General features: G+C 38.3%; 5 protein-coding genes across 6 annotated transcripts; 2 read left to right on the top strand and 3 right to left on the bottom strand.

Annotated features, from left to right (window-relative positions):
* Positions 1-8068: 8068 nt before the first annotated feature.
* On the top strand, positions 8069-10310 carry RB195_004509 (uncharacterized protein; the record flags this gene model as incomplete). Its single annotated transcript, XM_064182382.1, has 7 exons — positions 8069-8098; positions 8158-8194; positions 8270-8454; positions 8862-8965; positions 9493-9643; positions 9711-9808; positions 10187-10310. The coding sequence occupies 7 exons, from the start codon at positions 8069-8071 to the stop codon at positions 10308-10310; spliced, it is 729 nt and encodes a 242-aa protein (XP_064033649.1).
* A 4651-nt stretch (positions 10311-14961) lies between these two features.
* RB195_004508 (uncharacterized protein) lies at positions 14962-28666 on the bottom strand (the record flags this gene model as incomplete). The annotated part of the gene is made up of 11 exons (XM_064182381.1): positions 14962-15093; positions 16182-16309; positions 16424-16591; positions 16736-16826; positions 18488-18568; positions 18781-18906; positions 24171-24279; positions 24743-24859; positions 26647-26758; positions 26819-26877; positions 28569-28666. 11 exons carry the CDS (start codon positions 28664-28666, stop codon positions 14962-14964), a joined length of 1221 nt encoding a protein of 406 aa, XP_064033648.1.
* Positions 28667-32160: 3494 nt separating this feature from the next.
* On the top strand, positions 32161-32457 carry RB195_004507 (uncharacterized protein; the record flags this gene model as incomplete). The annotated part of the gene is made up of 1 exon (XM_064182380.1): positions 32161-32457. One exon carries the CDS (start codon positions 32161-32163, stop codon positions 32455-32457), a length of 297 nt encoding a protein of 98 aa, XP_064033647.1.
* Positions 32458-33695: 1238 nt separating this feature from the next.
* On the bottom strand, positions 33696-40099 carry RB195_004506 (uncharacterized protein; the record flags this gene model as incomplete). Of its 2 annotated transcripts, XM_064182378.1 has the most annotated exons (13): positions 33696-33821; positions 34232-34359; positions 34425-34583; positions 34680-34770; positions 35419-35499; positions 35706-35831; positions 36308-36409; positions 36484-36615; positions 36679-36787; positions 37212-37323; positions 37573-37634; positions 37721-37824; positions 40007-40099. In XM_064182378.1, the coding sequence occupies 13 exons, from the start codon at positions 40097-40099 to the stop codon at positions 33696-33698; spliced, it is 1425 nt and encodes a 474-aa protein (XP_064033645.1). The 2 variants fall into 2 exon arrangements, with proteins under 2 accessions (XP_064033645.1, XP_064033646.1); XM_064182379.1 differs by lacking the exon at positions 40007-40099 and having other exon boundaries at positions 37721-37818.
* Positions 40100-48383: 8284 nt separating this feature from the next.
* RB195_004505 (uncharacterized protein) lies at positions 48384-48830 on the bottom strand (the record flags this gene model as incomplete). Its single annotated transcript, XM_064182377.1, has 1 exon — positions 48384-48830. One exon carries the CDS (start codon positions 48828-48830, stop codon positions 48384-48386), a length of 447 nt encoding a protein of 148 aa, XP_064033644.1.
* Between the last annotated feature and the right edge of the window lie 23259 nt (positions 48831-72089).

The raw sequence follows: 72089 nt of genomic DNA, 5'->3' as shown, positions 1-72089 counted from the left end.
GCATTCGGGAATATCGAGCAAATCTTCGAGAGATCTTCAGTTGAGTTGGTTCGAAACAATCCCGAAATTTTCTTATTATCGCTGAATCAGAAATGAGAACGAGGGAAAGGAATCCCGTAGTGACCCGAAGATTTGCTAAAACCTAAATTCCTGAATAAATAAACCTAAAATCGCGCAGATCATTCAGGTCAGTACGAAAAACAGTGGAATGTGCAAAAAAGAAGATTCTCCAAATTTTTATTGAGAACTTTCGATTTTGCGTCATCTTCTCAAAAACTGTTATTCAGCTCGGCTCAGAAACGTTAAAACTTCCTACATTTTGAAGCCGGAGGTCGGGATCTCTGTTCTCCCTGTTTGGCATGCAATAGAAAACTGGTAATCTATCATATTGTGCATCGCGATACGCCTGGCAAGTGCTTTGACAACATGAATATTGTAAATAGGCACTCACATTCATATACTCTACCTGAAACCCGCACCACCTCAGGTTCGTGGTATGCTGCCATTAAATATCTCCTGTGGTGAGCATGTGCACATTTCAAAGAAGTACTCAAAATAGACACAACATTCTCTGGATTCAGATCAATACGTACGAATGTTGATATGCGAACAAGTTAACTGTCTGTCATCCAATAAACGTAAAACTTACGTTGTTGTGTTGTTAAGTTTAGTTCACACAAGAGGAAAAATACAATGCAAGTCAAGAACAGTACATGAAGATAAAAGCACACAGAAGGTGATTAGTGAATATTAATTCAAAATGGGTCAAATGTAAAAACAGTCAACGACATCATTGCTCCTCCTTAAAAGGTTTGTCATTGTCATCGGCGTCCATTTATTAGTGTCTTTTGCCTTTCTGTCCTATTTCGGTCTACAGTTCCCTATTTGTTCAAAGTATACGACTAAGATCTTAATTTTCAGACGTTGCTTAATCACTACTATTATAATTAATTTAATTTGATACAAGGTTGTCCATATGTACGTATGTATGTACGTGTATGTATAGTACGTGTTATTTTATATTTTACAATATTTTGTCTTCCATTAGAAAAGGAAAGACCAAATAAAGCAGCTAAATAAAGGAGCTGGTTTTATTACTCACTATTTTGGTAATATGTTTTTATAGGAATACCTTCAACGGCGAGGCATCAGATGCATTTCTGGATTTCCACGAGAAATCTATCACTGATTATAACAAAGGTGAGTGCTTATCTACTACTAATGGGTTTACGTCATTCATAACACTCATAAAAAGCTATAAATTTGTTGCAGTTCCTCAGCCCCTTCCAGACATCAATACTGCCAGTATGAGAATTTCATTCGCCTTGGGGTGGGAATTTCTAAGAACGTGGTGTTCCACCAGTTCCGCCCATCGGTGGGACTTGGCAGTCTATTTTTCTGTTTGCAGTTTCCGCGTAGTGTGTTGATCACCATTTAAGGACACTTAATTGCAAGCAAATTTCCGAACAATTTTTCCGAGCCTCCGAACTGTATTTCCGAATTCCGAACTGTTCCTTACATTAGTGCTTCTATTGATCTGAACACTTCTGAACAAGTGCAACCAATCATGATAAGTGTCAAATGCAAAGTCATTTACATTTACTTTATTACTGCAATTGAAAGATAGAAGATTTAAACATGCACACGTATTTCGAAACCTTAAATCTCCTAGCAAATATCCGAAAAAGTGTAACAATCGGTAATGCGAACTCTTATTCGTGCTAAGATAATACACTGAAAATATACACATACATACATGTACATAATGGAAAGTTGAAAGTAATTTTATTAGACCTCTGACTTGTTGGAAGGTAGCTGGGAATCGTATCACATAAATATCACAATGTATTGCACAAAAATAAAAGGGAACACATATAATACCTGTGATTTTCCCCTGTGCGCATAAGGAGGGCAAAAAGATAAGAGAAAGGTGAAAGAAGGAATAAAACATCACTTAACTAATACACGACTCAATTTTGCAACGTGAGGCCAGATCTTATCCACAAAACATCCATAGAAGATACATCTTCATATGGGACACCAGCACTCAGCTTCACTAGGGGTATTTTTGCGTACTGTGTCAAATTTAACGCAATTGGCTTTCTCTCCCTGTTTCGTCCCTGAAAAAATGGATTACAAAATTCATGCTTTACGGAACTTTCTCAACTCGCCCCAACGTCTTCAAGAAATGCAAGTACATTGAAAATTTTACGATACGTTGCCTTAATTTTCACTTGTACCACTTTAAAAAGGTATTCAGTCATAGTGGTTTCTTTAGATTGCGAATGGAATACCAGCAGAAAAAAAGTCCTGGTGGATTTTTCATGGGCGAGGCTCTTGCTCTCTTTGCTGGTTTGACTTATTATCACAGACTTGGGGGTATTGTTGGATTGAGTTGTTCCTCATTCAACGTGATAAACTACCTGGTGTACGTTTCTGTTTTGACCTACTGCAGCTTTTTGGTTTTATAATATTTTTGGGGGAATCGGCAAGTCTCTACTAGCCACTGAGTGCATGTGCTTGCTTTTTGTTCTATAAGGGATACTATTTATCCTTGCAGGAATTTTTGAAAGAATCGGTCAGATTTGGTCCTTGTGTCGAAACGGGCATTCCAAATCGATTGTTTTCATAATGAAGAAGTAAAATGCATCATGTAGCTGATAAGTGATTAGTGGAGGAGCTGCTCGGCTGGTCAAGAGCTTCGTTACCATTTTGTTTTTCCTTCAAGGTGAAGAAACTAAGGCGAAGCTTCGTTTATCCCATTAATTCTTTAGTGAGTCCAGGAACTGTGTGTAGCGAATGTTGGCCCGGCCTATTTCCTGGCTATTCTTCACCTAATCCTCTTCCAAATTATTTTAAGGACTCTTTTTGTGAAGAACTCTAACGTTAGGATTGGTGCATTGTTCTCCCCGGAGATGCCATGTCACTAGGTCATTCAAGAGCAGGAACTAAATATAGCCATAACCACACACAGTTATGCAGAGGTGGGACGAACACTACCTTTCGTTCACTGCCGTTTCGTTATAGATATCATTCATCTTTTTTTCAGGAGCTTCGTGACGTTAAAAACTTCATTAATGAGAGGATGAACTAGTCCGTTCAGCAGTCATCAGTGTGGCAGTTCTTGAACTTCCACTCATTAGGATTCTACCTTTACCGTATCGTTGTCATTGAATTTGAATGCCCTTCTCCAATACATGCTCCACCTTTCCGTACTAGTTATCATATTATATTTATACTTGTTTTAGCTCAGACTTGATAAATTTCAAAGAGTTCAGTGGTTTCTTCATCGTAGAATTCAGGAGAATCTCTTCGTTTTTTTTCTGTTTTCATTTAAATTTATAGCATCGATAGGTTTTAGGGGGCACACAGGTTAGGAAACTTTCGCGTTAGATTCATTGGACCGTAAACAGATGTATCTACACATCTGGTACACTTTTAACAAACGCTTCAGAAATCACATGAAAAAGAAAACCACACACTCGACTTCGAAATCCACCTATGGGATGTATGGTGCCAGAGAGGAGGGTTAAAAAGATCTTCTGTGGGGTAACACAAGGTTCTTGCATACATATACGTGTACAAAATCATTTTGCTCGAGAATATTAAACTCCTCGACAATCTTTTTTTTTGTTATAGAAACGCTAATTTTGCTGCTCAACAAGCCTTCCTGAAATTACGGCATTATGTACTGGATTTATGTTTTGTTTTGCCAACGAGGCGCGGTGAGACTTTATTTATCGCCTGACAACCGCATCATCATCAAAAGTCCGAAGATCGTTCGAGATTTTTGATGCTAATATTCAGCGGAACATCTCCTCTCTCCATGCCAATCGCCCCTCGTTCTAGGTGCACATCCTTAGACTCCAAACAGAAAAACAAACTGACCAGTCTCACCGATAGGACTGTCTAGTGAACCCTCGTCTTCTTAGATTGTTACCTGCGACGAGTGAAGTGTGATTAATGGCATCACCTCTCGAATCTGGCGTGGTATGAATTTTCTGCAATTCGTTGAAAATCCATTCGGGCGCCCCGACAGGCAATTAATTTCACTCGACGAATCGCAGGCGGGGGAGGGGGGAAGGGTGGCTCGCTGCAAGAGAGGAGGTCGTAAGAAACAACGTTCCGGAGCCGTCTATTTACAGTGATGCAGGGAGAGATGAGCGGAACCACCCCTGTATTCATAATCTACGACCCGATATAGGTATACTCCAACAAAAATCCATACCACGCCAGACTCGTGGGATGATGTCTTTAAATGTCGGTGTTTGGACTGTGTTAAGGAACTGCATTTGGGACAGTCTTATAGCTCAAAAATTCCCACGAACTGTTTAAAGTCATAAGTAATGGATAAGCGTTCATTTTTGTTAATCATTCCTAACGGAGGTCTAGAAGACATTTAATGCTATGTTATTAGCTATTTCTTTAGGAATGAAATAATGGAAGGATACTTATTTACTTAGATACTTAGATGGCTCGTCTTTACTGGACGTGCGGGCCCCGGCATCTCTAATCAATCTCGAATAAAAAGCAACATGTGCTATCTGCATTGAATGTGTTCGACAGTACGGGCGTGACGTGTATCCCATCTGGAAAGAAAAAAAGGTAAGCAGAGGGATATATGTCAGTGTTAGTATCAGGGATATGAATGGGATATCGTAATCACGCGGTTGAAAAAAACTCGATGTCGACTCTTCTACTGAAACCAAGAACCATGGAAATCTTTCCTCAAATGAAATCTTCTTGAGTTACGAATTACGTGGGGATCTATGGCACATGTGTCTCGTGATATTGAAAAAGAAGTACCTAAAAGTCTTCTTCGCACTCGTCATATGTAGGAAAAACTGGCATACTTGGTCTATTTTGAATCAGTATCTTCCGCACTACTGTGCACCTTCTTTTTCATTTAGTTCTCGACGCACATTTTGTTTTTCCCCCTATGTTGGCTAACATTACCAATACACTCTATTTCAAATCGAATGGTTTATGGATAATTGGATTTGTAGTTTTAAATTGATTAGGTGGTAGTTATCTTGCTTGTCTATCAACACTCGCGCATATTGATCGACGTTCAGTAAATTTCCATTACATGTCTAGTTTTGGTAATTCTTCGGAATGTGCACATACTCAGCAGGAAGGAAGAAAGGAGGATGGTCTGAAGAAGCCCCAAAGCAATTTGGCCACTATTGATTATGTGCGATCTGGAACTGATCGAGTTACGTTGAGGGACGTGTCAAATCAAAGACATCTTGCGCTGGAGGCGTTTCTGGGCCCCATACACAGCCTATTAGAATTCCTCGGGACCCCATACCTGTACCCATGCCTCAGGGCCCTATGCACAGCCTATTAGAATTTAATCTCAAATGCCAGCAAGCAATAAATGAAAAAAATGGCTTTATCCGAGTACATCATCCTGAATCCGAATATCCTTCATAAATTCACTGAAATGATGGCGTACTGGGATGACACCGCCTCAGCGAAGCGATAGCAACTGTATCGCAGAAGATGATGAAATCGGCAGCTTGAGAGCGACGGGGTAAGCGTGTTAGCGAAAGAACCCTCTCGAACATTCGTTTCAAGATGACGTTGTTAACTTTCCAAAAGGTTTCTAAAGAATGCTTTTTTCGAGATGGATGTATCCAATTTGAAAACATTCCAGATAGGTAAATGATAATTGTACGTCGACGTTGGATATGATATGGGGAATCTATGGTTTCCCGCAGAAGTACAGCTCGAGAATCAAGGCAAATTTGCTTTGAATGATTCGTAGCGTGACCTAAGACACAAGACAATGCCAGCAATACCCTTTCGTGTAGACATGCGAACTCGTCAGTTTTGTTGTAATGTACTTTTAAAACCTGTGTAATCTGTACAATGACTACAGTGACTTCTAACAACATGTAAGTTGTGTCCAACCGACATGAAGCACGGACAGTCGCGTAAGCGGCTGCGCTCGAAGCGGTATGGTAGGGACAGCGTTTGGAATCGAGATGGGACCATGGCAAACTGCAGAGATGGGTGACAGTAGCGAGGATCCTTACACGATCCCAACCGCTCTCTCCTCCGCACCGCTTTGAGCGCAGCCACTTACGAAACTTTCCGTCCTTCATGTCGTTTTGACCCGATTATGTTATCCTAACTTGACTAACTACGTGACATCGTAGGGGCGCTTAATCTTGGAAATAAAGAAGATTAAGGGCATCACCCTACGAATCTGGTACGGGTTTCAGCCGGGTAATGCCTATACAGAGTCACAGATTGTGTGGAAGAGGGTGATTCCGTTTATCTCTCCCTGTATCAGGGTAAATGGGTGACGTTTCTGTTGCAAAGCGCAACCACTGCCTCCCGTCCCACCTGCGATTCGTCGAAAACCCATTCGGACGAATCGCAGGCGGGGCGAGGGGCAATGGTTGCACATTGCAACAGAAACCGTCTTAAAGGCATCAGCCCACGAATCTGAGGTGGTGCAGATTTCAGGTGGAGTATTCGTATACAGGATGGGAGACTACGGAGAGGGGGGTGATTCCGTCCATTTCTTCCTAATTGCCGTAAAAAACGGCCCGAAAGATACGGCTTCATTCGTTTTGGCGCACCATTTTGTACAAGAGGTTCGATTCGAGCGCGCCAGTCTGGTGCGGCGCTGCACCTTCCGGGCCGTTTTTTTAAGGCAATTAGCAAGAAATGGACGGAATCACCTCCCTCTCCGTAGTCTCCCATCCTGTATACGAATACTCCACCTGAAATCTGCACCACCTCAGATTCGTGGGGTGATGCCTTTAAGAAATAGCGCTCCGGTGTCGTCCGTTTACACTGGTACATGGAGAGATGAACGGAATCACCATCTTCAACACAATCTACGACCCCGTTAGGCATTACCCGGCTGAAACCAGTGCCACCCCAGATTTGTGGGGTGATGCCTTTAGTTGGGTGCAAAAATCCACAGAACCCGTTAGGGAACCATCGAAGTCATAATTGTTCAGTGTTTGTAGCAAAGTCTCTAGTTTGTCTCCTGAAGTTGAAGTTTCCCCATGTAAGACCCAAGACGCTTTGACACCAAAAAAAAGTCAGAAAAGAACGAGAAATATTAAAATGTTACAGTAACTAGCGAGGTTACTCCGTTGTTTCACTTATATGTTGTATTAATATACACTCACAGATGTACTCAAACCATTTTGAGTAATCTCTTCTTCAACTTTAGTCACTCTGCAGGGTCTGAGATCCCACAGTATGCGGATAAAAATATCTCTTTTATTGGTTTTCCCACACTCCTTAAGCGTAGTAAAACCTCTTCTGGATTAGTTTTTTTCCTTTCGTCTTTCGTCGTACCAATGCTGCCGGTTGTTCTTAATGGGAGGACATCAATTTTAGCAAATTTTCGGTCTCATATATTCCTTCGCTGTGAAATGTGAAGAACTCTTACGGTGGTTACAGGCGTAAATTACAATAGAACGCTTGCTTTTCGCAACAGGAGTGTGGACTTTGTCAAGCAAGCATCATGTTCTGTGCATTTTGCTTAGTCTGAACCAATGTTTACGTTTCAGCTTCTGTATAAATTCCTTAGATCAAACACGGAATCTAACAAGTAGAAATCTCGGTGTTCATTGGTTCACTGAATCCGATATGACGCATTCTCAAATACAGACCATATGCGTGCCGGTGTTTCAAAAAAGTTAACGCCAAACGTTGTTAGAATCATCAAAACCAATTCCAGCTTTAAGAAGTGAAATAATACAACAAGTCATATTAAAACGCATCGCATTGTACATTTTGAACTTTACGTGAATTTCTATCCTCGAATTTCCAGTTACGAACGCATCGTTCGATCAAACAATCGACAGCCAACGCCACATAGAAGTCAGCGTTTTTTAGATTTTTCAGCCACGTAAAATGAAGAAACACAATGGAGCGCACACTGACTATTGAAGATATAGGCCAAAATCATTGATGCGAATGCCAAAAGCAAATATTAATTCATAAAAGACCATATGTGCGAGCAATCAATTTTCGCACTCGAATCTCATATCCGATCTCTATAAAAGAGGAGTGCCATCGTTATTTGCATTCAGTCATGCTCATCATCTTCTCCATCGCTGTTGGGGTAGAGTTGTCGGTTTCTCCATAGCTGCTCATTTTATCGGTACAACTCAGATATTTCAGGCACTAGTTCTTCCCACTACTCTGCCTCAAGACGTCGGTTAGTACTGCGTAGTCCTTCGCAATAGGGGAATCGCACTTAATCTACACAATTCATTTCCACCGTTGATTTCAGGTAATACTCCGGTGAAACCGCTATGTAAAGGCGGCACATATGATGTGGAATACATTGACGACTACGTCGTCCAATCCATCAACGATCACCGCTATAAACTGTTAAGAGGAACTGAACTAAATGGACCGTGGAATGGAAAAGGATATGGAAAAAAGTTCCCGCGAGCAAAAACTATGAATAAATTAGTAAGTTGGTACTGGATGAAATATTTGATGTGTGAGAAACTGGGGGATATGAGAAACGCTAAAACAAGGGAGTATGGTGGTGTCAGAATGATCTGGTGGTTGAGGCCAGCCGCTCACTCTACTCCGGCGCTTCAGCAGCTTAAGTGAATACAGCAATTTTCAGGTCGTTTTGACCCGACTATGCATCAAATGTGTGATTATGCTACTTATTTCACAATCAACAGAAAAAAATCATAGCAATGTTTATTCTTTCAGCTGTTAAAGTTGACAGTTGAACATGTTCTTTAAGCGCTTATGTTGAAGGCTCTGGGTGAGGTGAAGAATTTCCTTGTTGCCTCAGTATAGGGGAAAATACATTAAAAGAAAGATCAACTTGAAGATGTGAGACAAAATGGCGTTGAATTTAGGAGTACAGCTGCAACCTTGAAAAGAAGGCTTTCGCTCTGTTGGATAAGTCGTGTTCAACGAACACTCCTACCGGTCCAAATGGAACGGCAGCCTTATTCTACCAGTACGTTTATACCCACCTTAAAGACCGGCTGTATAAGCACCCTATGTTTTCTGTGTGTTCTGATTATAACTTTCTCCTTTTCATCTTTCTCTATATCTGCAGAACGCCTGGCATATGTTGTAGGTAGGATTCGAAACAAAAATTAAATATACACTAGAATAATAAACTGTAACCATAAACAGTGATAATATACAAAAGCGTGCATTTGAGCTGAATCCCACCGAAATATACTGCTAGAATATTATCACCTTGGGTACCTTAGATATTGGTTCTAGTTTCAGAATGCTAAAAACATCCTAGCTTCTAGCTTTTTAACATTTTATGGAATGACCGTGAATCAAAGACAGTAGAGAAAGTAGCTATAGATTTAACTTCAAAAGTTCGTCGACGAAGTTAAAGACCAGTTTTTACGGGGTAAAAGAATGGTTCTGGACAGACGAAGAGATGCGAGCTGATCATCTTTAGTAATACTCAAAGAAAAGTAAATTTAGGTGAAAATTCATTGGCTGAATAAAAGATTTTTTTAGCATTGATATCGACTTCGACGACCCTGAACTGTTCTCAGCTATTTGGGAATGGAGTGAGAAGATCCGTGATTTTGCTGTTAGTGATGATGCTATTACCGACAAACAAGTTGTGTACAAGAACAAGGACAGCAATTTGTATGAGTATTTGAATGTACGTTTAGCTCAGCTTATCTGTACTGCACACATCAGTGTGGGAGATAATAAGAGATTTTTTCCAGCTAATGAGAACAGCCATTTCTAAAATTGGATGTGCAGATATAATTTGCAGAAATGGAGATCTGAGAAAATATAGAGCAGTTTGCCTGATCAATAGGGAGTGAGTTATTACTCGTATTAACTCAAATCCTCCGAATTTGAGAGCATTGAGTAAGATTTTGGATTTATTTGGAAATAGGAAGGAAATTTTCAGACTCGCTGTTCAATTTGCCTTTTCGTTTAGTTGACTGTTTAAGAGAATGCTTGTCTGTCTTACCTTTCCACTTCATTATAAACAGATGAAACTCTTATGATTTATGATTTTTTTTTCGCTGTTATGCAAAATATTGTGAACGACGGTAATCAAAATCTCACACAAACTGTACTTTAATTACTTTGTACGATTTTAGAAAATAGTAATAATAAATCCAAACGATAAGTATGAAAAATCGTGAGTGCAGCTTTGTTAGAAGAAGTTACCAACTCTGTTTTCTTTCAGTCCCCTCAAGGATGGTGATGTCGTCTTCAAAGCTGGATTAGGCGGCTGCAAAAATGGGGAGAAGTGCCGAAGTGGGGTCTGCGATGAGTTCGGATTATGTGATTTGAGCAAAAAGGCTCCGTGAAGCCAGAAAAAACAATTTCTCCTAAACCGATATCCAACAAAACACTCTTGGATAATTCGTTCAAATAAAGGGTTTCTTCCCAATTTTCTTAATCGGACTAACTATAATTTTCTATATTCTTCCTATAAGTTCACAGCAGAACTTCAATGGAATGTTAAGCTAGCGACAAAATCCTCTTACATAAATAACTCATCTAGGAAGAGACGATGTAGTGAGCCTTCAACGAGCACATTGTGAAAAGATTACAGCCACAGACAGTGATGCTCGATGTTCTTTAAGGTTGAGAATCCATTGAAGAGACGAGGAGAGAATCTAGGAGAAGTCCTCGAACCTCCCATTTTTATGATCGTGCCTGAATTTGGTCAAATATGTCGCCTTCAGGCGTTTTGAGGAATAATTAAGTCAGAGATTCACTTGTTTCTCGTTTCCTCTGGTAGTTGTCCGATCATTTCGAACTGGCAACATTGCTTCACTTAGTTGCTTCTTCACTATCATAGAACACCGACATGACCCCGCTCTTCAGTGGGCTATATGACCAAGTAGAGTTTGATGCTACATATATGTACTACGGTATATACTACGACTTTCGCTCCGTTGATTCGGAGATGAGCAGCACAATCGAATGTGTAATGCATGGTCTTGCCAAAAGTCGTGAAGACTGACGCTGTTGCGGAAGCGACCGGAGCGAGTGTGCAGAATCACGGCCGCGTTTCTACAAAAACTGCTGCTTGTATCGCGCTGGGTCTCGACCATATCCTTTTCTTGTCGCGGTAAGTTCTGCACTGCAGATTGAACAAGTTTCGGTTGTGTCCCACGCCAATCTCTTCTCGCAGGTTCTGCGTGGTTCAGTCAGATAAAGAAAGAAAGCTTCACACGACCCATTTGTATTGAATTTGGAATGCCAGCGGGAAATTTCGACTGTATCCAATTGCATCACATATTGAGCAGTTGCTGGCGAATACCAGGTGCAGAAAAACTTCGTAGGACGATATTTAAAGCAAAAACGGAAGAAAATTCTCGAAGCAGTGCAAGTGAGAATAGGTCTTAAGAAATGTCGCTACTGTTTTCACGTGGGAGATATGTTATGGTTCCGATATGCTCAGTTCTTGACACATGACTATAAATGGAAGGAATACCAAGAAACTGAATACTTAATCCAGTTTCTTGATTTCGTCCCTTCTGAAATAAACGTTCCTAGTATAGATCCAGCAGATTATCTCCCAGGCAGAGAATAATGCCATTCTAGCTGTCATCTTGACAGGGGTGGGGGAATATCTGATTTGTACGGTTAAACACCATGATGCAACAGACAACCCTTCTCCAAATGCAATAGGGCAGATGACGAGCATGACTGAACACAGATAGAGATAGAACACCCATTTCATAGATAGCGAATGGACTAGTATCTGTTCTTTACTTGTGTATCATTGATGTGAATGCATTGAATCTAGACTAAATGGTAGGCTTGCGCTTCATTGTGTTTCCCTTTCAACGTAGGTGGAAAATTTGGAAAAGCCGACTTTTACGTGGCATTGGCTTTCAATGTTTAATGAAACGAATGCATTCTAAAAGCCTGAAAGGGGATTTTAACAATGCATACACACGTTTACGTTTAAGTATAGTTTGAAGCTCCGGACGATGAAGTAATCTATCTTGGTTTCAAGCTTTCGGAGCATAACGTATCCTTATTCTCTTATATCTACTTTTGCTAACAGAGGTTCAACAAGTGCATTGTCGGTATCCAAGAAAAGCTCTCAGGAGGCAGACGAGAAAAACGAATGAAAGAAACCATCAGTAAACCCAAGGTTTGCTAAATGACCTCAAATCGCACAGATCATTCAGATCAGTACGAAGATAGTGGAATGTGTAAAAAAAGAGGACTCTCCAAATTTTTATTGAGAACTTTTGTTGTGTGAAGTTTTCAAAAATTGGTACTCCACTAGGGTCAGAAACGTTAAAACTTTCCACATTTCGAAACCGGAGATTGGAATCCTTCTTCTCCAAGTTTGGCATGCAATAGAAATCGGGTAACCTATCATATTGTGCACCGCGATGTGCCTGACAAGCACTTCGATAAGGCGAAAGCTGAATATTGTAAAGAGGCACCCACAGTTGAGTACTTCCAGGGGCAGATATAACTTCTTAGGATTTATTTAGGCTTACTTAGTAAACTAAATTAGTGAACGCGTTGGCATAAGCAAAGCGTTTAACGCAGGGTCTGATCTGCCAAACACCTCAAAGTGACTCGGCTAGTTCCGAGCTGGTCGTGGATTATGGAGACCGGGGTGGTTCCGCTCATTTCTCCCTGAATCACTGCAAGCAGCCGGCTCCTGAATACTGCCTGCAGGATGCCTTCTTTTGCAGCGCCCCACCCTTGCACGCGTAGCGTCCCTTACTGCCTAACGGGGTAGTCCGAATTGATTTTCGACGAATCGCAGGGCGGAGGCGGCGCAGTTGTTATTGGCTGATGGGGCTCTTGCCTGCATCTTATCCGGAGCGTATTGCCCTTGAACATGGCTCTTTCTTAATATGCTACCGCGAAGCTCACACAGAATCCAACTAATCGTCATTGTCCCATGGCTCGGAAGACTCGTTATCTCGCACGAACTGCATATTGAAACCGAGTGACTCGAGCACCTCAGGTAGACAATGTCCCATAGTTTAGCGTAACGAAACAGAGAGTTGTTGATAATGATTCCAGGCTACCTCTAACTATTTTACCTATCTGGGTTGGGCTTTAGGAGTGTGCATAATCCTACCTTTCTGCAGTATCTGAGTAATCTGAGTTTGCCACATAGCTGTGCAAATTATATATCTCGCACGTACTCAGAGAGTATAATCAAGTGCCTGATTGCATCCTGTATATGCAGTGCCACCGCGAGCAAGTAGCAATTGGCCTTGTACCGGCCCCGCCTTATTGTTTATTATTGTTGATATGTTATTGTAGAAGTGAATGAAAGTAACGCTGCGAAAAAGCGATCACATTAATGATCTTTTCATGTCAAGTTTTAACTTCGCTTTGATGACTGGAAGATCTTTGTTCTTTCTTATGATAATAAAATATGTTTTGTGGATACAAATGAATACTTAAGTTCAATGGATGAACGATAAGGTAATCCATAGTAAGAACACATATTGATTGCGAATTTTGGGAGAAATCCTTTGAAGTGTTACTATCTGATCAAAAGTTTTGATTCATTCACCGAGACGCCGCTGCTAGACGTGGTTCGCAACCGCCTGCAACTGCAAACAAGTTAACTGAACGTCATCCAATAAATGTAAAACTTACGTTGTTGTGTTGTTAAGTTCAGTTCACACAAGAAAAAGAATACAATGCAAGCCGAGATGTGTACATGAAAATAAAAGCACACAGAAGGTAATTAGTGAATATTAATTCAAAATGGGTCAAATGTACAAACAGCCAACGACATCAGTGCTCCTCTTTGAGATTATCATTGTCGTCGGCGTCCATTTATTACTGTCTTTTGCCTTTTTTTTCCTACTTTGGTTTACAGTTCCCTAGCTGTTCTAAGTATACAATTCAGATCTTAATTTTCAGACGTTGCCTAATCACTACTGTTCCTTTGATATGAGGTCAACAATTTTTTTCTATATGCTAGGAGCACAAAGTCATTGTCTTTTAGATAAGTTTTCCTTATGTGGCGAAGCACGCGCGCACTTCTTCATGAAATTCGTAGGTAAAACAGATTTTATCTCAACAAAATTGAATAAATTGATCAAAGAAATTGAATTGGTTGTCATTGTCTTCAGAATGCAGAAGAAGAATCGGCATCGAATCTTCCCAACCATCTGTTTATAATAACTCATTTTTATTCTTGATAAGAACACTGATAATTTTTCTTCTCTGTAACTTATTCAGATCGCAGGCACATCATACTCGTCCAGCTGGACACACTCGGTGAAGATAGACTGATTATAACAAAGATGAGTGCTTATCTACTACTACTTTCAATTGCAGTAATAAAGTAAATGTAAATGACTTTGCATTTGACACTTATCATGATTGGTTGCACTTGTTCAGAAGTGTTCAGATCAATAGAAGCACTAATGTAAGGAACAGTTCGGAATTCGGAAATACAGCTCGGAGGTTCGGAAAAATTGTTCGGAAATTTGTTTGAAATTAGATGTCCTTGAATGATGATCAACACACTACGCGGAAACTGCAAACAGAAAAATAGACTGACCAATCCCACCGATTGGCGGAACACCACGTTCTTAAAAATTCCCACCAAAGGCGAATGAGATTCACATACTGGAAGATTTAAACATGCACACGTATTTCGAAACCTTAAATCTCCTAGCAAATATCCGAAAACATGTAATAATCGGTAGGGCGAACTCTTATTCGTGCTAAGATAGAACACTGAAAATATATACATACATATATGTACATAGTGGAAAGTAGAATAAAGTGATTTTATTAAAACTCTGACTCGTTTTAAGGTAGGTGGGAAATCACATAAAGATCACAATGTATTGCACAAAAAACAATAGAAGGGAACACACATATTACATACCTCTGATTTTCCTCTGCGCATAAGGAGGGCAAAAAGATAGGAGAATGGTGAAAGAAGGAATACAACATCATTTAACTAATACACGACTCAATTATGCAACGTGAGGCTAGATCTTATCCACCAAACATCCAGAGAGGGTGCGTTATATTTTCATGTGGAACTCCAGCACTGAGTTCCACTTGGGGTAATTTTGCGTATTGTGTCAAATTTAATGCAATTGGCTTTCTCTCCCTATTTCGAAGTTCCTGGAAAAATGGAACATATAACACAAAAATCATGCTTCACAGAACTTTAGAAGAGATTTAAAATTACCATACATTTAAATAATAGTCATTTTCATCCACGGATCAAGAAGCACGGATCGAAATTGGTTTTTGTAGAAATGGAATATTGAAGAGGTGCCAATTGTTTCGATTCAACAATTAAAGTCACAAAAGCCGCAGTTCTTTTGGTCGTTTGGCTTCAGACTGGAGCGTACTTTTTCGTTGCAGAGAAGATTATTATTCCCATTACTCGCATTTTATACAAGATTAGCTTCTTTGAAGGTTTGATCTTCCTGTTATGAGGTGGCAAACTCTAGTGGCGTAAAACTTTGTGTTTGTATCATGTACGTTGATTTCAACAGGCGATTTACAGCACAGTGTGAATCCAAGCACACAGATCAGCACTAGTTCCGTATGATGCTATAACGTATGTCGTCTGGAACTTGAACCGCTCACAAAAAGCGAACATTTCATGTCTGAATCCTTGACGCAGACTGAATGAAACATGGCATCGGAACGTGTTGCCAGTACTGAGACCGGAGTTATTTGAAGGTATCACTCCACGAATTCGGGGTGGTGCGGGTTTCAAGTGTGTTATCCCTATACGGGGTCGTAGATTATGGTAAGGAAGGTGATTCCGTCCATTTCTTCCTAATTGCCGTAAAAAACCGCCCGAAAGGTGCGGCGCGTGCACAAGGCTGGCGCGCTCCAATCGAACTCCCTGTGGAAAATAGCGCCCCGGAACGCTCGAAGCCGCATCTTCCGGACCGATTTTTACGGCAATTAGGAAGAAATTGACGGAGTCACTCTCCTTCCTATAATCTATGACCTCGTATAGGCATAACACACCTGAAACCCGCACCACACCAGATTAGTGGGGTGATGCCTTTGAACGATCAACAATAATCAGGAGAACATCCCGCTTCTCCACTTCCGAACAACATTTCAATCAGTTGGAATGGAGCGTTTATTAAGGACGGAATAAAAGGATTTCATAGTTCAATTTGTTGAATCAATGCCATAAAAAATTAGTCATGTGGTGTTTTTTCTCCTATTGTACGTAACTTTACCTTCAAGACACAGAAGAACGCGGCTGGTTGGAAATGAAGATACATCTTGTGTGCAATTAGATGAGGTTGCTTCAGAACGTTGCTTACATCACTCACACCATAAACACACGAACCTTGTACAAATTCGCCTGTAAATGAAAAAGAAAATTGGAGAAACGTAATACTTTGAATATTTTTCGAGGAACGTTTTCACTCCAATGCAGTAAACTTATATGTTTTTAGTCAGACTGAAAAATTCTCACCTCCACAAGGGCTGTCCCAGATTTGATGCCTGGCTAGGTAATAATTCATTAAGGCTTCTTTCACTGCTGATTTTTCGTATTCAACTACAACTTCCTCATGATTTTTTCGATATTCATCGCGAAATTTCATCCACTGTGCAGCATTTGCGCCTCCGGGAACGGTAAAATCTTGAAAAAAAACATTGCGGTTACTACTATGTCTAATAGAAACAAGCAATAGTGAGATGAAGGTGTCAGTGGCAGTATCAGACAATACGAGAGCCGTTTTTTCGGGCACGCATACATAGGTCTTATTTGTACAATTTCACCTACTTTGGGCGTTACCGGTAATTGTTGTCCAGAAGGACTCGTCGGGGATTTCAGTTCCATTGAGAAAATGCAGTAGTTCGTGTCCTTTTTTTGTCTAGAATTCAGCAGCTGAGCCAAGGCAATATATAGAATTAAGACGCGCTGAAGACCGCATTTGTCGCAATCTCCGTGCTGTGCACCGTTGTCGTATGTCTGTTCTAAATCTGTCGTAGATACGCATGGAGAGGGAACTCAGTTAATTCAGTCATACACCTAGAAAAAAGCTCACACGCGGCATCATGTTGTTAGCTGATGGTTTGGAGAGAGGGGTGATCTCATTCATTTCTCTCTGTATCAGTGGAAACGGACAACTCCGGAACGCTATTTCTTACGACGTCCTCAACTGCAACGAGCCACCCTTGCACCCCTCCAACTAATCGTGATTGTTCTATGGCTCGGAAGACTCGTTGTAACGCGTGAACTACCTATTGAAAAAGAGTGACTCGAGCACATCAAGTGGACAATGTCCGAAAGTTTACGTAACGAAACAGAGAGTTGTTAAGGATGATTCCACGCAACCTCTAGGTATTTCAACTACCTGGGTTGGGCTCTTGCGGTGTGCTAAGTAGCACCACCTTTCTGTAATATCCGGGTAATGTTTCCACATAGCTGTGCAAATTATGTATCTCGCACGTACTCAGAGGGTATAATCAAGTGCCTGATTGCATCCAGTACATGCAGTGCCACCGCGACCAAGTAGCAATTGGCCTCGTACCGGTCCCGCCTTATTGTTTATTATTGTTGATATGTTATTGCTGGAGTGAATGTAACGCTACGAAAGAGCTTCATAAAGTATAAAGGATAAAGTTCTGGCGTTAATCAATCCACTCGGGATGCGCCCCCAACATTCACTTCAGTTCAGAATCGTTTGAGGTTTACGAACGTGTAACTAGCTTATACAGTGAGTTGCGGTAGCTCGCCGATGTGTCAAGTTAGTGTTTTTATCCCCCAGACTACTCTGGTACCAATTTATCGACCTCGCAAGGATGAAAGGCTTGGTGAGCACTAGGGCGGATTCGAAAATCCGATCGATCGTACAGGAAACAGAACCTCTAACCGCTATACTACACCAACCCTGAATGAGCTGTATGCAATCACATTAATGATCTTTTCGTATTACGCTTTAGCTTCGCATTGGTGATTGGAAGATCTTTTTTTCTTTTTTTTTTATGATGGCAAAATATGTTTTGTGGATACAAATGAATACATAAGTTTAATGGATGAGCGATAAGGTAATTCGTGTTAAGGACATATTTCGATTGCGAAATTTGGGAAAAATTCTTGGAAATGTTACTCTCTGATCGAAAATTTTGAATCATATACGGCGATGCTGTGCTAGACGTAGTTCGCAGCCGCTCGCAAGCGCACCACAGGGGCTTCTCGAACGCTTACTCCCCTGATCCATCCCTGATTCGCTGACATTAAGAAAAATTGTAATGAGCACGTTGACGTACAGCACGTACGTTGACGTAGATGCGTACTGGAATTTTGCTGAAAACTGATACACAACAACGGTACGCTGCACCGAAGTCACGAATTTCTAATCAGACCACATGTACTGCAGCAGAACTCTAATGTCACATAATCCCAAAATTGTAATGAGTAAAAGGCTATTATCTAAGAGCAAGAGATATGCCTTGATGTAGAAAATGTTAATATGACTTTCACATTTTACATGGAATTAAGATATGGGTCAAAGAACCGAATAGAAGTTACCTTTATTATTCTATCGATAGCTTTTCGAGGAACTATAGCGCTCAATGAGGATTTGAACAGTGGTAATGGTGAGTCTTCGATCTGCAATATTTATTATTAAATAAAAACATTATAACAAATAAAATAAATATAAAATGAATAACTATAATATATTGTGATATATTATAGATTCAACAGCATTGACACATATGAAGTCTAGAATATATCACATATATTGAAGTATAGAATAGATCACATATGAAAGTATAGCTAACAATGTACAAGGAAAAAATGTCCACACTTGCAAAACTCACTTTCTTCTCTGTCAGGCGATCCTTTTGAAATTTAGAAATTTCTGCATTCACCGTATTATTCAAGGCCTTCAGTATCTTCACCATTTCAAGGTTTGTTTTCAGAGGGACATCGACACCGGATAGCTGCTGGAACAAAAACATAACAAATCAACTATAGAACTAAGTGACAGGGAATTCACTCTCAGGAGAAATAAGTGCTTACTGCCGTGTCACGCATAAGAGCAGTATTTTGTGCATAGGAGAATTAGTGTGCGCTCTTGCCTCGAGTTGTGTAAACGGCTTCCCTGGAAGCCATCCTGATCGAGGTGAGACCACCTCTCGCTCTACGTTCCTCTGCACTTCGATTGCAACCGCTAGCTCCACCACGCTGCATGAGTACAACGGCTTACACAACTGCACCAAGCTTCAGGTAGTTTTGAGGCTACTATAACAATGGTTGTCTTAATCTCAGTATTTCTTTGCTTTTTTTCTTCGGCGACCCAACAAATGAATGAGTTAGGTATATAGTTCACTAGTAGCTTGCAAAAAGAAAATACCGTGCAGAACGGTCTTGTTGTGCCGATATCCCCTAAAATTCTGTGCTAGGTGCCTAGCAACAGCATAGATATGGAGCATCAGACAATAGGCGCGGCGCATAATTTTGCGCACCAAAATGCGGCCCCATTTGCTAGGTCTATCGTAGGGAACTGTGGTGCAACAAGGGAGGTTTGCGTTCTCTTTCCTTCTTTGGGCAATTGCAGGGAATTGAGCGTGGTGACACTCCTACTCCGACTATTCCTGAAGAAATCCAAAAACCACTAGTTTTGTGGTATGTTGCATTTTAAACAATATAGCGGAAGTTTGTTTCAACAAGAGACAGTTATGTGCTTTCTTAAACAGATTTTATTGAGTAAGACTGTTTATTGATGATGCGCAGATATGGTACAGTATAGGGAAGGGAGGACTGCACCTGATAATACTTCCACTTCGTCTTAGTACGTGCAAGCTGCTCTACGCAAGCCCAAGTAGAGTTGATTATTTCGAAGGATCCCCAACTGATAGGTGGCCGGTGCTGTAACATATATATTATAAAATAATTCTTGGTGGTAAGTTCATTGGGGTGCGCATGATGTATGCGCATTGGAACTGAAGTTCATAAACTTGCTTTAACAGCGATCTTTTTATTGTCATACTTAAAGTTTGTCAATGTCATTTATAATATTCATAGATAAGTCTGTCATTGCGTTCTTAAACTCCGTTGAAATTTTATTAGTGTTTTTCGAGAAAATAGTGCTAAAAAACAAGAGAAATGTTATTTTGGGGTTTCTGCGGGTATCGACGCGGCTAGCAACTGCTGGAGACTGTTCTTTTTCCACTACACACTCTCGACTTTCTCCATCATTTCCTACATCAAATACAAGCATTTGTTCCCCCTGATTGATGTTTGATGTTATCAGAACGATGTCATCAGCAAAGCGCAGATGGTGTAGTGGCCGACCATCAACCTTCACTTCCATGACCTCCCGTTCCAACTTTTGCTTCGTATTTTCGAGAGTGGCACTGAATATCTTGGGTGAGTTGTGTCACTCTGTCGGAACGCTCTCTTCACGTGGATGATGAGATTTTTGTAGTATGGCAAAACTCTGGTCGTAAAGCTGCTGTAGAACTCTCGAAGTACCTTTAAGTCCTTAGTAGGAACGCATTGGTTGTTCTAAGCTTCCGTCTCAACCGAATTGAAGACCTTCTTTAAATAGAGACGCAGCGGCATCTGGTACATTCGCGTGTTTTGAAACGCTGTGTATGCTGTCAACAGTGCTGAACTGTTTTCGAACCCTCGCTTGCTAGCATGCCCGTCCTTCTATTGTCCTTTAAAAATATCGACAACGCTCCTGTGAAGAGCGTTGTCGAGAAAAACTCTTGTGAAAGACATTCTGTAAGCAGATTGAGCGCTAGTTGCCGATTTCATTTGGGTCTCCCTTCTCATGCAACAGCACGGTTTTGTTGGTTCTTCGTTGCTTAAGAATTTGCAAGAAAACAAAAACAGCAAATAACGAGTAAGTGTACCCCGCCAGTGTGTTGATAAAGGCTGGCTATAGTTCCCTTAGATGTTCAAACGTTATTTGGTCGGAACCGGGTGAAAATATTATTGAGGGGGCAAGTGGACGTCGCTGTAGAAGAAATATGAGTGAAATTCGAATGACCTTCACCTCCGTAGAGTGGTCATTTTCGTTTCACAATTGGCAAAGTTACGACATTCGTAGCGAATGCTCTTGCTCGCTTTTGCTTCTTCGGTCAATAGTGCTGCTTGTTTCTTTCTTTTCTTTTCTTTCTTTTACTCCTCATTTCTCTTTCTTTTTTTTTCTTTTTTTCAACGCTTATCTACAACGGCCGATAATTTAAACGAGATGGTTCGTGGTTTCCTGCGGGTCATGCAGCTGCACTCTAACGTATTTATTCTGGAGTTTAAGAAGAAAGACTCCAGTCGGTGACTGTTATGAGACTTTTTGTAAACTTTCCGACGTTCTCTCTGTGCGGAGAAGTATTTTCTTCAAAGAAGGTATGGTCTGATCCTGTCTAGAACTTTAGTAGAACTGCGAAATCCGTCAAGCAAAAGCATTTATTAACACTAATGTGGTAAACACTTTTCTCCACTATAAAATAAGGCATTTTGTGAGTAGCTTAGTCTCGTCGGGGTGAGTCCGATGATGGTGTACTTAATCTTCTGAGTTACATTATCGAATCTTTAATGGTAGTATCCGATGCAAACGTATGTGCATTTAAGTACAGATCGTCATTCCAGTCCTTTTCCGTTTCGGTAGCCTAGTTGACTCCTACAACCCTGTCCTCCTTTGCAGTACCGCACCAGGCTTTTCTCTAAATCGTTAGAATCTTTTCTATTAGTTTATGCTGCATAAGGGTTTAAAAATAAAAAAAAATTCAATGTTAACGGTGTCAGTAAAGTTACTATCACACTTCTAGTAACTTTTTGAAAAACGCTCATCTCGATCTTGCACATATGAGAACATAAAAAAACGATACCAGGTACCTTACCATGACGTGTATGTTGCCGAAACATTTATCGAGTTGAATCATAAAGAGTTTAAAGAAATTGTCTGCCGAACCACTTACTGCTACACAGTACTCGTTATGACGTCGATAAAAAGCGCTCAGCATAAACAATACCTAAATATTCTTATTCGTGTGTGTAGTCTAATAGAACTTTGTCTAAGCAATCAAGACGCTTCCGCAAAATTTTACACATCCTTTTAATTTGGCATATATTCTGCTCAGGATCAAGCGTGTGACGGGATTTTCCCATTGGGATCGTAAAGGGAGGAGGATGTAAGGGAAGGGGGTCGTAAGAGAGTGTGCAGTTGCCAGTTGTGAATTGAGGATAGCATGATAACCAGCACAAAAGTAATCAAACTAATAATTAAATAATTACATACATTACAAAATATCATAGTAAATAATATCAAATGACCACATAAATTACAGATATAATATTTAGTTTCAGGCGGAGGAGAGTAAAATAGAAGCATCAACAATCTCCAAGTCCTCTCTTCTTGAAACCTCGGCATTTGATAGTGTATTTATATTTTCTTGTTATGCCAACGAGGTTTAGGTGAAATTTTTTATTGGCCTGACGTTTCGACAAACTCGTCTTTTCAAAAGCCAGTTTCACCGACTAGCGGGGTTGGTAAACCACCACGTTCTTAAAGATTGTCACCAAGGCGAAAGGTGACTATCGCGGGATCGCGAATAGTTTCGTCATAAGAGGACCATAAGGGAAATGATGAAATGGAAAAAATGGCATTTGTCCTATCTTAGTCCCATAAAAAATTTGGAAAGACTGTGTGGGCCTGGAGATCGGTTGATGAAGCATCTGATAGAGAAAATCCTCGGCTACAACGTACTGAGAGATGATTTGCTTCGTACCAAGTTACTCCGAGTTATTAACTTTCATTCAAAAGCACACACTTTTCGGCGTCGGAAGCCGAAAGCTAAAATAGGGATTTCTGCGATTCTTCTACTCCAAAAGAATAAGGCGGCGTTTCAAAAAATCACTTATGTATTCCGATGGAGGGTCTGAGGAAGCTCCTATGTGCAAAATTTTTTCTTTTCGGACCGTCTGGTTCTCTCCAAATTAAGATGGGACAGATCCAAGAAAAGTCGGAAAATTTCAAACTTCGTCTTATGAAAATCCCAAAAAGAATAGCTGGGAAAAACGGCGATGTGACTGCTTTTTAGGGCAAACCTTCTTTTCTTAAAAACTATTTGAACTTTGAGTATTGGATGCTTTCGGTAGGGTGATGAGGCGCTTGAGGGGATGAATCACTAATGGCTTTGGACTTTCCAGGCTCTGACGAAGGCGATAACGCCGAAACGTTAGCCGTTGTTTAATAGAGGCGATCAATACCAATCTTGGCTACTGCTCAAGGAAATCAATATTTGAACTTTTCGTCCTCTTATAACGAAGTTATTCACGATCTCGCAGACGGAACAATGTGCACAGAATCTGAGCCTTTTTGGTCACTAAATTGCGCTAAATTCACTTTTAAACTGCTGTATACTACGTAAAATTGATTTCTGACGTTTTCTTTTAAGTTTCTACCTCTTCTACAAAACCTTGCTTCAGATGGAAGTCGAGCATAGGAGGCCATATTGTCACTTTGCAGGGAAAAATGTTGATTTTTTTTCGTTTTTTCTTGATCGTCCCTGTGTGATTTGGTCTGTGTATTTTTGGTCGTATTACATGCTTTAATCAGAATTTTAAGCTAATTCATAGATTTTAGAGTAGAAATAGAATGGAATAAAAATGAAAATATTTCAATACCAGTGTTTCAACAGCACTTCAGCAAATTTGCGTCGTCTAGTAAACGGTATTTCTTCGCGTGTGTCAGCTACCGATTTTCACATTTGCCATTTATTCCTCGGCTGATTTTCGACCTTTCGACACATGAAATTCTCAATATATTGAATTAGCGGCAATCGAGAACTGCCGCAGGAATGTTGGAGGAGAAAAGGAAGAAAGGAGGAGGGGTAGAGGGTCGCAATCGAGAGGGTCGTGTCCCATCACTACGATTGATCCTTCGCCATGCTACAATCGAATACGCGTTTGGTCATCAGTTCTCATCCTTTTTTTAGTTTCGGTTGCAGTAATGACGTCTAGGACGTATTAGAATTTCAACAGAGTTTGAATCCGCGATTTGCCTCAACGTTTTGCAATGTGGGAGTTGATGCTTTAACGTTGAGAAGGAGACGTTCGTGTGCTGTTCTACTACACATATGTGAGGCATGATGGCACTTTGCAAGTACCATCAACGAAATCATAGTCATGATTAAAATGACGATGGCCATGGGTATAAATGTCATATTATGCAACTTTTTAATAAGCTGTTTTGACTCACTTGGACAAGATTCGTGTACACTACTGCTCCATAAGCAAGAGGGAAATCCAGCTCCTCCTGACTAGTGGTTTTCGTATTGAATCCGAAAAGATCATCAATAGCGCGACATCTAAACCTTAGCGAAAAAATGAAATATTGTACTACACTTATCATAGCTCTAATTTGATAGCCTGTACATCTATTTGAAAAGCTTTGTTGCATATAGATATAAATAAAACGCGAAGTTGATTGCATTGACAGCATGGTAAAAGCCAAAAAAGAGAACGAAAAAAGGCCGGACATCCGAACTGGTAGGGTAATAATAGAAAAGAGAGATGCATGCATAAAACGGTAGATGAGGAAACTGCTGATAGAGGAACAGTTTACCAGAAACGAATATGGCCACCTGTGACATCGCACTAGGGCAATGGTAGAGTATGGTTAATTTGGCATCACATTCAGTTCTTTATCATTAGTGAATCTCTCTTACATATCTATTTTTAGTAGCGGTCCTTTTGTCGGGTATGGCCGCTAATGTTTGCCCCAGCAACAACGACACAACCGCAGCGCACGTTTACTAATCCCGCGCAAACTTCGTGATTGCTCGCATCTTCGCTGAGGTGTGTCCTCCTTGAGCATAGCTCTCCCCAACTTTCTCGACTTTTGCAAGAGCTTGCATGGTAGTAGTCCATTTGTTGTTATACCAAATCCTGCAAAACTTGAAAATCTTATTTAAATTGTATAACAATGTCGAGTATAGACGTGTCCTCTTGTCCACCTCGGCCTAAAACCTTCACTTGCAGGATGGCTATTTCTAGCTTTAAATCTACTAATTCCTCAGAACACGTTGAACCAGGTCTGCCGGTCTCCTCAAAATGTGGTCAAAGAACTGCAAAAACTTTCTGTACCCAGTGATGATAAGTGAGTGCGAGGCAAGATATTAATGCTTCTCACGTGTCACCCGCCAGTTCAACACATCGACTTCAGCCATCATCGTGGCATGCACTGAGCTTGACTGAACAGAACGGATGCTGCCTAGCCGAGCCCTTCTCTAAGTGGGATCCTTTTCTGGCAGTCAAGCTTCTCCGTCATCGCAGACGGCGCTGCTCACGTCTCCGATCTGCACATGATGAGAGGAATAATAGCAGATAAGTAGTCTCGTAGTTTGACTTCATAAGCGATAGGAGTTGAACATAAGCATCTAGGCAAGTAGGTGATTGTGGAACAGATTTTAGGGCATCTCGGTTGAATGTCACTCCCACAGCTGCTGTTGCCCTTTAGCACATAGTCCAGACATGATCCACAAGTTTATTCGGTAGTGCGTTCACTTGAACCTGGTTGGAAGTCTCGAGAAGACCAACATCTGCTCTCTTATAACGTCGCAGACGTTATATAGGCTGCTGCTAGCTTCAGCAGAAACCTGGTAGCCCTCTTGTCTCTCTGCGATTACCAATTCAAGCGATGTAGTGAATCCTGCTGGTGTCCGAAATGCAGAAGTTATTTATTGTTTCACCTCAACTATGCGATTTTCTCGGCCTACATCTAAAAAGGCTCCGGTGAGGAGAGTCGAGAAGTAAAACTGCGAAAACTAATCCCATGGACTTTGAGCGCCGCCGCCACACTTCTATCACGCTGCTGACGATTAACACTAGTATACCATACTGAGCGGAGGCGGTATTGCTCGAAGTGTGCTGTTTCTACCATGTTTGACAAGTGGATTCAGGATAAAAGACTCCAAAACGCCGTGTTTTATGATAGAAGGTTTAGTTTGTCATGTGTGTGAAACGGAATTCAAGAGCAGAAAGATGGTTCCGCCAGTCAACTACACTGATAGAGTGGAGTCTCTTTATTAGCAGTGTGGTGGACTAGCAAACACCTTTTCATCTTGACACTACTGCTTTAGTAAAGCGCAGGGTTTGTTCGGGGTTCTGTCCTTTCATGACTTTTCGAAATCCTTCACCATTGACTCCCGCTCGTTTTCGTGGACTCAGTGCAGTTGACTGAAAACTTCCTCTTTAGACACTTCTTCTAATTGAAATCACCTTCACTGCTTGCAGAATATACAGAATCATGCGTGGATTTTGTTTCCTCATATGCAAAAGCAAGGTCCTTTCTCAGTGTTAGAACTGGGAGCGTTTCCCTTGCAACGACTTGCTTTCGCTTTGTGAAGGGGTCTGCATTATAAGAATTATTCTTAGTCTGTACTCCAATGTGAATTGATAACAATACGTTGGCGGAATTTTGTTCTTTCTGCATCCTTCATCTTTCAGACCTCCTCTATTTTCGGGGTTCAAGATTTGTCATCTGTCTATTGTGTTGCTTCAGTCGGCCGCATTCTTTTGCTGAACTTACTGTGCAGCTTATACACCTCATGGGTTCTCAAGAAGTACTTCCAAATGATTGATTGTGTCTAATTAGTTCAAGCAGGGGAACCGAATGCACGTAACAATCAGGCTCGCATACGCGATCTCAAACGTAGAACTATAATGAACTATACCTGTCTTGTGCAAAAAACAGACGTTCTTCTATAGGATATGTATCGAAGGTCCAATTTTTGGCTTGCAAAGTTGCATTCTCGTCATCACGAAGTATTCCCTTACAATTCACTTCTGAATTTTTCCCTTCAAAAATTTGTATAGATACATTTATCAATATTTGAAAAAAGGTACCTATTCCGTCAAGTAGGTCCTTATAGGTTTGCAAACCAATTGGAAACGATGTTTGTGCTCTGAAATATTTATATCTTATAGAGTTAGCGTCAGAAAAGGAGATGATGAGTTCGTAACTCGCTTTAGGAGTCGTCTAGCTTCTGATGGCCTCTGGAATCTTTTTAACATCTTCCAAGCTGTTTGTAAACTGTTACAGGTACTAAAGAGAAAGATGAGAGACGAAACTCGAGATTAGCGGGCCAATATGCACAATAAATATCACATAGCTTAAATATATAGAGCTTATCTTCATTTTGGTTTATTCTTTCTTATATCTGTCATACGCAGTATTATTCTACATAAAATTAAAACTATCAAGTATCGCTTACAACGTATTTTATTAAAATTTCCTTTGAAAACAAACAACTAAATTTGAACTATATTTCTTAATTGTAGACGCATTATTTAGTGATCTTTCCGGAATAAAACTCCGCGTGTAACTTCTACATATCTTTGTTCATTACTCTGAATGCACTACAGTGGTTACTGACTTTCAAAAAGCTGTAAACGAGGTTGTTAAATGATTTTATTGGCTGATGTTTCGGCAGAATAACCTTCTTCAGAGCCTCAAATAGGCAATGAAAGTCACAATCTAAACGAACAACTCCCTCCACAAGTAAACAAACAAACGTTAACCCTACTTTCTCAACCATTGACATACCGCTGCTCACCTTGTAATGGGGACAACGATCACAAGTTAGAATGATTCAAATGTCTTATTCGGACTAGAGGAGCCATCCGAGATATAGTGCGAGTTCCCGTGTCATCAAGAGACATTCACCCTTGAAATGAGCACTACAATTAGGCAGTACCTGAGCGAGACCAAACTTAGGTACCTCTGTTTCGGTAGTTGAAATTCCATCGAATAATTTGAATATCAGCTAGTTTCGAATTGTTCGTACGATATTATCTGTGCAGCAACAAACTCTATTATTTGTCTCATAGGTAGGAGATTTGAAATCCGGTGTAATCTAACTGATTTTTTGCACGAGCTGTGGCGGCGAGTATGTTAGTGAAACGGCGATACCTCTATATTTTCGTATCAGAGAGCAGATGAACTAAGAAATGAATGAAAAAAAAAATAAAAAAAGGGAGGTTACAGTTACACAGTTACGGAGTTACAACTTTAGGCGCCCATAGAACAGAAAAACACGGTAGAAGAAACAGAAAAGACAAATTTGAATTCACTGTTTAGATCTGGGGGTACAAATCTAAAACTTTGGGTTGAAAATCGTTGGAGGCATTTTCGACCTTAGCCAAAAAGCCTGGAATGAACAGCAAGGGCAATGTCTCTTGATGACACGGGAACTCGCACTATATCTCGGATGGCTCTTCTGGTCCAACAAGACATTCGAACTATTAGCTCTCGTGGTCGACAAGTCAGCAATCTCTACTGGGCGTTTCCGATTCAAGGTGAGCAGTGGTATGTCAGTAGTCGAAAAAGTAAGCCTAGAGTTTGTTTATTTAGTTGTGGAGAGAGTTGTTCGTTTAGATTGTGGATTGAATTGTCCATTTCAGGCTCTGAAGAGTGCGACTCTGCCGAAAAGTTAGCCAATAAAATTATTTAGGAAGCTCGTTTACAGCTTATTAAAAATCAGTGAGACATCTTACTATGTCGAGGTTCATTGAACACCTAACTTTTTGAATAAAGATGAGCATTTTATTCAGTTCGGAAAAATGAAAGTTTTTTTTTTCTAGCTGTCGGACTTACATGTAGTTCCAGCTGGAGTATTTGTTGCCCAACATAAATATGAAGTAAAACGTCGACAGAGCCATAAGAGCGATCATAATAATATGATATGGTATCATCACTTAATGAAAAGAGGATATTAGGAAAGGAATCTGAAAAATCACAGACAGAGATTTGTTCAGCTTGCAATGAGGAATGTCTACTATTTGACTGGAAACGACTTTGATTTGGAATAATCCACCGTTGCAGATAATGAGTATAATGTCGTCTCCTAAGCAACCTGCACTACAACCGTGAACAGACCGATACGCATAGGAGAGTGAAAAACTAGTACGTGGATGAATTGTAAAAAATTGTATTGAATTGTAAAATATCAGAAAATTTCTGAAGGAATTAATTTGGAATACAATGGGCTTAAATGAAATTCTGCAGAACATGTGTTTATCTTCTCTTGATTTTACGTTCTTTTTTGGGTTGCTCAGCTCTAGCGCTGCATCGTTCGCTCTACAACCATTCCATAATAGGGATTAAATTGGACTAACGCCATTGTGGGAGAAGAGGAGCATTTTTATTTCATTCCTTTAGATTATTTTTACGACTGCGATGGACAGAAATGGACATTTAATCCGGATTCTAGCCATTTCCTAAATTAGGAGAGGGTATTTCCTGTATGAAAACAATGTGAATGCAACAATTTCCTTCTCTTTTTCTGTGAAATAAACTTTATTTTAATAAACGAATAAAGGATTATAACAACCTCGTGTCCGGCTCTATCAAAGAGAACAATTATTGAAACGTTATTTTGATATGTGTCATTAGGAATCATGCAAATCTCGTAATTTTACGTCTCTATCTTTTGGAGCCGTGCTACAATAATCACAATGATGAGCAACAACGAAATATCAAATTTTTGCAGCTTTCCATATTTCTGGATATCACAGTTAACTGCCGAGCTTAGTGTTTTCGAACAAATTTTTGGAGTCCTGTTTGGGTTTCGAGAAATTCTGAAGGTACGGTTAGACATTTTAATTTTAGTTGTATTCATTTTCTTATGTCATTAATCTATCTTCGCTCTGTCGAGCATTCGAACGTTCGACTTCTCAAAAATTTTAAGTTACAGATACCCAAAAATGATGTGCATCGTGCATCGTGTGTGGATCATGTCTGCGTAACGCTTCATATTTAATCCCACTGTTCTGAGGCATTTCGTCATTCTCTCCTTCTCCTCTCTCTTTTTTCCTCTCCCTCTCTCTGCTAGCGCCATCTTCATCTCTGTCCCTCTTTTATCATTATCTTTATCCTTCTTGGCCTCCTCCATAAATTCGCCCCTGTCTTTATTTAAAGGGATTTTTCAGAGGATATTTGAAGAGGTATTCATTGGCATAAGTATGTTTTACTCCTACGTCGAGATTATCGTATCTCTTTCTCCTTTAATCAGATTTCGTGTCATTCGATTATTGTTCTCGAGAATTACATCAAGAAATCTCCGTAATTGTTTGAGCGTTAGGGAAAAGAATATTCCGGAAAATACTGCCATATAAATTAAACTACTAATTAATTACTATACTAATTAAACTAACTAAGCTCTACACTAATTATTTCTATTTATTTCGCGAAAGCGTAGTAAAAAAAAGATTATCGGGGTGGTCACTTTTAGAATAATTGGAATAATAATGAGGGAAAATAAATAAGGAAAAAGAACAGGTGAAAACAAATGGGAAACGCAAGATGAAAGACACAAAACTGAAAAGAAATCAAGCGACGACGATAGTTATCTGAAGAAAACGTGGCACAATAACATTTGTGTCATCTGGTAACATTCTGTGTTAATAAGAAATGTACAGCGAATGTGAAACATCAATCAACAAATCTTTATTAGTACTACATAATAATTTTTTTTTAACAGAAAAATCTCTTCTTTTTTGCACTTGAAAAATTCTCAAAATAGTTTCTCAAACACGTTGTGAGACGCACTTACAAAAACATTTTTAAATGAGATCCCTCGTTTTTTTTTTAAATGAAAGTGAGTGCATTTATTATCTTTTAAATGTATAAAAACCTTTAAAGTTACAGCGAGTTACGCATCTATGATGTTAAATATATTTTTGGAGAAGTTTTTGAAATTTAGACGCGGTGAAGTGTTCTTTTTATGTTAGATGGAAAAAAAGATACTGTCTTTGCTGGCTTAGCAAGCGGCTACACTGTCCCATAAAAAGTCGATTATTTTTTTTTATTTCTCCTCAAATCCAGATTGAACCACAGATGGGGGTTGTAGTGTGTTGTCGAAAGCGATGTGTATTTGAGACGAAGGGAAGAAAAGGTCAAATTTGTGTACTACTTGAGTTTTTTTTGTATATACAGTATGCAATGAAAGACCTCTGAGGTTCCTTTGCCCGTCCTGTAGACTTGCAATCAGTATCGGTTGGAGAATCAGCGAAGAAATCTCAGCGCTTCACTGATTTGGACGAAATTTCCATTTCGAGTATGTAGCATCGACGTTAATGTATCGATCTGATTATTGATTGTGTTTATCTCTTATAATTTTTCTTCTGGACGCGATAAAATCTCCTGAACAAAAATTTTAGCTTCCCGACTACACATTCGTTTAGTTCTGTTCTGGACTAAGGCTAACCTGGAAGTGTAGGTGCTCGGAAAGAAACGCGCACAAAAATAGCTCTATTTTCTTTACATTCATCCTTTTCTTAGAAAAGATAATAAGCCAAGAATTAGATAACAAGGATGGATTTCAGGCTGTTTCTTAACTAAGCTAATTTCCAACATTTCCGATGTAACAGCAACACTTAAAACTTTGAATACATCCGCATACCCCTATCATATCACTTATTATGCATTCCATTCAATCCGGACGCAATCTTCTCAAAGTTTTCAAATACAGAGGGGTTGAGTCATTATTGAGGAAGGCGGTTGAGTTATTGCGACTAAAAACTCACTTCTCATTAAGCGAACAAACTGCTATGTATCTTTACATATATTCGTCTCTGCAAACTTTATCCGCACATCCAATTTCTGATGTGGTGGCTCTCATTAACTGCAAGAAATTCCTGATCATTTCACACACTGAAGCCGTCACTTTGGAGAAGCCGGGCTAAGCTTACGTTCAGAAATTCCCATAAATTACAACGATCCTTTTCTTAAACACAACTCGTTTGTCGGTGATGGCTTCATCACTAACCGCAAATCGGGTCATGATTCGTTCTTGGTGATTGTGATTGTAGAGTGCGACGTGCAAGCGTTCACCTTGTTGCGTGTGCTTATTGACTTGCACCCTTGTCATCTCAAGGTATTCTCACACAATTCTCTCCGCTATCAATGTAATCTCGTTTCCTAAGCAACCTGCACCACATCCGTAAACGACCGATTTGCATATGAGGTTGAATTTGCAATAAATATTGTGAAACACCAGAAAATGTCTATAGGAAATAATATAGAGTACAACAAATGTGTTTGAATGGAATATTGCAGAACACCTGTCCATTTTATTTCGATATTATGTTTTTTTTTGAGATGTTTAGTTATCTCGGCTGCGAACGTCCACCATACAACCGTTCCACACTGGGTACTAGATTGGATTAATAGAGGACACTCAAAACCTATGCAGTTAGCCTTCCTAGACTTCAGAGCTGATTTTGACTTTCCTCACAGAGGAGGCCTTCTCAGCGCACTTCAGGCAGAAGGAAATCCGGAGAAATTCATCCGATTGATTAACGGCAGGAATGGAAGAGCAGCTGCTTCGACTCACTACGCAGTGGAACTTGAAGTGAGACAAGGGGCTGCAGTGGGACCATTTCTGTTCACCTTCGTCGTTGACGACAACATGGAAAGAACAGGTGGAAGGTGTCTCAATGATCTCGTCCTTGCACTATCAGCGCTTTTGGTGATTTTCAAGTAGACCGGAAGTATCCAGTTCAAGCAAGTTGTCTTCGTCTTTGTATCGAAACAACGTGTAGCTTATAGACTGCGTTTCCACACTAATAAGTGCAAGCAGATGTGGGTCTCTTCGAGGCCCTTAACGGAAATCAGGGTGGACGGACAACTTATTGAATTCGTAGTGGAATTCTATTATTTGGAGTGGATGCTGAGAAATGATGGCAGCGACAAGAGAGGTATTCAACAAAAATGCGCTAAGACTAATTCGGCATTCAGATCTTTAACAAATTGCCTGTGGTCGACCCCCATCGTGAACGTATTTGAGCTGCGAGTCTTCGATGTTTATAAGACGATGTTTATGCGGAGAGGTTGGGTTCCTGTTGCGCTATTCAAGTTCAGCGGAAAGAATACATCCGAGTGCTCCAGCTATGTATAGCCAAGTTGGGAAATCAACATGATGAACAACTTCACCTTTAAGCTGGACTGAAGGGAACAAGCGGCTCTGGGAACATATAAGAGGATCGACGATGTAGTGAAGAGGACTATGTACATCCTACTCCGTGCACACCTCTTCAACACCGCTGTTCTTCCTGTCTGACCTACGCTTCAGAAAGCTGGCCTTATTCAGATCCTTTAGATCTTTCTCCTGAGTTAGTTTTTCTTTAAATTTCCACATTAACTGTTAACAATTTGAGGTGTGATAAAGTGTTGTAACAAAAAATTCACAGCATTCATTTCCTCTTCTTTTACATTAAGGTATGCAAGCATACTAATTGAAAGAAGAATTCAAATTTTTAAAATTTTTTTAAAAATTCCAAAAAAAAGATCCTTATTTGGATTGTAAATGGAGTTTAGTGAGGAATACATCTAATCATCTAAAAATTATCCAACATAGACATCAACAGCATAGACATTGAAAATTAAAACAAAAGAAAGATGGAAAATGGACAGTTATTAGCTCATCATATCACAAAATTTTAACGGTGAAAGAATACGTGCACAGCAGTTAATCAAAATAGGTTCTGAAATCTAAAAAAGTTACAAAACGTTACCTAAAAAATAGTACCCGTATTTTATATTTCGGTTATCTGTCAGAAAGCGCTAGCTGGTAAAACGAGAACATCAATTAGGTCCTTAATAGAACAAATAGAAAGGACACCTGTGATAATTATCTATGCATAAAGATCAATTTCCATAGAAAACGGGAAAAATATCGTGTAAAACAGATTCTCCTACTTGACCATATAGAATTAATTAACATTAGAATAGCCAGAGAGGATGTGAGAGATTCTGATACGGTATACCCATGCTTAGTTCCACTTGAGGAATTTCCCTGTATGGTTTCAAATCCAATTCGAATGGTTTATTCTCTCTGGATCGAATTTCCTGGAATCATTAGTTATAATGTGTCTCTCACTGTTCAACAGAAATATTGGTTGGGAAACGGTGAAAAAAATGCTGCAGATTTTTTTTTAAAGAAAACTTCCGAGCTTTCTGTGGTCTTCTTGAGAATGTTTCTCACGCTACGAATGTGTTTTTGTTGTCTTTTTTTGTTTTTGGATTCTTGGAAAGTTTGGTTCTATAGAAATTTGGTAAAGCTAAGAATAAAGAAACGTTTAGGAACGCTAAGGGTAATTCCCATTTGAAAACAGCACCGATCACTCTCGGACACTTCATCGCAGACAAAAAGGCGGAAAATAACCGAACACCGAAAATCAAAACCATAAATTTCTGGGTTTCTTTGAAAAGAAGAAAACCTGGGAAAAAAATCGGCCATTTGAGAAACAATAAATTACCTTCAATCCGCAGAAAAAAGCGGCCGGTTCAAAATCAATGTAAAGCTTATGTGCAACCAGATGCGGTTGTTTTAAGAGATCAGACAAGTCGTTTATACCGAAGATGCAAGATCCGGATGCCATCTTTCCTGAAAAAAAAAGTCGTCGAGCGGAATAAACTTTGGTTCTTCAAGCTGTTCATGAAAATCCTCACCTCGACAATTACTGTCCCATAATTGATACCGTGAGAGATAATAACGCATGTGATGCTTTTGATTTTCGAAATTTTTCAGTTGTTCACTGTGGTTCCGACGATATTGCTCACGATATTCAAGCCATTTTGCTGCGTCGGTGCCGCCAGGAATTGGGAATTCTGCAGAACGGACATTATTATGCAGTTTTCATATTAGTGAAAATCGACAAAAATTTTAAGGAATGAAAATTAGGAGGTTTCTCGGAGAGAACTCACTTTCAGTATTTCCCGTTAATGTACCCCAAAAGCTCTCGTCGGGAATAGAAGTATTTAGTAGGAAGAATAGGAGCGCACGAGCTTCAGAGCTCTAAATATTGTAAGTTATCAGAAACAACAAAATAATAGGCAAGTTGGGCGAAAGCGAAAGCTCGAAAATGTTGGAAAAACAAAAAGGGGTGTGGCAGTGATGTTGTGATTGGCTCACCTATTATTCTTATTCTCTTTAGTGAAAAATTGTGCTGTTTTCATGTGTTCAGCTCAGTTGTAAGTGATATATATATATATATATATATCTGTGCGCGGACACCTGAGCTAACAGTTTGGACAGAGATCAACGGGCCAATCATAACATCTTTGTACCGCCCACATTTTTTCTTTCACATCGATACACACCGGAATTCGAGAATGAGCGAAAATTTTCAACTGTTAGGTGTTCAAAACAGTGTCGTGAATATTCCAGGAGAAACCTGGCGTGATCTTTTCATATTTGGATGCCCACCTATTCGGCTCAGTGACTTTGTCGTGTTTGACCGCATTATCCTCAAATTTCTTTAAAAAAGCGCTGGAATTAGAGACGTCTCCTCATAATGTTGAAAAGAAATCAGCAAAATAGTTACTTCGTTCAATACCTATTGGATCGTTAGGTATTTTGGACAAAATTGTAGTCACATAATCTTTAAAGTTCAGGAAAAGTGCTTAGAAATCAAACAAAACTATTTATTTCATGGCAACTCACATTAACTATTCGATCGATAGCTGCTCTTGGTACGGTTGCTGACAGTGATGCTTTGTAAAGTGGTAGTGGAGCAGCTTCTATCTTAAAATGTTGAGTACGTACGTGAAAAATTGAAAAAAACAAAGAAAAACAACCCAAATGACGTGAAAATTTGAAAACAATAAAGGAAAATTTTAGCTCGATTCAAATCTAAAGAACAACGAACTGAAATGATTTCGATCTCAAAAAAAATTTATTCCTTTTGAATTTTCATCGTCTTCGAATTGAAAAAAAAACCTGAAACTGACTCTTTTGCTTCGTATCCTTTTTGGTTGGAACCATGTGATTTCGGCATTCACCGTGTCATTCCATTGTTTTAGAATTTCAACCATTTCAAGATTTGTCTTCAATGGTATGTCGACACCAGCAAGATACTATAAGCAAAAATATATAGATTTGTTGGAGCCTCTTTTTCCAACTAAAGCCATCCTTATTCAGTTTCTCCAGAAATATCCTGCGAGAACTGGTCTCTGTAAATTTTTGATAGGGTTCATTCAATGACATCTAGTGTTAGGGTTGCTCTTCCATTAATTTAGTGATCCCTCTCAACATACCAATTGAAAATGTTTCAAGAGAAGATAATAGGAAATTTTTCAAGAGAAGGTAAAAGTTGGTGAGGACCAGTTTTCGCATGACTTTTATCTGAGTGAAATTATCACACCGCGCGAACACTTGTACTACGCTTCTATCTTCACAAAAAGTTTTCTTTCAACAGAAGTGGAAATTCGCTACAAAACTCGTTGAGATTTCCGCCACAGCACAACAAACCAATTACGGTACTCAGGTACGGTAACACCAAGATGATAAATGAAGCGGAAAAGGTTACAGCGATGACAGAAAAATGATTTACTTGAAAATATTTCCACGGAGTTTCGCTACCGGACAGCACTTTGAGGCAAGCAAATGTCGAATTAATAATTTCGTAGGATCCCCAGTCAATACGAGGACGATTCTGAAAGTATTGATTCTGATCGACAATATTGATTGATTTAAACTCGATCAGCGAGCGAGACATTTTTCGCTCACCAGCACACGAATATTGCTGAAACATTCGTCTACATCTGTCATTATATGCTTGAACATTGGATCAGCTCCGCCGCTTACGGCTATGCAGTATTCGTTCTGCGGTCGATAAAATGAGCTCAGCATGAAGAGTACCTGATTTTTGACTCCTGTTTGCCTCGAAAATATCCGGAAAGACAAGAGGATGGTGGCGCTTACCTGTACTAAATTTTTATATACTATCAGACCGTATGCTAATGGATAATCCCGTTCCGCCTGTGAATTTGGTCTATTGTCAAATGAAAAAAGACTACGAATAGCTAAGCACCTGAAATAATTATTATTTCCGATAAAAGGAGAGGACGAATAATTGCGAGAACTTGTTCGGTTTGACTTTTTGTCAAATTTTGGCCGCCTTACCAACAATTTGTCAAATAATGGCCGGATGGTTCGTAAATGGTTTGATTAGAAGTTATACGGACGTTAACGGCAACGTCCTTATTTCTTCCACAGCAAAATAATGGGCATTTTTGTTAAAGGCGTTTGCATTGTCCATTGTCAATTAGAAAAAGCTATTCATCATCCCGAACAAACTTCGCAAAAAATGGCAATGAAAATTTTTCGGATTTTGGGGGAGAAAAAACAAAAAGTTCCCCCCATCAAATGATGAAATAATGACATTACTTTGCGGAAGAAAAAAGAACGGAAGAGCCCCTCCTTGAGCTGCTGCGGTTCTACCGCAAAACACTCACCTATCATCAGCGTCCATGATAAGCTTCTCTACAAAATGAGTATTATATCGCATTAACTTTGCTTGGTGAATGACTTCTTGGTCGTTTTTGAGTATCCCATTGCAGTTGAGATCTGAACGAGCGAAAAAAGTTCATTTATTGTAGAAATTTTCATGACATCTACCATTAGACGCATTTAAGTAGGTACATAATAGTTAACGAAGGTAGTAACAAAATCGTGTCCGTTTCTTTGCTGGCTCTCCTTCCCTTGTACTCTTATATTTTGTGGGCGGAGTCAGCCAATGGGCATATGGGCGGAGTCAACCAATGGGCAACGCCCCGTTGGCACGCCCCCCCCAACGTATGAATCATCTTTACTCACCTATTCTATCGAGGAGATCAGTATAGTTCTGGTTTTTCTGTTCTGGGAAAAGTAGTCGATGTCTGAAATGATCTATCAAGAATGAAAAAGCATTAAAAAGGGAATATCCCAGAAATTTGTCACTTATTCTCATCGCGCTGAAACTTACATATGATCCCAGAACAGATATCTAAATAGAAACCAGAAGCAGCAGCCGTAGATCAGCAGTAGAACGATCTTGTACACGCCGATCCCTTGGCGCTGCATATGCCTCTGAAAAGAAAAAAAAGTCAAGATTACTAAGTTAAGCTTATATAAGTCTTGATTTAGCGTCCAATATAAGCATGGATTTGTGCGATTCCTCTTTGCTTTAGAAAACAATTCCCCAAACGATCATATTCACATCGTATAGTGGTTTTTTGAGGTGACTAGTGCATCGGAACAGGTTACTCCACGGATTTTTTCGTTGCACTCATCGTACGAGTCCCACATAAAAACGTGTCGGTTTTTTCTCGATTCTCGCCGAAAATGCGTCATTCTTCCCGACAATATCGCTGAATACATTGATTTTCGACGTTGACTGATATGAATATACAGATGTGCGTGAAATTTACGCATTTTTCATCGGATCGACCTATTTCGAGTCTGTTATGGGGATAATCAAGAATTTTTTTTCCTAAAAAAATTATAATGGGGAAATAGCATTTCTTAGCATTTCTCGGATCCAAGAAAGAATCAAAAGACTCATTTGGTGGGTTTTTTTTTTTGACAAAAAAGCGAAACTAGCAATCATAAACTCTAGTAGAAATTTTCGGCAAAAATTTCACATGGAATTTTCTCGAATTTTATTTAATTTTAAAATATATTCTAAATTATTTCGCTATGGTAAGAAGAAGTCCACTACACAAATTTGTAAATGAATCTGTCTACTAAAGCTAAAGAAAAACCTTCAGAAAAAAAAACAAATTTCGGTAATTTGATCGCAGATTTTTTTTTGACCACTGATCGATTGATGTGTCTAAGGTGTCAGTTGGGCTGTCCATTTTCCGCGTGTCCCCCGTACGTGCTCTGTTTGTTTTTCTATTGTGTCTGTCTATTTTTTTAGTGTTGGGTTGTTAGAGTAAGATCTACTTTCTAATATTTATTTTCGATTTATTACAACTTTCCTCCTCAATTCTTTCATTCCACTCCTAAGTATAATTTTTCTTTCGCTTTTCATGCATCTACTCAACTGAATCCTTATTTCTGTTGGTCTTTATCCAGCAAACAGAAACCATGTCCATAATTTTTTCCATTGTTTTTTTCATCAAAATTTACTTGTACTCTGTTCTCGTTGAACTAAGAAATCCTACAACTTACTTAAATTATTCTATAAATTACTCAAAAGAAAATTTACGGGATTTTGCCTACTGAATTTACTGAAATACCTAAAAAATTAATCATCTAATTAGGTCAACAATAAGTTTTTCTTGTTCACTTATAACTCTTCAACTACTTCCCAATTATTTTTCCTTATCTACTTGTTATACCATACAGTATACAGTACTAATTATAATAATTTCGAGCATGTTTTTTTCCAGCAATTTCTCAAATTTTTGGAGTTTTTTTTTTCGTCGCTTGACAGATACGAAACATATGTACTAGATACGGGGATTTTTTTTTCTCGGAAATGGCTGCATCTCTTGTTTTTGCCTTATCTTTTCTCTGTCAGCTTTCTGCTCACGAATGTACAAACATTTTTGAAAGCGTATTTACATACATAAAAGCGTGCTTGAGCGTACATCCATAAAAGGGAAATTGTACTTTCCGAAGCCGCAGAATTGAACGATGAAATTATGATGAGTAAGCTGAATGAATGAATAATAAATTAAAATTACAATTTTTTTCCTGTCAATAGCCGCTCAGAAACTTTTCATTTTCACTTCTAAATCGTTTACTTTTCTTTTCGAGCTATTTTTACATTTTACTCAATTTTTTTAAAATTTGAATGAGCGCATATTTGTCGTTGTCGCTACCCGTCCACCTTACTGATAGAGTTTCTGACTTTCACCGCCGCCGCCGCCGCCGCGTGCCGCCCTCGATGAAATTTGACCAGAAGCAGCGTTATTTTTTTTCCTGAACGGTTTTCCTGGCCCCCGTCCATGCGATCAACGTGCTTCTATTTTCCAGGCCATTTCTTATATTTCATTTTATTTGTTGAGTTGACATACGGCCGCTTTGCAACATCTGCCCACATTCAGCCGCCTTGCTACCAAATCTCCTCTACGCCCCTCTTTGTTATTGTGAACGTTTTCTATTGTAAACAAATAAACATAAAATCGTGATTGTATCGAAAAGATGCAAAGAGCATCGCTTATTTTAGCAAAATAGTGCGAAAAAGATTCGAAAAAGTCCTAGTATGTTTTTCTTACGGAAAAATCACAAAAATATCGTAATCCAGTGTGGTTCACTGTACCGTGTGTTCGTCAGCATTGCGTCGATTCTGACGTGGCCGTAATACAGCTGTATCCGTTCGATCTACACTGTCCGTTGATAGAAGCAAGAGCATAACAGCAACAGTTGTCAGTAACACAGACACAGGCACACGCACGTACGTACGCACGCACGCACGTACAGAATCGTCAAAATCGTCCGCCACGACAACACAGACGGGAGTAGAACGCAGCAGAACGCATTCGCTTTTCGGACGCCGACAATTATCGATGCATTAGCTCGAATGACTTCTAACCAGATACCATTTATGAATGAAAAAAAAGAATGCTTCTCGTGCAATACACAACCCTATTAAATTCCCATAACCCGAATGGGTTGATTCATACCGAATCGGGGAGCAAAAAAAAAAGACAATAAGAAAGAAACGAGAGGAAAGAGATGAAAGAATAGGAAGGGAATAAAGAAGAGCAGCAGAAAATTAGAAAGTAACAAGACGGATAATTTATTGAAGGATGTACTGAAACAGAAAAATGGAAGAGAAAGAAAAACCATTAGTGGTTTAAGTGAGAAACAGATTAGTTTGAATAAAATTAACTAAAGGAAAAATTCTTCGGAAAAGCTTTCAGCAACTTCACTTCAAACCAATATTTCAAGTTTTTTTTTTCTGAATTCTCGTCCGTATTCATTTCATGGATGAAAATTTTTCATATCAATTTGGTGTGTTTAGTTGCTTCCACATTTGTTCACCCGAGGTGACCGCTACGCGAACGCAGCAACTCGCAACTCCAGCATCCAGGGAACCTAGGATCCTAGTAATTAACTTCGAACTACGGTGCTTTGGTCGACTACTGCTGGCGCATGTGAAAAAAAGTATGGAGCGACAAAGGACGCAAAAAAAAACGCTCCTCTGTGTCTGGAAGCGCAGGGAAAAAAACGTAGAGGTTACGTAAGAGAAATGTTCTTCAGGAAGATAGTGGAGATATTTCCTAAGATTTAAATACGTATATTTTCGTAGGATTTCCTTGAATTCCTAGTAAATATTGGTTTTTGCAGTTGGACCATTTCTGGAATTGATTTCTTCTCTTGAAAATACATGAACTCTGATTGAAATAATTTTTCTAATTTTCCACCATTTTTTTTTCCAATCTCTTCAATGAAAAATCAGCACTATGAGCGTAGTGAACGAAATGTGCTTTGAAATAATCCAATTAAATGTTTATTTTGAGGTTTCTTCGCAAATTTTGAAAAATGTGCATCCATAAATTAACGACATGTCGATCGCGAAAGATGAAGATAAGCTAATTGGGTTAAACCTATAAAATGCGCTGGATACGGTAACAGTTCCCCTTCAATTTCTAGAGTTACGTATTTCTTTTCCCTCCACTTTGCATTCAACGCCTTAAAAGGATTCAGAGCATATCATTCTATTTTTTTTTTGTTTTCATTCCCGATGATCATCGTTGACGCTTCCGGAAATGAAATTCAGGTGTCTCGTTTTTCCGATGTTGAAATAGTGAAGAAGAAGATGTCAACGAGAAAAAAAGCATTCAAGCTTGTCGTGCGTAATTTTTTTTGTAATGATTGGAAAATTTCTTTGCTGTACAGAAATCCAGCATATAATGACTGAAGAAAACTTGACAATGTCCAGATCCACAAAATAGATGTGAAGTTTTCTTCCCGAAATTTTTTCTTCCCATGCAGAACGTTTCAAGTTTACTCTCTAATACTAATGGGCGATAATAAGGAAGGAAAGAAACTGAAAAAAAACGTGCGATTGATATGTCGTAGGTTTTTTTTTTCAAGCTAAAGTTTTATTTCAAGTAATTCCCGTAAGGTATTAAGTAGTGTGTTAGTGTTTTGAAAATTTGCGTGAGTAGAAAAAAAAATTCAAAATCAGATTTTCAAAAGAAAAAATCAAGAAAAAGGGCCACGTCGTGACTACTAGTATCCATAAATTAAGCCGAAAATGTTGCAATCACCCGTCATTCCCCGTCTTTTCCGCTCATCAACGTCTCTCTCCGAATCCGAATGTAATATTCTCCCGTAGCAGCGGCTTACGATGATACATCTCCGTGTACGTGTGCGATTGGCATAAAGTTGCCGACGAAGCGTAAAAAATGATCGTCCCCGGAAAAAAATAGCACAGGTGGCGAAAAAAAAGACTCAGAAAAAAGATTTCAAGGATCGCAAAGAAAGATAGTGTGAAAGATGTTAAAAGTTGATCACTGTATGCGAAATTAGGTGTGATTCCGAGAAAAATTCAGGACTACGGGGACTCCTTTTGGCTAAGATCGAATTATTGATCCTGTCGGAATCAAATCACCTATCGAATAAATTCGAATGTTCAATGAATAAAGGAGAAAAAACCTTCCACTGAAAGTGATCGGTGAACAATAAAAGTTAGCCTCAGCTGGAGGAGGTGAGGTGAATTACTGCGAGCGCGTCGCGGCGTTCGCCTGCATAAACATAAGTACGAGCTGTACCATGGAATTTACAAAAGTAAAAATTGCCTACTTTCAGATGGAATTGATCTATTTAAATTGATAAATTGGGATTGTACGGCCTACTCCTCTTCGTTGCTCGTTCAATTGCGTTTCGAATGCTTTTGTTTTGGTTTTTGTCCAGCACTCGCTGTCTCCCTCCTCCTCCGCCCTCTCATCCACAATGAATCGCTATTTTCGTTTGTCGGTGCTAGTTTTTCATCCACTCAATGGGACTTTCTTTCACATTGGTTTTTTTTGTGCACTATAGTCCTAATAAGTAGCAAAGCTAGCGAGAAACGAACATTTCTTTGATGGTGTTCCGAAAAAATGACAGTTGAGGCCACCTTTCTGCTCCGTTGGTGTGAAATTTTAGAAAATTTCTAAAACGGTGCCATCTGTTCCTACTTTCCTATGTACATGCTTTTTAAAAAATCTTCGAAAAAACATTTTTTTGGTTCTTGTCTTTTTTATTCGGAAAAAAATAGCTTTTTTTTTTGCAAATGTTACATGTTTTCTTGACATTTGAAATAGTCTCCACTCACCGATGAAATCAAAAGAATCACAAAAATTTTTTGAGAGAACCCATTTTGTAAAACAGAAATAGGAAATGGGAAATTGTGTGTGAAAGATTTCTGGAAAAATAAAATAGAGAAAAACGTGGATAAAATAAAAATAGATGAAGAAGAGAACTGCATGTGGGACACGGTTGTGGTGTTACATAGGAAGGTGAACGAGTAAGTGTGATGGGTGCAACTCACGATCAGCTGCATCTTATCTCAATAATCGCAAAACGGGGAAAAAAACGAAAAATGAGAAACAGGTTTACTGTTTCATGAAGTTAACGATCTTAAAACTGTAGACCTTCAGGTACTTAACTAAATAACACTTTAGAATTAAATTTATAAAGAAAAATATACAAAAAAAACTAAGCAAAAGTAGAAGACTGTGCGCGAGAACTGTTCCCAGACAGCATTTTTTCGGCTACTTATAAATTTCAGGGATTCCTTACTTTTTTGTCCTTTGGTTAAATTGTTTGAATGACAAATGGGGAAATGCTGGAATACAGTACTCGAGGATCAGTTCTCGTTGCAACAATCTCATCAATACGATCGAATCGTAAGAGAGAATCAGGACCTTAGGGAAGGCTATTTCTCATCAAAACAATTTTTGACAAGTAGGAATGAGTAAAAAAGCAGCGCAGCGTGCTAAGTGAAAATAATCGGGATCAGTTCTCGTCTGAGTTAAACGCGAAACTAAGACAAGTGAGAAAAATTTGTGTTGCTATATTCAAACAATAGGAAATTCCTTGAATATTCGTAGTGTTCCTCACTTTTTTCAAATGGTTTCCACTTTTAATGAGATTAGTACACAGTTTTCCGATTTAAAAACAATAAAAAAAACTATAAAATGTCAGTAGAATATGGACAGAAAAATCTCACAGCTATACGAACATCGGTATTTTTCTGGAATATTCTATTGTACTACTCTCTCTGATAATTTTATTTTGGAACCAGAAAATAAAGCATCGAAAAAGATTCAGGAATATCTATCGAGGTGAGGAGTTATAGTTTCTCCCAAAGAAAATGTAGAAAAAAAAACTACAAAAAATGTCGGCAGAGAAAAATCCTTTCCAAGAAATCAATCCATGAATCCTCTAAACGTTTCCAAGTGGATGAAGAGGCTCGGGAAGGATTCATGAATCCTCTAAACGTTATCAAGATGGAGCAGCTCTATTAGTGGGATATTTCTGGAGCGGTTAATTTCTCAAAAGAGCCTTAAAGGGTAGACATTAAGGTCTAAATGGGCGATATACTCGTAGACGAGGTAATATGGCTTGGCTACCTAAGGTCTGTCTGGAACAGTTTTTTTTTACGCACTGTAACGACGGAAGAACTGGTTTCTTCTAGTGTCGTGTAGCGTATACGGCGATGGCGTTTTTGCATTTTTCAATGGAATCAATAGCATGAACTCGGTCTCGCCTCGGTGCACTTGTGCGTATTCAAATGAACTAGTAGATTATTTCAAGGATCAGTTAGAAATACTAATACCGTACTGAATCAGGGAGAAAATTCGCACGAACGTCAAATGAAAAGTGCGAAATGATCACGTATGTATGTGGAAGTAGGAGCGATTAGGGAAATGGGGACTAGTTTACGTTCTAACGTTCCCTGATGTTTTCTAACCAAATTTTTGTGTTCGATCTGTTCTTTTTCTCATAGGGACAAAATAGAAGGTGAAGAAAAATATGAATAAAAGAAGAAAAAAGGTGACAGGATTTGTTCTCGACGAAATCTATGAATGATGTGATGGAAGATGAGCTCCCAAGAATTTTCCAGCAAAATGGATCCGGGTCCCATTCTGCCACAAACAAAGATTAAAATCCGAACTTTCTGTTGCATAAGTTAGGTACGTGAATATTTTATTCACTATTTAAAAGCGAAAATGAGTAAGGTAATACGAGTTAGTTAGGTAATTTAACTCGAAAAAAAAATGAAACGTTTGTGCATAAAACAGCCTTCTTCTCTTACATTAACAAAATTTAAAATAAGACGAGTGTTCTATTATCTGTTCAATCGAATTTCTTCGATGCTTCGAATGATCGAATTCAGGGATTTTTCGAAAAGCTGATATTTCTGATTCGAAAAAAATTTTAGAATTCAATTTATTCGGAATTTTATTAAATTCAACCCATAAACGTTTCGGGTCGAACAGAAACGGACCTTAGAAGATTTGGGAAGCCGTAAGAGTAGTTTCTCCATTTTCGACTAAAGGTGAGCAGGAATAATTGAAAATTATTATTAAAATATTGAAATAAAATAATAAATACTTGGAAAACTGGCGCAAAAAATTGAGTAATCACCAACTATGTTGCACAGTGACCAAGAAGTAAAATAAACAAATTTTTTGTAGATGAAAAAACGCAGGGAGATAAAGATTCAATCGGAATTCGAGAAATCTGAAAAAAATAATTGCGGCTGCTCAAATTATTCAATCATGGAAATTCTGAGCAAAAAAGGTTCATTCAATGAAAAAAAAAACGTAATCTGGGAGCGTGACAGAAAGGAGAAAAAATTGTGATTGCAGGATTAAATTCATGGAAATTCCAGACGGAAAAGGGTTTCTTCAATAGGAAAAGGTAATCTAGGAATGTAACCGAAAAAAACGGGAAATTTATGGATGATGGATTTAATTGGAGTTAGAATTCTAGAACTTTCTCCTAGAAAAATTTGAAATTTTCGGTCGTCTAGATTTTTTAATGGAAATTCTAGAAGATGAAAGCAAGGCCTTTTCTACAAAATAGGGGTAATCAAGGAATTGAGCCCGAGAAAACCAGGAATTTTTGATTTGATTCTCGAAAAATTCCACCAGCGATGAGCGTCGAGAGTCCTTAGCGGATGTGGTGCTGCTATGCGATTGTTGCGGCCTATTTCTTCTTCTTCGATGCTATGCGATGACGCGTTTTTTTCCGTGATAGATGACCTTATTCTCATGTATTAAGGAAAATTGTCACTCGTGACCTCTCCTAAGAGCTCCTCTAACCTAGATATCCTGCGCGCTTCAGGGTCCCATTCATTGACTCCTTGGAAACGGTTTTTTTTTCGATAAAATCATTTAAGACAGTAAATCTAAGAACGACCTTGCGCAGAATTTTTTCCCCTCTTAGACACCTCCTTCGCTCCTCGAACACACCTGTTGCCGTATAAAAACTACACAAAAATGTCAAAAATAATGATCTCTAAAATTTTCATCTTGATCTGAACTTCGCTTGGGGGCGTGGTGCGCTCAGAGTCTCTGATAGATCCAAGAAAAATTGGCGTTAGTGATTAAAACTTGAGAAATGTCACTAATATTCTTTTTTTTATTAAAATAAAATTAATAATAAGAAGTGAAATAAAATAAATAATAAAATAAAATAAAATAAAATAAATAACAAGACAATAAAAATTCTATAAATTTTACTCTGCATTATTTTTTAGTTTTTTAAAAGACAATTTCAGCTAATTATAGTTGAGTCAAGTAGAAAAATAAATAAATAATAAAAAAAGAATAATAATGAATAAAAAATGATAAAGATGATAGTAATAAATAAAATAAAAAAAATAAAAAAATAAAAATTAATAATAATAGATAAAAAATGATTTAGAACGAAAAGGATCCGATTCATACTTGCACAAAAACGGTTTATAGTCGATACTTATTGTTAGCGAACGGAATTATGAGCGACTCAGATGAGAACAGCGATGAGATTCAATAAAGGAGTGAATGTCCATAGAATCCATACAGGAACCAGCCGAAAACGTAACGTTGTATTTTGAGAGTGGGAAATTTCCGGGGAAAAACACACACACACAGCACTGCGACGATTTCAAGCCGCATTGTCATTGTATCAAAACTTGATGAACTCGTTTCCGTGTAGTGCGCGTAAACATCTGGGAGTTTTCTTTTTTGTTCGCACGCGTTTAAGTGCCTTGTTCTCGTGTCGAGATGTCGATTTCTCGAGTTTTTTTCCCGCCTAAGGATTCACATCACTTTTTTTTCCTACTAATTACACGCCTACCTGTACGTACACCTGTGTTGCATGTGTTGACAATGGTAGAGCAATGAAAAATCCATTATCGATTGACGGGTTTTCAGATAAGATCAACTCTGGAAGAGTTATGCACAAGATTTGGACCTTTACATCTTCGAGCAGGAATGGCCCCATCTTTTTGTTTCGAAATAAAAATAAGGGATTAGGGGAAAGGGGATTAGGAAAAATAAGGCAAATTGTGGTTTTTTTTTCTTTCCCAAGGATCACAACCTGGAATCTAATCATAGAATAGTTTAAGTAACCCATGGAAATGTCCCCCCCCCTTTTTTTGAATCTAGCTCCAATGTTACTTCTATCAGCTTTGTGTCATCAAGGAAGTAATAATAAATAATAAATAATGGTAACAAACGCATTGAGTACAAAGGTGTCCTAAAAAATTAATTTTCAAAAATCAAAAATGAAAAATAAATATTAAATATTATAAAATAAAATTATAAATATAATAACAATAACAAAATAAACACTAGGTTGTTAAACAAATTTATTGGCTAACGTTTCGGCTATATCGCCTTCTTCAGAGCCTGAAAGGGGCGATATTCAATCTACAATTCAAACGACTAACCTCTCCACAACTAAACTGATAGACTCCACGCCTACTTTCAATCACAAATTTAGCGACTACACTGAATGCTCACCTTATATCGGAGACGCCTAGCATGGACCGCTGACTGATCGATCACGAGGGCGAATGGTTCGAATGTCACATTCGGATTGGACAAACCATTCGAGATATGGCGCGAGTTCCCGCGTTATCGACAGACATTCACCCTTGCGGTTCATTTTAGGGTTTTTGGCTTGGATCCAAAATGCCTCCAGCGATTTTCGAGCCAAAGTTTTAGTTTCGTGCGCTAAGATTTGGACCCTAATTTCAAAATCGGCTCCGTCGTGTTTTTGTGTTCTATGGGCACCTAAAGGTGTCCATCCTCGTAACCTATTCTTGCCGCTCACGTGCTCTTTGATGCGGACATACAGCGGTCGTGCCGTTTCACCGATATACTCGTCCCCACAGTTCGTGAAGAAATCAGGTAGATTACCCCGGATCTCAAGCAGTCTCCTGATCTACCTGTGGGACAAATAATACAGTTCGGTGTTGTACAGATGGTATCGTATAAACGATTCCGAACTAATTGACGTTTCAAATTGTTCGGTGGTATTTCAACGACCGAAACGGAGCTATCCAAGTCTGCTCCCTCAGACACCGCCTAATGGCAGCGCTCACTTCATCGGAGATGTAAGGAAAGCAGAGAGGTATCTTATCTGTGGTGGGGTTTTCCACTTGCTGTGCTCGTTCACTTCGGTATCGTCTCGTTTCAGACGTTCGGACTTCATAACCATTCGAAACAGCAATTTCGTGAGCCAAAGTTAATGATTCCTTCTCTCCTCAGGTCCCTACAAACAGTTCTTGCCGTGCGGAACATGTTGTTAAGCACAGCTTTCTTCATGTGAAATGGATGAGCAGAAAGAAAATGAACCAAGATGTTTTTGTTACTGGGCTTACGATACCATTTCGTTTGGTACGTACCGTTTGAGATGCAAACCTGGATGTTCAGAAAAGGAAGCCAGTTATCCTGTGGTTTCTCCCTAGCAAGTTTTATGTGTTCGGACTGTCGGTTCAACAAGCCAAAACATTTGTCCATCTCCGCTTGGGTGACGCAAATGACAAAACAATCGTCAATGTACCGAGAGTAGAACAATGGACGTAGTTCCAGAACAGGTGCTTCAATTTTGGTCATAAATGAAATAGCTAAGGTGGGAGCCAATCTCTGCCCCATAGCTAAACCTCTAAGCTGTGCAAAGTAATTCCCGGACCATCTAAAGATATTGCAATCGAGGCACGCCTTGAGAAGAACCATCAATTGGGAGATTGACAATCCGGTAAATTGATGGTTCTTTGATTTGCTTTCAGCAGTTCGAACATAGCCTGCATCCCAGAGTCGTTAGATACATTCGTATACAGGGCTTCGACGTCAAAAGACTCCATGACACAGTCTCTTGTCAGTTGTGCTGTGCGTAGGTGGTCTAGGAACATACGGGTATTTGTCAAATGGGCAGGTATATGGCTCAATACTTGTGCAAATATTGTGTTTAGGAACCACCCTATCCTATCCGTAGGACCCACTACACTACTAATTATAGGTCTTACTTTGAATGTAGCAGGGTCAGTGGAAGCAGATCGCTGCTGGACTGGAGTTTGTGCGTCTTGATAAGGAGATAGAGCACTGGACAGGTCGGCAGGTCAATCTTAAGGCGAGCAATTAAAGAAGGAGGAAACTCGGCGGATTTTGCTACCTTAACCCATTGCTCGTTTAAAAAACGGGATTCCTTCATGAACTCACTAACGGAGGATAAACGATATAGTGAGATATCTTGCAAGTGTCTTTCTGTTATTGCAATATCCAGCTGGTGTGGAATGACCACAAACTCCCCACCTTTATCACTTGTGGATAACCTTATTTGTTTAGAACTAATCAACTCTCGAACTTCCTTAATACCTTGCTTTTGTGCAAGAGAAATGTTAGACTTAGTTCTGTTCTCACGAAATCGAGCTACCGTTTTATATATCGTTTGCAAAGAGCCTGAATTTCGCATCTACAGCTGGGTTAGCGTCTTGTTGTTTGAAGAACACACACGGGAAAGGTATCGCGAGACTTCCTCTGAGTGATCTTTGGTCTCTTTCCCTGTTGCTAAAATTAGCTTTTCTGCGGAGCCTATCTTGAACTTCATGTAGAGCACAAGTAATCTTGCGCAAAACTACAGTTGAGATGGGCTGCGATGGAGAAAAACTAGGACCCAATTCCAAAACCGACCGCGCATTCTCAGAGGGTGAATCCTCCTAACACGGTCACTCGAGAAACATTTGATAGGACACCCTCGTTACAAATAGTGTCGCGTTCCTCCTGCCAGGAAGGGTCATAGCATTTGGTGGTTGTGCATTGTCGCTTCGTGATTTACTCAAAAGGCAGTCATTTTTCTGTAGAGTTATCTTGAGGTTAGATCGAATAGAATTGCAAATCGAAATCGACCCATCCACTATTCTCTTCCAGAGACGATCTTCCAAGTATTGACCGCAATACTGCTCCTTCGACGACCTTCTTTATCATTGCGTACATTTCATCTCGCTTCTTCTTCAGTACAATGCGTAGGAGTTGTTGTTGAATTGCTCGTACTTGGTGGCTGTTCTCTGGTAGCCCGCACAGATTGTGTGGTCGTTTCTGCCCAATAAAGTTGGGAGTAACACTATGATGCAGACAGCGGTTGAGAAAGTGGATTGACTGTCTAGCTGCTACGATCTTCTGTCTCAGCGACAGTGCTTCCTTCAATCTTCCTGCTTCCTTCGACAGTGCTTCCTTGTCCAATCCGAATGTGACATTCGAACCATTCGCCCTCGTGATCGATCAGTCAGCGGTCCATGCTAGGCGTCTCCGATATAAGGTGAGCATTCAGTGTAGTCGCTAAATTTGTGATTGAAAGTAGGCGTGGAGTCTATCAGTTTAGTTGTGGAGAGGTTAGTCGTTTGAATTGTAGATTGAATATCGCCCCTTTCAGGCTCTGAAGAAGGCGATATAGCCGAAACGTTAGCCAATAAATTTGTTTAACAACCTCGTGTACAGCTTATCAAACTCGATAATATAAATTCAACTATGCCGAGGTTCATTGAAAGTCGAACTTTTCAAAATAAACACTGAAAAGTTGAATAGTGTGCGGCTTACCCGCGAGAAGGCGACCAAAAAAAAAGCGCCACTCACCTGTGATTCGTGTCATCGTCCAAAGTTCAATTAATTTAATTATAATTTCTAGCTGCCTGTGAAATTTTGATTCTTGTCAAGTATGGCTCGAGAGAAGTTTTCTTTGCAATTAACTCGTTTATTAATTAATTAATTAATTAATTAATTGCGAGTTCTTAGCCATAATTACGTCAAAGAGCGAAATTACTCTTGAAAAAAAGTGCTGTGAAAAAAAAATAAAATAAATAATACGTTAGCAGTAATATAAAATAATAATGATGTAAAATAACTATAGAGTCATATTTGACTTTCTTCTGAATTAAACCGTGACCAAGCGTGGACAATAGTTAAGTAACTTTGACCTTTACTACTGTAAAATATCATAAATTAAGTAGATCGACTTGTCTGTGGATAAAATGATTTTCATCTGAGTGACCCCCTGTTGAAAATTCTTTGAGTTCATTTTTTTTATTTTTCATTTTTTGTTTTATATACATATTATTATATTTTTTATTTATGTATATTTATTTTTTTAATGTATTTTTATTTTTTTAATTTTATTTTTCAAATTAATTCCTCTGATGTAACTCAAACAAGCACTTTTTGTCGAATAATACAAAAGTTCTCATTGTTGTGATGTATGTGCACTCGCAAGTACTTTTTTTAAAGGCCCTCATAGATTTTTTCAAAAATCTGTAATTTTCCGCAAAATCCCGCCTAGTAATTTCGCCATGTATCATCCAGATCACGCCTCCTTCCGCCTCGTGGTGGGACAGATTTTGCTGCGATGGGAACAAAAAAATTCGTCCGATTAGCGTGTGCTTTCCTGCTTTTTTCAAGTCCTACCGGTATTAAATGTGGGACCTGTTTAGAACTGAACGCTGGGCTGAGGCTACTCCCCATCTGTTGGCTATTAACAAATACTGTATTCTCATTCTATCGATCGTAAATATCGATCGTGAATTTAAATCAGCAGTCGTTAAAATCAAAAACAAAATATTATATTTATTTTATGTTCATTATTTAACTCCATATATTTGATTTGTTTTATTTATTTATTTATAATATATTTCGATGAAACTGATCACAATAATAATAATACATTAAAAAAATAATCAGGTGTAAATAATAATAAATATAAATAATAAATATAAATAATAGGGTATAAATAAATATCTACATAGAATTTGTGATTAGACAGTGTTTTCTGGAGTTTCGAACAACAACAGCAAAAAAAAAACAATAAATAAGAACAATAAACAATAAAGCATGGTTGACGTTTGTGTTCGTAGCGTTCTATCTATGAAGATCCAAGAAATGAACAAATGTTGGATAATTACTGTGGATAACAAGAATTGCAGGTGCGAAGAGGAGAAAGAGGAGGAATTACGTGCGAAGAGGAGAAGGAAAAAGAGGAAAGAAAGAAAGAGACTTACACGAGAATTTATTTTCATTAATTTTCGAGTGATTTTAGAAAAAGAGAACTTAACAGAAGTTTTTGGAAATGAGAAGAGCATTGTATGCAAAGGAACTGTAGAGGAACTGTAGGGGAAAATATGTGCATACGTACACACAGCCCTGAATTTTTGCGTACGTTCATCAACAACGCGAAGTTTTGTCGCCGTCGACGACAAGTTTGGGGAAGTTTTTGACGCGCGTAATCTGTAGCGTTAAAGCCCGTGGTCGTGAACGTGAAACGTGAACAATTAACCAGTACGATGCAACAAAGATCAGAACTAAACTCCAACCACAACCACAATTTTGGTTATTTTAGTACGGGAGGACGATTCGCCCAACGAACAGTTACGATTTTTGCTAGTAAATTCAGAGATCGGTTAAAAACTTACTAGATGAGGTTAGAGACCCAGCAAGAAATCTGCGAAAATTTCAGAAAAGATAAAATTTGAAGAAGAACTCATTGGAAAGAAATTACGCAGCAGAAATAATATCAGCGTCAGGGAGAAATTTTCGACTAAGCGTTTTCACCAGTGCCAAATATGAATCGAAACATATTTTTCAGGAATGTCGGCAAAAACAAAGAAAAAAACACTCTCTTCAAATTCAAGAATGAGAGCCCCCAGACGCATGAAAAGCCTCAGTTCATCCAACGAGACAACTTTTTACACTTGTGGAATGAACGAATGCATGGAACTGACTTCCTTTGTTATGGCCAAGCAACTATCTGGACTTTTCCGAGTAATTAAGTCGACTTTATGTGGGTTTTCATTTCATCACTCGTGTAAGGAGTCGCGTCGTCGGGTAAATTGAGATCTTTGATTTTTGAATTTCTAGAAGGTCGTCTTGCATCCTCGACGTTTTTTGCATCCTTGGAAAATTCCAAAAGGAAAATCCAGATACCCATTTATCATCCAGAAGGACCGGAAATCGAAAATGTTTTGTAAAAAGAGGAGGACCATATATGTATCTTCGAATTCACATCTCAGAAAACTGTAAAATTTCAGGAAATGGAGTGTGTAGGAGAGTTCGTGACGTAAAGAGATGATTTCTAAGTCCTCATCCAATTTAGTTGTCCTTGGCAGGATAAATACCTCGGATGGAAACAGAACCAACGTCGACGTAATTTTTCGAATTGCGCTATTCAGTAGCATTTGATTGATTTATTGGTGCAAACCTTGTGCAGAGGGACTTCGTTTCAGGACCCAGCCGTTCGTTTGCCCAATATTTCCAATCCCGGTCAGTGAGTGGATATTTCCGCCGCATGACGGCATTTATCCACCGGGAATTTTTTCTTGTCGGATCACAATGTATCTCACCCGAACAAATTTATCCTCCACGGCAAGTTTATCCAGTCGGATAAATGATACTGGATTCGGGCCATCCGCAGGTAATGGAGGAACGAAAGAATGAAAAAATGCCGAGAAACTAAGAGAATGGAAAGATGTGAGAATTTTTGGGATTTTTGGGAGTTGCAGAAAAATGATGTCGAAACGGTTGCAGCCTCACATGTAGCTTCTGGAAATTCAGGAACAGATGCTTTGCAAAATTATATTCAATGTCAGTCCATAATAAAATGCTAATAAGATTAGGATTCTCGTGTTTCCACGATTCCCACGTCACCATTCCCAGAAAAATAACATTAAAAAAAATTCTCACGTCATTTCGCTAATTATTCTCCGCTAATTGCTGTGCACTTAACAGATCCCTCATTCGTCCGCGGTGTTTTCCCGGTTGCTTTGAGGAAAACACGGAACGAATCCCGTATGTTGGTTCTCGGAAGGACACACCCCGAGCGATTTCCCCCCGGCTGCTCAGGGTGGTGGCTTTTAGACGGCGTGTTGTACTATGTCGCGATTTATGAACCAGATGCGATGAATGGAACCACCGCCGACGCACGACGGACGGATGGATGGATGGATGGATGGATGAATGGACGACGGTTCGACCGACCCACCCGTCGACCAACAGTGATTGAGTCGCGACACATCGTGAGAAAGTTCGAGTAAACATATCAAATGGAACATTTGTGACAGTTCAACAGTGAACTATTACCGTGAACAAACATATATACTGTGTAAATAAACATACATATAAGGGTAAGAGGTTGCGGCACTTACTGAAAAGTGTAGCATTTTCGAGAGAAGATTCCTGAACAAGACAGGATTTTTTCTCTGAGAAAGGGAAGCTCGGTGGAAGTTCACTTTAAAAACCTAATAAACTCTAATTTATTTTTGTGTTAAAGTGTTCATGTACAGAAGGAATAAAACGGGAAAACATTTTCTTTTCTCACCCACGTGGAGACGACAATTGAGTTTCCACAGAGAAAACATTGTTTAGGCGCTAATTGGCGTCAATTTTCTAATCACATAAACGTTACCGTAAGAAACCTTGGTCTTGTTGAAGAAAATGGTGAAATTTTCGCGTAAATGGCTGGTTTTTCCGTTAAAAATGCAAAAGTGAGGAGAAGTGATCAAAAATTTACTCTTCATTCGGTGTCGATGGACGTCTCCTGAGGTTTAAAACAGTTATGAAAAGCCATGAATTTATCACTGTTTTATGCCTCAGGAAACGTCCATCGAAAACGAATGATCCGAATAGTTCGGATCGACAATGTTAGACAGTTCTACGTAACGAAAGGAAGAGTTTTTACCAATGAATCCAGGCTCCCTCAAGGAATTTGATCTACTTTGGTCGGAGTCTGGGAATATGTTGAATAACAGCACAGTATATGGGTAACTTCCGCCGTAAAACTGTGCTCGCACGTGACTGGAACGTGCTTTATTGCGTCTAGTATAAACAGGGCAATAGCGAACAGATAGCGATCCGGCTCGCTGCGCGGTTATGGATAAAGGATAGAGGATAAAGTGTGTGGTGTTAATGAATCCGCTAGGGATACCCCACCGCGGTTCGTTTCCATCCAGAATCGTCAGTCACTCCAGTTCAGAGCGGCCGTTGAAGTCAGTGTTTCTATCCGCGCAATGGAGTTAGGCACCATTCTCCGATAGGAACGGCACTTCTGGGATGAAAGGCTTGGTTTGATTTTGGTTCCGGTTTTGATTGAGTTGATTGGGGTGATCTTGAACCACAGATCGACCGCGCTGCCACAACGGAACCTTTAACCAGCTGCGCCACATCCGCCCACGCTGTTCCACATAGTTAGTAAAACATGATATATTGCAGCATTTCCCCACCATTCTGATGCAACGTTTTTTTTTCTGCTCGTTTCTGCTTCCTCCGGAAAAAAAAACTCCCAGGTTTCCCACACTTCTCTACATATTTTCGTCACAATCGTTATTGTTTTGTTTATGTGATGGGCAAAATGTTTATTTGCTTTCTTTCGAAAATACGAATACGAGCTCAGTTGATTTTAGAGAACTACCAGAAAAATACCCTAGCAATAAAGAAAGAATGAATACTGGGAGAGATACGGTAAAAAATAGGAAAATCATCAACGAATTAGGGGTAGATCAAGCAGATTTTTCGAGCTATGTATTTTTTCTTAAAAAGTATTTTCTCAATTCCCGAAAATTTTTCATTTAAACTAATTGAAAAGAGGTGTACATAAATAGAATTTACAGTTCATTTTTGTCGCTAACTCTTCTTTTTCTTCCTCTCCCTAACACTCGCCACATTTGCGCACAGTGGGAGGAGCTTATCGTATGGGCGTGTCTCAACAACATGTACGAGTTCTGGGTAGAGATTAAAATTTGACAAGAAAAAATTTCAGTTTTTTTTCCCGGAAAATAGAGACTAAAAAGGAAAAGAATATTCAAAAAAGTAATATTAAGTAAAGAAAATAGATTAAGATAGAGAACATGTAGTAGAGAATCTTGGAAAAAAATTCTGAGAAGGAAGGAAAAGAGAAAAGAAAAGAAAAAAAGCGAAGGAGCGAATAAAAACGGTAACAGACAACTGTCTATCGTGTTTCTGTCCCGGTGACCTTGCCTCAGTGAAGAATTCCCAGGAAATTAGCATGAGAATCGTTGCCGTTGCCCCGACGGAACGCAACCATTATGCACAGAAACGTCTCGAAAATATACATGCACGTAAAAAGAATACATATTGATCGATCGTTGTTGCCAAACACGTTTTCGATTTCGTGAAGGAAATTAGCCACACAGAGTGAGTGCATATAATAGCTGGTGGGAAAGGAAATTTCCCCCGGGAAGTGGAACATAAAAATTGAAAAATAAAAATGGGGAATTTTTGAGTATTGTACGCTATAATTTTGCATAAATCGCTAGATACTCATAGAATTTTCGTAGTGGGTGAAAGGAAAATTTTGAGTCGTAATGCGAAGTATATGTATTGATTGCTGTCATCACGGTAGGGCACAATTCTCAAGCTGCTCTATTTGTGTGCTACAGAAATAGAAAAAAAATTATATAAAAATAGAGGAACGCTGCAATTGTGAATTGTAAAGGCGTTTGTTGGCCGACCCTGTCGCGACATGCGCACGACATCGTCGCTACAAGCGACACACTTTGCGACACACTTTGACTACGTAGTTGAAATTTTTTCAATTTAGCGCACTTTTTCATCGTAGTACAAAACGGAGGGAGTCACGATAAATAAGGTAAAATAAATTAGAGCTCATAAATCACAACATTTTAAAGCAGGAAGCATCTGTGAGAATTTTCACAAAACATTTTTAAAATTAACTTAATAATAACTATAACCAAAGATTACAACTGGAAATGAGAAAAAAATTGAGAACGCGGGTCAAAAAGAGGAAAAAAACCGGAATAAATCAGGATGGCACAATTTTTGTTCACATATTGAAGCGAGTACATGTACATATTTGTGAAAGAACGCTGCTGAAGAGTGAGTCTTAGTAAATAAATAAAGAACTGAATAAATAAACACAAAAAGTATAAAGAAGTGTGAATTCGAAGTAGTCCAATTCCTGTTTAATGTTTATTGCTGCGCTATTGTGGAATAGCTATGTGGGTGCATGGAAATTGTTTGTATACTACTCTTTTAGGAGTAAATAAACCTTATTTTTGTAACAGAAAAGGATTTTAAACGATTGGAACCTAAAATTCCTAGTGAATTAAAATGATTATCATTCTTTCTATATTATTCTTAAGTTCTTATTTATTTATTATTATATTTATTAATATTTATTTATTATTTTTGTATTTTTTAATTATAATAATTTCTTAATTTATTTTTATTATTCATATTTATTTACTTTTATTTATATTTTTCATTATGTTTATTTTTCTTAAAATCCTTAATAATTTTAGCTATTAATTTTTTTGTTGTTCTTCCTGAACCCATATTCTGAGCCAGGAAGGAATTTTTAACGATAGGAGTCTGAAGTCCAGAGGACTTGTGCGTTTACTTCACTCACTAGGATTATTTGGCTAATTTACCGTAATTATGTACCGTAATTATAGGTGGCAAAAAGAAAAAAACTGGTCAAAAAACATAGAATAGAAAAGAAAATAGTTCCCATTCCTAAGATGACTTGTTTCTTCAGAAAAATCCACAATAACCTCACGTACCTTCTTCCGGAAACAATACATAGCCGGTCGTTGACAAAGATGATTGACTCTATGGCTGATCGCTCGTATAAACCATTCGTAGCGCAATAAACATAAACGTTTCATTGCTGCTGCTGCTGCTGCTGCCAGGCAGAATAAGGAAAGGTCCCGAACGGATCCGGAGCCGTCGACGGCTGCCGTTCGCTGTTTCGGCTCTTTCGTCGTCGCCACCGACGCCGGTTCAACTCAACAACATGTGGAGCGGATTAGAATTTGCATACACATCATCCATTGCTGGTTTGTGATCGATGATCCGAATGTAGTGCGGGTCCTGTACGGATCGATCACATTGTGTTGGAAAAAAATGCGGGTAAGAAGAGGAAATACCGCTACAATGCTACTTTTCCCCATTTGTTTCCGACACCACACTCTTTTTTGGGCAGTTTCCTTTTTCTCCGAAGCGGAAATCCTTAGGCTTCGCATTTTTACATTCTGTATTATTATGTTATATTATATTATTTTATATTGTTCAAGTAATAATCCATTTTAAATGCTGGGTTGCTGTGCTTATTTGTTTGGGTAAAAAGATGTAAAATCAAAATTAATTTAAAAAATAATATGTAGTCAAATACGATACTGTCAAGAAGGAGGAGGACGGAGCATTTTAAAAGTTTAAATATTATTACATATTTATTTAATCGTTTATTTATTGTTTTTTTCAACTCATTATTAATTATTATTAAAAATTAAATTGAATTACTATTAATTATTACTTGTTTTTAAATTTATTTAATTACATTATTTTTATTTGTATTTATTTAATTTTAACATATTTTTTTAAATTATATCAATTATTTAATTATATATAAGATATTTTTTAAATCATTATTACTTATGATTTAAGTTTAAATATTATTTTATATTTTTCTCCACATAGTTGGAGCTGAAAGACTTGGTTGTTTCACAGCGATCCCGAACTTTCGACCGTGCTAGACACAACAGAGCCTCTTACCATTGCCCCATGCATGAATCCAAATATTCAAAAAGATATTAAATACGAGAAAAAAAATCATGCATTTCCGTCCTTGCACCTCAAATGGGGACCCTCAAACCTCCTTTTAACAAAATTGCAATGAATAAGTTTGAAAGAGCATAATGATGAAATTTTGTTTTTTTTTTCTCAATTTTCCGAAATTTACCGTAGGAGAAGTGGTGGCGGAATTTTGAAGGAAAACTCCAAGTTAACTTCAAGTTACTGACCCAAAGAGCGAATATAAGCGAATATTTTAGGGATGCGGTATCGTTTTCAAACGCAAAAACATCCTAACACTACCGTAATCCCGGTTTGAATGTGGAAGCCAAGAATAATTTGTTTTTGAAGGTTTGATAGGCGCCAGGCACAGAACTACGTTGTTCTCAGCTCAATCGAATCGAAAAGTCTCGCGAAACCAGAAAGTTCCCTGATCAGGGAAATCTAAGAAACTGGAATTCGCGTCCGTCGGGCGTTAAGAGCATTAACTTCGTGGATTACATACACTTTTTTCTATTCTTTAGTTTATGAATTTCAAATAAACATTTGAAATTGGATTTGGAAAAATGAGGTACTGTAGTTGAATCTTGTTGAATCCATGCGAATAAAAAAAATCATCTACACAGACTCAATATTAGCACTTAGGTATTTTTCCTCCATTTTTTTTTCTCTTTTGCAATTAAAATTAACCTAAAAATTTTCATTATGGAATAAAAACGGAGTTAAAATGTTTTTTTTATTATGCAATAAGAATGGAATAAAAAAGTTAGTGAGTGTTATACAATAAATGATAAAACAATATTTGCTGGCAATTTTTTACGATTCGTCAAAAATTCCACATCTTTACAAAAAATGTGCTCGTTTTTTTCATTGTACAAAAGTGGATTTTCGTATTTTTTGAATTTCCCTCATTTTTTAAAATTTGTATACAAACTTTTGGTACGGTAAAATGTAAACAAGAACTTCTGTGCAATTTATTAGATATTTGCAGGATTACTGTACGGGTGTTTTAAAATTACTCTCTTTTACAATTTCGCTATTATTTCTGCAAAAAGAGTAATTCCATATGCTAGTCACATTAACTCCTTTTTACAACAAAACCACTTTTTTGGACAGAGGAATTTTTTCATCTGCTTTATTTTTACTTTTACTATTATTTATTTATTATTTTTACTTTTAATTTTTACCCAATAAAATGAATACTTTATTTTTCTTATGTATTACATTTTAAGTTTTTTCTTTTAGACTTTAAAATTCTGAAAAAGAGCTCGGAGAATATTTCTGGGGATTGACATTCACTGGATTTTTAATTCCTTGACATCAAAGGTATTCGAGAGTGAATGTTTATTTTATTACCAATGGATGGAAAACCTTTCTTACAAATCAAAAAATGTCAGAAGCTCAAAAAAATGAAGGTGAAAATTATTAGTGTTACTGCGATGTTTGTTTTTTGTTATAGTACAGCCAGGATTTAACCAGAACTTCTTTTGTTGTGACTAGAATTTTCCTGCTCAAATTTGCAAATTTTGTCCCCTTTGATATATATCGAGGGAAATATGCATTTGAACATTTCTTTTTTTTCACTTTTTCGAACTTCCATTCTTTCTGCATGGAAGTACAAAACTCTCAAATTCTCTCCAGTACTAGAAGTGTCTAAGTTGAGAGGTTTTCCATTAAAATGAACATTCAATAAAACCTCCCTTCATCCTGTAAATTTTAGTATTTAGAGATAGAAAAGAACTTAGGAGTTGAGAGAAAAAATCCCGGAAAAAATTCCAATGCCTAAGAATGATTTCAAAAAAAAAAGAAACGTCAACGATTATTTTACTTTAAGTTTTTTTAGAGCAAGTAAAAATATAGTTTTTATCGAAAATAACATTTCAGCTTTGTCGCTGGAATAACCTTTTTTGACAGAAAAAGACCATCAAAAGAGAGATTCAGCAGGGCAGTAAGATGTAGGAGCTGATTTACAAAGAAGAATTTACGAAAATTGAGAAGAACACTAAATTAAAGAAATAATGAAATCTTAACTTAAAATTAAGACTTTATTTTACGTATATGTCACATTTATTTTTCCTTATTTTGTAGATTTTAAAATTTTAAAAAGAGGTTGATCGTTATTTTTGAGGAGTGGCATTGGGTGGAAATTAAATTCTTTGACATCAAAAAATTTGAGAGTGATTGTTTGTTTTATAATTGTTAATCTTAAATAATACTATTTTACTCTTATTTAAGAATAGAAAATTGAAGGGGAATATTCAAAAATATTCAAAAATAATTATGCGAAGAGAAGAGAAGAATGAATTATGAGAAGAGAAGGGAAGACGGAGAAGAAATGATGCACAAATAATAAATAATACAGGAACTAATAAAGGAATGATGTAGAATTAATTTTTTTTCCCAGAGAAATTTTCGAACATCTTCAAACTTTGGCCATCTGACCGCTTCTTTCCTATCCGGAAACCGCTGCGAATAGTTTCTAGAAAATTAAACTTTCGCGAAAAAGAAACTACGGCACGATATAGTTTTTTCACAACCAGAAATAAAATTCCCCGGAAATTCCATTCATACTTAATCTCCTTGTTTCGTATGAGAGTACCATTTCGAGTTTTTTTTTAATTTGTGAAAATCATAGCCGGGAAAGTCGTTTTCATGTTTTTTTTCAACATCTATACTTTTGTATAATCCACCTGCACTAAGCCTCTAAAGTGCAAGTATATATTTTCCCTTTTTTTCTGGAAAAAATGCGATTCTGCCATATAAATCCGAAATTGAGCCGTATACGTTTACACTCATAAGCTTTATATGCGCCAAATGCTATAAACAAAGCGGTACGACGGCACTCTTACGGGTTTCTCTCATTGCTCTCTCTCTATGTCTCTTGAAAAACACTAGTATTTCTTACCAGATTCCAGAAAAGATGATAGAATAGACGACATGGTGAGATATGCCGTGAATGTCGTACAAAAGCACGATGTATAGACGGTGAGATGCTGAGCGGTGTGGTGGCGGCCGACGGATACTCGCTGGCCAAAACCAACGCTTCCCATGATTCCGACGGTCGGCACTCAGCTGCTGGACGCATAACGTTTATATGAAATAATCGCGCTGTGCTGTGCTGTCGTCGGTCGCCATGGTTCGCAGCCGTCGTCGTCGTCGGCGGCGGCGGCAGCAGCTCCGAAAGAAGATCTATGAGCGCTGTGAAGTCAACGCGTAACTCAAACTCCCCCCCGCCTCGAAATAGTTCCCTATAAGTGATCGTTAACTAGTTGTCCACCGTGAAATTCGTCTAAAGCTAGTTCCCATGCTGTAGTTGGTTCGAATTTTATGTCCCCGAAGGGAAATTCTGTACAATTACACAAGACTACTGAGATTTACATGAATCAGAGCAGAAGCGAGCACCTTTTGGGACCTTATTCTCTCTCGACGAAGGTCTACATCGACACAGAATCACCTAATTGAAGTATTTGTCAACAAATTTAAGCATTCGGATAATTATTGAAGAATAAAAAGCAGAGGAAAAAAAACCAGAAAGGATGGCGATTTGAAAGGAGATTTATTTGACCGTTAGTGATGGAGAGTTAATTTTTTTTTCTAATTCTTATTTTCCCGTGCTCCTGAAAATATCGTCCATGCGTCAGTTAAGAAAATTACGCCCCTTCCGATCTTTAGCCGTCTTTGATCATATTTGTCCAATTAGTGGGATTGGTGCAGAAACCGAGGATTAACAAGCAAAAAATAAAAAATGAAAAAAAAATAAAAACACAAATTTCCAGAAAAAAAAAATAAAATGCGAAAATAGTTGAACTTATTGAGTGTTAGTTTATAGTCACGCTCATTACTGGTTCTACCGTATCCATTAGTGTATGTAGGTGAAAAAGACTACAATGAGGTCAAAATGATCTGAACACACATGCAGTTCTGTGCAGTAAGCGATTGCGCTCGAAGCGGAGTGGGACCCTCGTTTATCTCTGCTGTTCGATTGAAAATAAGATGAAGGAAGGTCCCAGCTCAAGCGCATTGCACCCGGTATGAGGTCATTTCGACCCGAATGTATTCCTTTTACAAAAATGAAGATTCCAAATTCTATATTTTTTCTACTAATTAATACTACTAACTCCTAATTTTTTTTCCGATTTCGGACAGTTCCACTTTTGTACTCCGCAGGAATTTGTATGTTCTTACACGGGTTTTTTCCTTACTCGACTCTGAAATAACGTGGTGCCACACAGACCGTGGATTTTTCTTTATTGGAATTCAAGAATTTTAGCCAGGTTAAAAATGGTAGATCAAAGTTCGTACGCGACTTTCTATAGTCTTTCGTATAGTCTTGTGGCTCCAAGTAAGCTCACATCCTTCTAATGGGACCCGTGCACGTAAACAAGCCGTCCCTTCGTGAAAAATCAAGTGCCAAATTAGTTGTGGTTACTTTGGCAACGCGCCAATTCGTATTTATAGCTATGGGACCGTGATTCTGGGGAAATCCTTGAATCCTTCTTCAGAGTTCAGTGAACTAATCCCTTGTGGGCATCCGTAAATATAATAAATATGATCGGTGATCAATTATCGATTAGTAGAATTATCTAAAATCGAAGAAATAAAGAATTTCATACTATCTTCAAGGGTTTTATAGTTATAATCGGTCCAGTACATCTGGCAAAGTGCCAGACATTTTATGGATATTTATTCGAGAATTATTATCCGACTTTTTTTTTTCTAGAAACGTTTAAAGTTTATTTTGTGCTGTATGAATGTCTGGTAATCGGATCTCTTCCTGCTTTGCGAGTATCTGTTTCCTGTTTACTCTGGATTACATTTGTCGCGAGTTCCTGCATCGCACGCTTCCAAGAAAATCGCCAATTCGTGGATTTTGCACCGGGAAACTCGCGCTTACAATCTATGCAACGCATTTCTGAGGACCTATGTATTTATCGTCATTTTTAAAATTTATTTTGTTGTTTGAGTTTTTTTCTGCTCAACATTAGCAACACAAAGACCAACAGTTCACCGACACTTCATCGGAATAAAAGCGGTTCTTTCAAGGGAATGGCTTTATTGTGGCTTGTTTTCCGAATTTTTCCAGAAATGTGTTGGAAAGGATAGAGGAACAAGGATATGCCTAACGGCTGCCTACGAGCTACGTAAAAAGATCCTTTCCTGGGGATCATCCAACTCCTAAGAGTTAAAAATTTCCAGAAAAAAAACCCAAGGTGCCCACAATTCTTTTCAGAGTTTTCAGAAAAATTTGAAGGCAAGTATTTACAATAATTTCATTTATTGCATTTATTGATTTTTGGTGTTTACATCTTGTTACGTACTATGTTTGTGTTTACGCCACTGGAGGTGGCGGAAATTCTCCGGCGAAAAACAGGTATCCGCGCCAAAAAAGTAGGCCTAATAATTCAAAAAATTGACGGACAAAACTACGAACTGACGAAATTAATCGCTAGAAATAAAATAATATAAACAAATAATAATATAAAATAATGAACATAAAATTTTAAAAGCACTAATAATAAGACTAAATTACTAACCTTAAGAATCATAAATAAAAGACCTTCTTAGGTGATTTGAGAAGAATTCAACAACTTTTAGTATTTTTGGTTTATTGGAGTGTTTTCATTTGAATGATTTTACCCGCTCGGTTTAAGGAAATTATCCTGGCCAATAAATCTCGTGAAATCGTGGCAAAAGCAAAGAAATCCTCATAAATTTGAGGTAGAAATTGTTCAGCGACATTTACCGCTGCGGTTTCCTGGAAACGCGTCCTTATTTTTCTTTCGGATTGTTCAAATTCTTGATGATTTTCCTCGATGCACTAGTCACATCATGAAACCATACATGCACGTGAATTTCACGTTTCAACCACCTTATCAGCTCTACATGCCCGGTGACGTAAAAGTGACAATGGAAAAATAAAAAGGATTTTCTTGGAAATCACCAAAAATTAGAAGAAAACTCAGCGTCAAGACTCAGACGAACATCGATAACGAAATGTATGAAACCACACGACATACAGATGAAAAGCACGAGAAAACTCGTCCAAAAATCAATCGATTTCCATTTGTTGTTCAGAGAATCTAGTCTATAGGTGGTCGTAGAAGATGTTATGGGATGAGATTACATGAGGTGAGATGACATCGATGAGGTATGAGAACAAAACCGGTTTAAACTTATCCAATAGTTCTGTAATTACACAATTAAGTGGTATTGGATTACTGTAGGTGTAATTGCCGCATAAAGTCTTGCAGTGTGGATTTTTTTGTGCTCATTATTTTTGTACGACCATATTTATGTTTGTGGCAAACTCTAGAGTGGAGCTAGGTCATTATGCACTTTATTTCATGTAACTATATCTGTTCGCCGGAGAATTATAGGAGAAATCTATGAAAAACGCCAGAGTTCGAGAAGAGGTGGAGAGAGGAAAATTTTGCAAGAATTTTTTTTTTACCTGGAAAAAATCCTTATAATTTAAGAACTACACAGATAACTCTCATTTTTTTTGTTATAGTCTCTAAAAGTATCCACTATACACTGCGTAGTTCCACTTATTTAAGTTTATAAAAGAAATAAAATAAAAATTTATAAAAACCAATAAAAAAATTTGTAAAAGTTTTTTCCCGCCTACATAGCTGGAGCGCCTCCTATTGGTCGTAGCTCACAAGCCACTCCCCTTCCTCTATTCGCACATCTTGTCGTTTTTTTTTCTTTGTGTAGAGAGCCAGAAAGGATTTATTTTCTCGAAAAAAAATTAGCTAAAAAAATTCATGCTCTTACAGAGATTTATGCATGGATTTATGAAAAAGAAATTCCTAAAAGTGAGAGGTCTGAATTAGGGAAAACACGGAAAATTCGGAGAAAATGAGAATTTTAGACAGTTTGACAGCGCTGGTGTCTCCCGCGTAAGCTACAGTGATCCGTCGCACCTTTTTATAAATGAATAGCGGATCCGGTGTCAGTTTTTGAATGACAAGACGTTGTCCGACGATCTAGTGTTTTTTCCCCGCAAACATCTCGTTTTTGCCCGCAATGTGGATGGAGCCGAAAGTTGAAAACTTCGCTAACAGTGGAATTTTTACCAAAATTGCCCTTATGACAACTCACTGTTTGTTTGGTTGTCAACAAAGAAAAAATAAGGGAAAATTCCCGTTAAAAAACACAAAAATTCCAAGGCTACGTGGAGAACTGAACTTGAATTGACGTCTTGACTACGGTAGCATTATGAGACCCAAAGTAAGGAAAGTGAGGAAGGTAAGGAGTGGGACAAAGCAAGAATTGAAGTAGTTATCTCGTCAATACAGTAGATCACAAAATTTTGGGGATTCCAGAGATCAGTGAAGGTTAAAATGCGAAAAATATATTGAAATACGTTTGCTTAGTGGATTATTTGGATTTCGTGATGGGAATTCCTCTTTTTTCCCGATAAGAATTTGGGACACTGACGCTTCGGAGCATCCCATTACTTTTTCATCGAATTATAAATAAATCTAAGAGTTACCACTGGAAGATAATGCAGACACCAGGAAAATACCTCTAAATTTTTCTTTATAATTCTTCTATGGAATCGCCGAGGCCACAGTTTTAAAAATGTGCAAAAATTTCTTCGGCAAAAAACTGTTACTTAAATTCAGGCCAAATTTCTTCCCTAGTCAAAAATCAATGAAATCGGACAGCTTAGTGTGATTTTTTCAAAATTTGTTATAATTCTTCCATGAAATTAACCGAACATGAAGATGCTATAGTTAACGAAATATGCGAAAATTTCCTTGTCAAAAGATTTCAAATTCAAATTCACGACAACCTTCTTCTTTGTCAAAAATAAAAAAAATAGAAGTGTGAATTCAAGAAGCAGCATGTGATTTTTTTTTCAAATTTTTCGAAACGTACAACTTTCAGTTGTTCTTTCGCATTTCCGGAATTTGGAGGTGAATAAAAATTCTATGAAGTAATATGATATCTGGAGGAAAAGATAGAGTGAACTGAATTGTGATTGATTGTATTTTCACAGAAAACATTGGAACAACTTTTTCCACTTTTCTGGAACTGATTTTGACTACATTGATGTTAGTGGGACGAGCTCAATAGCAACGAGGAAAAGAAAAAAAGGCTAAAAAAATAAAAGTGCTAGTTAGAAAGTAGTCAATAGAGAAAGTATCAGATAAAATCCAAATTTTCTAAGAAGGGAAGTAAAAAATTCTAAACGTGGGCAGGCACCCAAAAAAGAAATAAAAGTGAGCGTTGGGGGAAATTTTTCAACGAATTCCACAACGATTCAGCAATTAGAAAAATCGTTATAATTTTTCTGACATAGCATAGAATTGAAATTTTTTTTTCAACCACACTCTTTTATGTGGTAAAGTGAAATATCGATGCTATTGCAATTCCATTCCAGGTAAACCGGATAATTAACGCATACAGAAATAAATAGCAGAACGAAAACCGGACCGGCGGAATCCATAATTTTCACCGAGAGATGAAAAATAGCAGAGTATGCTATGATGAATTACATAAATTCGCAACTTGTACAAAAAATGGGATCCACAAAGTGATATTGTGGATCTTATTTTTTTTCAATGGGGAGAACAACAAACAACTTACAAGGACGCCCTTTTCTTGAATACAGACTTTTTTTGCGGTCTGATTAAATATTTGAACGGTAACGCAGCGCGGCATTGCAGAAATGTCTACATTGCAGAAAGGAAGAAAAAAAGATGATATGTCAACATCTGATCCTACAAGAATACGTCAAAAGTGAAATATTAATCGGATTCTGAGCAGTTCATGCGACTACTCGAAAATTCTCACTCCGAATATTCGAATAGTCGAATGAACTGCTCAGAATTCGATTAGTCAACAGCAACAGCGCGCAACTCTTAACCTTCGTAGGGCCCATAGAATGAGCTAAAATTCACTAAGGCGTAGAGAGATTTGGGAAAATTGTGGATGTGATAATGGGAATATGAGAGGATTGCCTTGATAATCTACTAGAGAAGCACTTTTCTCGGGATTTTCACTGCCGAATATTCGAATAGTCGAATGAACTGCGAAGAATCCGATCGAGTCAGCAGCAACAGCGCGCAACTCTTAACCTTCGTAGGGTCTATAGAAGGCAATACGTTACTTAGGAAAAGGGATTTTAATCGATTTCGATTCTACATCCTGGTTAACGATCCTTAACGTCATTGAATGTCAGTCTGCTGAATTTTCCATCAGAAGATAAATGTATATTTATTTATTTGAAAAAAAAAACACTGATCCTTAGAGAGAAATGATCAACAAAAACGGTTTCGGTCCCAAAATTGTTCAAGTTTGAGGAAACGTTGGATCATTGGTAGGTTTCAGGATTAGATATTCCAAGAATTTTCGGATAAGTTTGAGACGAAGTCTAGGAATGATGTCAAAACTACAATTGTTTCATTTGAAGGGATTTTTTTTTCCTCAAAATCTTTTTTTATTCGGAGATTCAGGTTCGAGAAATATAATTCGGTAATGGGCCCCATGTACCGTACCCATATTCCATCAAATTCACTATAAATTACAGCGTTATACTTATTACTCGGGAGATTATACAACCAACACCTTAATTACGTAGACGGTACTACATAGAGAGGTTAGGGGAGCTATTATCTTCTTCTGTTTGATTAATCGTCATTTGTTGTGTTGTATGTTAAAAAATTGCTATCCAAGAATTTTTTAAGTCTTCCAGTTCCTTTCAGTTCTCGACTAAATGCGAAATGTTCCATTTAAACTAAAAATGCGCTTCACGTTCCTAATAATCCATAGAATCTATATAAAAGGATAAAAACAAAGTCTCTAGCGTATTGTTCCACTTGGGACCGACGCGTTTTACTCGAATCGATTCGTATTCGTAATCGTTGAGGTTTTGGAACTCGTCTAAGCCTATGTAATGACTTGCGGTGGTCAGCCGATGGTCATGTCAGTGTTTTCATCCTCCCAGACAAGTCTGGTACCAAATTATTGACTCTCTAATGGATGAAAGGCTTGGTTAGCACGAGGGCGGATTCGAACCTCCGACCGTGCGTCTATCGACTGCGCTACACCCGCCCCATGGGACCTATGTAGTAGTGATAAAGGTAGATATCCGTAGATAACGGTGAGACTAGCCCTAATCTTCACACGAGTGCATCCCAAGAAATCGAAAAAAGTTAAATTAACACTAACTAAAAGTTTAAATTAGCACCTTAAGGTGTTGATCTGATTAACTTACTCATTTATTAGATATAACTTTTCTTTTTGTTCGAGAAATGGTAAAACCTTATATTTTTTTGTGGATCGCAACGTGAAGATGTCTGTTCGCCATGCTTTACCTACAAATGCAGAAGTCCCCGAACGTTTCGCAATACACCGCTACGCGGCGCGGCGCCACGCAAGTCTTAATTTTTGGTAAGAGCTATGGAAGCGAGATTCGTGCGTGGATCACTATTACCACAACAATTTATAAATGAAAGATTTTCAAGCAAAAGATTCGACAAAATTTTTGGAGCGAAAGAGAAGAACTTTAAGAAGTTTAATTTTTTTATATATAATGTGAGAGAAAAATTCAAAATCTGCACTAAGATCGAAGGGACTAAAAAACCATCGAAACATCGGTGGCTGACAATGGAATTCTGGCACAGAAACCAACGTAAGATATGCTGAACAATCCAGAACGCCTTCCATTCAACCAGCGCTTTTCAACGCCTTCACTTTTTTCGTACGCGTAGGCCTACCCACTTAATTAGACGTGCTAGGCAGTACCTCCTAAAAGTGCAAGTTACCATCTTGTCTGAGCATTCTCCCCCACACGAGGATGATGCGTTTTTTTTTGTGAGAAGTTGATTAGAATACGGTTAAAAAATAAAAATTCTGGATAACACAGAGCATCAACGGACCGATATGTTCAAAAAATTGTGCTAAAAAAGGACTTCTTTTTGAACGTCTCACAATTTTTTTTTCTTAATCTTGCAGCGTTGTAGCAGAAAACGAGAAGAAACAAAGAAGACAATCAATTTCAATGGATCCGTTATGGAAAAATCCACTGCAGACTCCAAATACAGGCTAGGATGAAGTCATTTTCAAACAGTTCGTACAAAGCGTGGAAATATTTTAGTAGGGGCAATAATTTTTCGGAAGAACAACGGAAATAATCGTACTAGGCACGTTGCCGTGTCCTTATGTACATATACGACAAAATCACGACATCCGGTTGTGTAAATTGCTGGAAATCATTTGACTTATTCCAGCTGTACATATAAGGAAGCAGGTACATAGCTGCCTACGGCTAACTCTGTCCATCAAAAGAGAGAAAATTATTTAAATGAATGAAAAAAAAACAATAGTAAAATAAAATGATAGAAACAAATACATTTTTCAGTGCAACGTTTTGTTTTCCCTAGCAGACGATGAAATGCTGCATTTTAAATCTTGTAAGTAATACTTTTGCCTAATAATATTTTAGTAATAGTAATGCTTACATAGGGCAGGTGTAGTGTAGCGGTTAGAGGTTCCGCTTCCTGTACGGTCCATCAGAGGTTCGAATCCGCTCTAGTGCCAACCAACCGTTTCATTTCTCCGATTGGAGTCGATAAATTCGTGCCAGACGTGTCTGGGAGAAATAAAAACACTGACTTGACAGATCGGCTAGCCCCCGCTGGTCATTGTATTGGCCAGTTACACGTTCGTGAACCTCAAACGATTCTGAATTGAAGTGAACGTGGTGACGGGTCCCAAGCGGATTGATTAACGCCAGACACCTGATTTTTTATCCTTATCTCTTATTGCTAATATGTACGCCTGCTGCTTTCGCTGGAGGTGGCGCGTTCCAGAAAAAATTCTTGCTTTTCAACGGAAGAAAACCCTTGAATGCACACTAACAATGGAGCGGAAAGCTAAAAAAAAAGAAAACATAAAAAACGTACTTTGTGGAAGGAAGAAAGCAAGAAGCGTACATTAGTAAACGTTGCCTGGTTTTTTCCCCCGAACTGTTCCTAACCTGGGAAAAAAATCCTGGGGAGATTTGGCGTTCGCTCTTGGTCTTCCTACCGGATTTTAATGGATTTTATAAGAGCTTTCACCGGAGTTGGTGTGTTCCAGAAAAAGTCCGTTGCTTTTCAACGGAAGAAAAGCGCTGAATGCACGCTAACAATAGCGCGAAAAGCGAAAAAAATTTATAAAAAAACAAGGTCTGCAAAAAAATCTATAAATGGGAAGGAACGGACACTTTTCTTCATTTTTCATCATACACACACCGCGCTGATCGGTGAACAATAAAAAAAACAGCTAAAAAATAGACTGAAACGTGAAAAATAGGTAAAAAAAAACAGGAACAATCAGACAAGAGAGAGAGAAAAGAAGAAGGGAAAAATAAAAAGAAAAACTATTAAAACTACTATTTGTAGTTCTTTATTTAATTTATAGTCTGTTTATCTAAATTTATTTGTTATTGGCTCATTTCAAAGGGGGTGTAAATTTCAAATATGAAATTGTAATTTTAAAAAATTAGAAAATAGAAAAATTCATAAATTTATCAAATAGGTCGCGAAAAGGAGAGAATTATTCACAAATTTCCTAGAAAAGAACTCTATGTACATTAAGGAATGCCCACCCTTTAATGGGACCCACTCCTTTGTAAAACAAATTAGAAGAGGTTCTAATTCTTTCAAAAAGAACTTAGTCTAGAAAAATTCTATTAAAAAGTAAGATCGCATAGGTGCAAGGACAGAGATAATCTCTCAAGAAAAAATTCAAACATATTTCTAAGAAAGTGAAAAAAAAGAAGAGAAAGATATACATAAAAGAGAAAACATGTGTTCTAAGCAGTTGATTTTCAGCAAAATTTGCTGTTCTGTTCGTAACGAGTCGCGTCCGTTTCTGAGAGCAGACGTCGAACCGCGAGCGTAAATTTCCAATGAGACTTGCACGCGAGAAAAAAATGCGCCTTTGAATACGAATCCGCCGTCCAGTTGCTTCAATTCAAACTCAATTTATAGCATGTTACGAGTGTCGTAGTAGAAGGCAGTAAAACGAAGAGCACAGATCGCTTTGAGCACAGATCGCTTCGGGCACAATAAAATCGGGGAAAAACTCAGGCTGAAACTGGTCGGAAAAAACCTGGACTAGCAGAACAACTGCTCTTCGTGTTTTTTCCTGCTGATTTTCTGTTGAAACCCAGCGCTCCCTCTTAAGGTGTTCGGGAATTTAGTGTTAGCCGGGAAGAAAGTGCACTCTCAACTAATTGCTTCGAATGTTTCCGAAGCTGATCTGATAAACAGCTTCTAATGGTCATTTAATTAATTTTTTTCCTCTGTTCCGGGCTAGATCCTTGATGAG

Source organism: Necator americanus, chromosome I (assembly GCF_031761385.1).
Source record: "Necator americanus strain Aroian chromosome I, whole genome shotgun sequence".
NCBI lineage: Eukaryota > Metazoa > Nematoda > Chromadorea > Rhabditida > Ancylostomatidae > Necator > Necator americanus.
Note: the sequence above shows the minus strand (reverse complement) of the source record. Positions and strands in the feature narration are given on the sequence as shown.